Source organism: Tubulanus polymorphus, chromosome 8, assembly GCF_964204645.1.
Source record: "Tubulanus polymorphus chromosome 8, tnTubPoly1.2, whole genome shotgun sequence".
Lineage (NCBI taxonomy): Eukaryota > Metazoa > Nemertea > Palaeonemertea > Tubulaniformes > Tubulanidae > Tubulanus > Tubulanus polymorphus.
Window position 1 is genome coordinate 15,058,527 of NC_134032.1, and position 72,089 is coordinate 15,130,615.

Sequence of the window (72,089 nt, forward strand, 5' to 3'; positions counted from 1 at the left end):
AAGCTACTGAGGCCGAGTAGCTGGATTTGAGATCCGTCCAGTTGCCTCCCTGCTCATGTCGGTTATCAACTGCACCGGCTCAGATGGCCAAATGATGGACATTTTGAGAATAGACCTAAATTATTACGAACAAATATATTTCTTGTCGCTAGTCGGCTTATGTCGAACCGATAGAGCAGCAACTGGCGGCCTCTCGTAGGCCACTAGTTGCCACTAATCGGCGATAAACCCTGTTGCGTCAGTAGGCGTCAGTCGCTTGTCGAATCTATTATCAGTTAGATAATTCACTGAAACTGGCTTAGACCCACTGTACTTAAAAACATCAAACTAGAATTATTATAACTTACTGGTGACAACCTTTCAAAGGGCGTTGGCACGCGCGCGCGGCCAAATTCTGGGCCGGAGGATAGGTGTTCTAGAAAAAATGAAATTATTTCATATAAATGAAAAATATACAAATTTACAGAACACAATTTCATGCTACAATCAGGCCACAGAGTGAGTTATATTGAATATTCATATCAAATCTATCTAAACTTGTCAGTGAGATGAACTGTAAGCATTCATCTACTGTAAAGGCCCCCCACAGACACTAGGGGAATTGAGACGCTGAAAATTCATGTCTTAAGATGTGTCTGTTACTACAACTTAGTTGTTTGATTTAACGAGGGAATTCCATAAACTAACAAAAAAGGAATAATCAGCTTGAACCGCGGTCTTTTTCTAGAACTCTTCTTTTTAGCTTTAGGCATCTAGAAAAATAAATGAAATTGTTAAATCATTTTAAATTACAATATTATCAGACATGAGTTATGCAGAGTTTAGTTACACCGGTCTGAGTTGTGTTACTGGTTGTAAGCTAATTTGAACAGGAAAGTCTTAAACACATTATTAGCAAAATGGACTAGTTACCGATTTCAACTTACTGGTTGAAACGACTGCTCTCCTATCCGGTCCAAGTTGGCCTCTTGTTCGGCCCGCTCATTTAAATGCCGGCGTCTGGTTCGCTAGAAAAGTGAAAGTATTCACGCAATGACAACCAAACTGAACGACAGATTTGATAAACAATTAGTATCATCTATACATCATTTTACAGAATATTGATATTTAGTGGAACGATACACTTTGCCGATCCACAACAATTTCACCAACATTATCTTAAATTTCTTTTCTTTTTTTTTTGATTTTCGTAAGCAATTCGAATGAAAAAGAAATGGTCTATTTAGACTCGGTATTTAACATGGATGGTATGAATAAATCAATATATTGATACAACTATGTACAAAATAGTGTCGGTCACCGTGGAGAAGAATTGGGCCATTAAATTTGAACTTACAGGACTGTAAGGTGAAGACATGGCCGCTGGGCCACCCTCCCACAATCTTCATTAATTCGTATTTCAACTCTTTAATTTGTATTTCAAATTAATGAAAAATATTTAGTTAAAATCACACTTTATACTGATACTCAATAAACCACTGACTGATGCAAAATATCGAGAGTAAAATTATAACTTGCGTGTCTTATGGGTGGAGACGGCAATGCTGATTTCATTGAACATAGTTCAGGTATGTGTCCTGTCAGCTATGCGTCAATCTATGGGTTATATCTAGCTTATCAAAGGCAGGTGATGGGAAAGGTGCCATCACACACTCACCTTTGATAAGTTTCCTAGAGTGTCTGGGCTTTAGAGGGTTACTTGGACTTTGATTTTTACCTTTGAGTTGTCCTGGGGATGACTTTAAATTGCCCTCATTTTAAACTGGATACTGGGCGTGAAATTTATTAGAGGTTGAATTTTCAAACATCTTTATTCGGAGGTTAAGAATTTCGAAGTCAGCAGTAAAATTCTAGAAATGATAAAATAAGTTCAAAATAATGAAAAATATGAATATCACCGTTTAAAATTTAAGGAACCTCTTTTTAAGCTACAATCGGGCTGCATTTTCCGTGTGAGAAACTGTTCTTCTTGTAGAGTGGAATTCTAGAAAATATAAAATGATTTATAAAATTGATGAAATGTGACTAAGTTTTCTTACAGAAATCCATAATTTAAGGTGCCTTTGTGAAACGTATGTTTTTTCGATTACATAAATCAAATCAATGTTTATGATGAGGGGTATCTGAAAACTTACTTGTGCGCCGAAATAGGCTCGTGTTTAATTGTCTTTAAAAATAGAGAATAGAAAAATACTTGAATCAAACTATAGTTCATTTAACTATAGAACCAACGGGGTCTAGAGAAATTTTACTGAAAACTTGGTCTCTCGTTGGGAACCAACTTATTTCCTTTTTCATTTAGTATCTAATTTAATTATCATCAGGATCTCGCACAATTTGATGCAGTTCTCCGGTTTATGGCGTGATGCCAAGTGTTGAAATTCAATATTTCTATTGGTTCAACAAAATTCTTCCTAACGCGGAACCTTTTCATAATTAAGCTACAGCTTGATGTTATAGCTATATAGAAAGATAGCTAGTAGTTTCGCATGTTCAGGACTTTACTGATACTTGTACTTACAGCAGTAGTTAACGGAGATACTGACATCGACTTTGAACTCTAGAAAAGACAACAATATAATAACTTTTATTTTCCCTCGAATTACAACACGATTATACATAAACACATCAGTCAAATTCACTAAGGGTTGAATTTTCAAACTTCTTTATTCCGAGGTTAAAGGAGGAAGTTTTGAAATCAGCAGTAGAATTGTAGAGAAGATAAAATGAGTTAAAAATGATAAAAAATATAAATTTACTGAACACAATTTTAAGCTACTGAGGCCGAGTAGCTGGATTTGAGATCCGTCCAGTTGCTTCCCTGCTCATGTCGGTTATCAACTGCACCGGCTCAGATGGCCAAATGATGGACATTTTGAGAATAGACCTAAATTATTACGAACAAATATATTTCTTGTCGCTAGTCGGCTTATGTCGAACCGATAGAGCAGCAACTGGCGGCCTCTCGTAGGCCACTAGTTGCCACTAATCGGCGATAAACCCTGTTGCGTCAGTAGGCGTCAGTCGCTTGTCGAATCTATTATCAGTTAGATAATTCACTGAAACTGGCTTAGACCCACTGTACTTAAAAACATCAAACTAGAATTATTATAACTTACTGGTGACAACCTTTCAAAAGGCGTTGGCACGCGCGCGCGGCCAAATTCTGGGCCGGAGGATAGGTGTTCTAGAAAAAATGAAATTATTTCATATAAATGAAAAATATACAAATTTACAGAACACAATTTCATGCTACAATCAGGCCACAGAGTGAGTTATATTGAATATTCATATCAAATCTATCTAAACTTGTCAGTGAGATGAACTGTAAGCATTCATCTACTGTAAAGGCCCCCCACAGACACTAGGGGAATTGAGACGCTGAAAATTCATGTCTTAAGATGTGTCTGTTACTACAACTTAGTTGTTTGATTTAACGAGGGAATTCCATAAACTAACAAAAAAGGAATAATCAGCTTGAACCGCGGTCTTTTTCTAGAACTCTTCTTTTTAGCTTTAGGCATCTAGAAAAATAAATGAAATTGTTAAATCATTTTAAATTACAATATTATCAGACATGAGTTATGCAGAGTTTAGTTACACCGGTCTGAGTTGTGTTACTGGTTGTAAGCTAATTTAAACAGGAAAGTCTTAAACAGGTTAGCAAAATGGACTAGTTACCGATTTAAACTTATAGGTTGGAATGACCACTCCCCGATCCTGTCCAAGTTGGCCTCTTGTTCGGCCCGCTCATTTAAATGCCGGCGTCTGGTTCGCTAGAAAAGAGAAAGTATTCACGCAATGACAACCAAACTGAACGACAGATTTGATAAACAATTAGTATCATCTATACATCATTTTACAGAATATTGATATTTAGTGGAACGATACACTTTGCCGATCCACAACAATTTCACCAACATTATCTTAAATTTCTTTTCTTTTTTTTTGATTTTCGTAAGCAATTCGAATGAAAAAGAAATGATCTATTTAGGCTCGGTATTTAACATGGATGGTATGAATAAATCAATATATTGATACAACTATGTACAAAATAGTGTTGGTCACCGTGGAGAAGAATTGGGCCTTTAAATTTGAGCTTACAGGACTGTAAGGTGAAGACATGGCCGCTGGGCCACCCTCCCACAATCTTCGTGTTTTTGGCATTTTTGCTGAGCTTCTTTCAATAAAAGCTTGGTCTGTTTCATTAAGACGTTTAAGTTTTAAAAGTTGATTTTTATTTGTGGGCTCTTGATCTGATAAATCAAATCAATGTTTATGATGAGGGGTATCTGAAAACTTACTCCCTTGTGCGCCGAAATAGGCTCGTGTTTAATTGTCTTTAAAAATAGAGAATGGAAAAATACTTGAATCAAACTATAGTTCATTTAACTATAGAACCAACGGGGTCTAGAGAGATTTTACTGAAAACTTGGTCTCTCGTTGGGAACCAACTTATTTCCTTTTTCATTTAGTATCTAATTTAATTATCATCAGGATCTCGCACAATTTGATGCAGTTCTCCGGATTATGGTGTGATGGAAAATTCATAGAAAGTTATACATAGTTCGTCTTAAATCAAATTAATAGGAAGTTAATAAACATTTTGTCTTTTGTAAAGCACAGCAATTATCTTATATAGTTCTGCACTACATATGCAAATGAATTATTATATTATCATCTTGTGCTCATTGTGGCTCCATCTGTGCCCTAGCTGATACATGGGGCGCGGGCGAGGATCCATCAAACACGCCCATCAGCTGTCTTTCTTCGGGCTGTTCCCTATGTCCGGGTTCACTAGTCGTGGAACACCCCCATGCCGGGCCACCTCGCCGATATCACATTGTCTTAGGCATTTTTTTACAAAACTTAAAAGAAAACTATTAAATCATATGATAATACAATATTATATCGGACATGATGGTCCTCCACTAAAGTCCTCCACTAAAGTCCACCATTCTGGCTTGCCAGTTTTCCTTTTCCTTCTTTACAAAATTATCTGATTCTGTTTATTTTTTCAGAATGAATTACGATGAAAGCAGTAAATTTGAACTTACCTATTCATACGGTCTTTTTCTAGAACTCTTCTTTTTAGCTTTAGGCATCTAGAAAAATAAATGAAATTGTTAAATCATTTTAAATTACAATATTATCAGACATGAGTTATGCAGAGTTTAGTTACACCGGTCTGAGTTGTGTTACTGGTTGTAAGCTAATTTGAACAGGAAAGTCTTAAACACATTAGCAAAATGGACTAGTTACCGATTTAAACTTATAGGTTGGAACGACCACTCCCCGATCCGGTCCAAGTTGGCCTCTTGTTCGGCCCGCTCATTTAAATGCCGGCGTCTGGTTCGCTAGAAAAGGGTAAAAGTATTCATGCAATGACAACCAAACTGAACGACAGATTTGATAAACAATTAGTATCATCTATACATCATTTTACAGAATATTGATATTTAGTGGAACGATACACTTTGCCGATCCACAACAATTTCACCAACATTATCTTAAATTTCTTTTCTTTTTTTTTTTGATTTTCGTAAGCAATTCGAATGAAAAAGAAATGGTCTATTTAGACTCGGTATTTAACATGGATGGTATGAATAAATCAATATATTGATACAACTATGTACAAAATAGTGTCGGTCACCGTGGAGAAGAATTGGGCCTTTAAATTTGAACTTACAGGACTGTAAGGTGAAGACATGGCCGCTGGGCCACCCTCCCACAATCTTCATTAATTCGTATTTCAACTCTTTAATTTGTATTTCAAATTAATGAAAAATATTTAGTTAAAATCACACTTTATACTGATACCCAATAAACCACTGACTGATGCAAAATATCGAGAGTAAAATTATAACTTGCGTGTCTTATGGGTGGAGACGGCAATGCTGATTTCATTGAACATAGTTCAGGTATGTGTCCTGTCAGCTATGCGTCAATCTATGGGTTATATCTAGCTTATCAAAGGCAGGTGATTGGAAAGGTTCCATCACACACTCTCCTTTGATAAGTTTCCTAGAGTGTCTGGGCTTTAAAGGGTTACTTGGACTTTGATTTTTACCTCGAGTTGTCCTGGGGATGACTTTAAATTGCCCTCATTTTTAACTGGATACTAACGACATCGACTTTGAACTCTAGAAAAGACAACAATATAATAACTTTTATTTTCCCTCGAATTACAACACGATTAAACATAAACACATCAGTCAAATTCACTAAGGGTTGAATTTTCAAACTTCTTTATTCCGAGGTTAAAGGAGGAAGTTTTGAAATCAGCAGTAGAATTGTAGAGAAGATAAAATGAGTTAAAAATGATAAAAAATATAAATTTACAGAACACAATTTTAAGCTACTGAGGCCGAGTAGCTGGATTTGAGATCCGTCCAGTTGCTTCCCTGCTCATGTCGATTATCAACTGCACCGGCTCAGATGGCCAAATGATGGACATTTTGAGAATAGACCTAAATTATTACGAACAAATATATTTCTTGTCGCAAGTCGGCTTATGTCGAACCGATAGAGCAGCAACTGGCGGCCTCTCGTAGGCCACTAGTTGCCACTAATCGGCGATAAACCCTGTTGCGTCAGTAGGCGTCAGTCGCTTGTCGAATCTATTATCAGTTAGATAATTCACTGAAACTGGCTTAGACCCACTGTACTTAAAAACATCAAACTAGAATTATTATAACTTACTGGTGACAACCTTTCAAAGGGCGTTGGCACGCGCGCGCGGCCAAATTCTGGGCCGGAGGATAGGTGTTCTAGAAAAAATGAAATTATTTCATATAAATGAAAAATATACAAATTTACAGAACACAATTTGATGCTACAATCAGGCCACAGAGTGAGTTATATTGAATATTCATATCAAATCTATCTAAACTTGTCAGTGAGATGAACTGTAAGCATTCATCTACTGTAAAGGCCCCCCACAGACACTAGGGGAATTGAGACGCTGAAAATTCATGTCTTAAGATTTGTCTGTTACTACAACTTAGTTGTTTGATTTTACGAGGGAATTCCATAAACTAACAAAAAAGGAATAATCAGCTTGAACCGCGGTCTTTTTCTAGAACTCTTCTTTTTAGCTTTAGGCATCTAGAAAAATAAATGAAATTGTTAAATCATTTTAAATTACAATATTATCAGACATGAGTTATGCAGAGTTTAGTTACACCGGTCTGAGTTGTGTTACTGGTTGTAAGCTAATTTAAACAGGAAAGTCTTAAACACATTAGCAAAATGGACTAGTTACCGATTTAAACTTACTGGTTGGAACGACCGCTCTCCTATCCGGTCCAAGTTGGCCTCTTGTTCGGCCCGCTCATTTAAATGCCGGCGTCTGGTTCGCTAGAAAAGAGTAAAAGTATTCATGCAATGACAACCAAACTGAACGACAGATTTGATAAACAATTAGTATCATCTATACATCATTTTACAGAATATTGATATTTAGTGGAACGATACACTTTGCCGATCCACAACAATTTCACCAACATTATCTTAAATTTCTTTTCTTTTTTTTTTGATTTTCGTAAGCAATTCGAATGAAAAAGAAATGGTCTATTTAGACTCGGTATTTAACATGGATGGTATGAATAAATCAATATATTGATACAACTATGTACAAAATAGTGTCGGTCACCGTGGAGAAGAATTGGGCCATTAAATTTGAACTTACAGGACTGTAAGGTGAAGACATGGCCGCTGGGCCACCCTCCCACAATCTTCATTAATTCGTATTTCAACTCTTTAATTTGTATTTCAAATTAATGAAAAATATTTAGTTAAAATCACACTTTATACTGATACCCAATAAACCACTGACTGATGCAAAATATCGAGAGTAAAATTATAACTTGCGTGTCTTATGGGTGGAGACGGCAATGCTGATTTCATTGAACATAGTTCAGGTATGTGTCCTGTCAGCTATGCGTCAATCTATGGGTTATATCTAGCTTATCAAAGGCAGGTGATTGGAAAGCTTCCATTACACACTCTCCTTTGATAAGTTTCCTACAGTGTCTGGGCTTTAGAGGGTTACTTGGACTTTGATTTTTACCTTTGAGTTGTCCTGGGGATGACTTTAAATTGCCCTCATTTTAAACTGTATACTGGGCGTGAAATTTATTAGAGGTTGAATTTTCAAACATCTTTATTCGGAGGTTAAGAATTTCGAAGTCAGCAGTAAAATTCTAGAAATGATAAAATAAGTTCAAAATAATGAAAAATATGAATATCACCGTTTAAAATTTAAGGAACCTCTTTTTAAGCTACAATCGGGCTGCATTTTCCGTGTGAGAAACTGTTCTTCTTGTAGAGTGGAATTCTAGAAAATATAAAATGATTTATAAAATTGATGAAATGTGACTAAGTTTTCTTACAGAAATCCATAATTTAAGGTGCCTTTGTGAAACGTATGTTTTTTCGATTACATAAATCAAATCAATGTTTATGATGAGGGGTATCTGAAAACTTACTTGTGCGCCGAAATAGGCTCGTGTTTAATTGTCTTTAAAAATAGAGAATAGAAAAATACTTGAATCAAACTATAGTTCATTTAACTATAGAACCAACGGGGTCTAGAGAGATTTTACTGAAAACTTGGTCTCTCGTTGGGAACCATCTTATTTCCTTTTTTATTTAGTATCTAATTTAATTATCATCAGGATCTCGCACAATTTGATGCAGTTCTCCGGTTTATGGCGTGATGCCAAGTGTTGAAATTTAATATTTCTATTGGTTCAACAAAATTCTTCCTAACGCGGAACCTTTTCATAATTAAGCTACAGCTTGATGTTATAGCTATATAGAGAGATAGCTAGTAGTTTCGCATGTTCAGGACTTTACTGATACTTGTACTTACAGCAGTAGTTAACGGAGATACTGACATCGACTTTGAACTCTAGAAAAGACAACAATATAATAACTTTTATTTTCCCTCGAATTACAACACGATTATACATAAACACATCAGTCAAATTCACTAAGGGTTGAATTTTCAAACTTCTTTATTCCGAGGTTAAAGGAGGAAGTTTTGCAATCAGCAGTAGAATTGTAGAGAAGATAAAATGAGTTAAAAATGATAAAAAATATAAATTTACAGAACACAATTTTAAGCTACTGAGGCCGAGTAGCTGGATTTGAGATCCGTCCAGTTGCTTCCCTGCTCATGTCGGTTATCAACTGCACCGGCTCAGATGGCCAAATGATGGACATTTTGAGAATAGACCTAAATTATTACAAACAAATATATTTCTTGTCGCTAGTCGGCTTATGTCGAACCGATAGAGCAGCAACTGGCGGCCTCTCGTAGGCCACTAGTTGCCACTAATCGGCGATAAACCCTGTTGCGTCAGTAGGTGTCAGTCGCTTGTCGAATCTATTATCAGTTAGATAATTCACTGAAACTGGCTTAGACCCACTGTACTTAAAAACATCAAACTAGAATTATTATAACTTACTGGTGACAACCTTTCAAAAGGCGTTGGCACGCGCGCGCGGCCAAATTCTGGGCCGGAGGATAGGTGTTCTAGAAAAAATGAAATTATTTCATATAAATGAAAAATATACAAATTTACAGAACACAATTTCATGCTACAATCAGGCCACAGAGTGAGTTATATTGAATATTCATATCAAATCTATCTAAACTTGTCAGTGAGATGAACTGTAAGCATTCATCTACTGTAAAGGCCCCCCACAGACACAAGGGGAATTGAGACGCTGAAAATTCATGTCTTAAGATGTGTCTGTTACTACAACTTAGTTGTTTGATTTAACGAGGGAATTCCATAAACTAACAAAAAAGGAATAATCAGCTTGAACCGCGGTCTTTTCCTAGAACTCTTCTTTTTAGAGTTTCGCATGTTCAGGACTTTACTGATACTTGTACTTACAGCAGTAGTTAACGGAGATACTGACATCGACTTTGAACTCTAGAAAAGACAACAATATAATAACTTTTATTTTCCCTGGAATTACAACACGATTATACATAAACACATCAGTCAAATTCACTAAGGGTTGAATTTTCAAACTTCTTTATTCCGAGGTTAAAGGAGGAAGTTTTGAAATCAGCAGTAGAATTGTAGAGAAGATAAAATGAGTTAAAAATGATAAAAAATATAAATTTACAGAACACAATTTTAAGCTACTGAGGCCGAGTAGCTGGATTTGAGATCCGTCCAGTTGCTTCCCTGCTCATGTCGGTTATCAACTGCACCGGCTCAGATGGCCAAATGATGGACATTTTTAGAATAGACCTAAATTATTACGAACAAATATATTTCTTGTCGCTAGTCGGCTTATGTCGAACCGATAGAGCAGCAACTGGCGGCCTCTCGTAGGCCACTAGTTGCCACTAATCGGCGATAAACCCTGTTGCGTCAGTAGGCGTCAGTCGCTTGTCGAATCTATTATCAGTTAGATAATTCACTAAAACTGGCTTAGACCCATTGTACTTAAAAACATCAAACTAGAATTATTATAACTTACTGGTGAATACGCCCTCATTGGATATGGGGTCGGGGCCCGAGTCGGGGCAGGAGCATTGGTGTTCTAGAAAAAATGAAATTATTTCATATAAATGAAAAATATACAAATTTACAGAACACAATTTCATGCTACAATCAGGCCACAGAGTGAGTTATATTGAATATTCATATCAAATCTATCTAAACTTGTCAGTGAGATGAACTGTAAGCATTCATCTACTGTAAAGGCCCCCCACGGACACTAGGGGAATTGAGACGCTGAAAATTCATGTCTTAAGATTTGTCTGTTACCACAACTTAGTTGTTTGATTTTACGAGGGAATTCCATAAACTAAAAAAAAAGGAATAATCAGCTTGAACCTGATTAATCCACAATTTTTGTATGATTTATTGTAACGACAGACCTTGGCTCAAAGAGTTAATATGAAAAATAGTACTTTATTACATTTATTGCAAATCTATTTCACTTTTCAAATGATTCAAAGCTCGTATTCATTGTGTATCGGTCTCGATATGCGACCAATGGCTTAGACCCAACAAACACAGAAAAACATCAAACTAGAATTATAACTTACCGGTGTGTCCGACTCTTCATTGTCAGATGAATTCTGGTAAAAATAAAATGATTTGATATTTCACACTTTGAAATTCAAGGAACTACAATTTTGATATGAGATTTTCAGTATGAGAAACTGAAACCGATATTGATCGGTTTAACATCTATTATCAGTTAGATAATTCACCCCAACACAAACTGTACTGAAAAACATTAAACTAGAATTATTATAACTTACCGATGAAACAGCCCACTTTGGAAAAGGTGTCGGGGCCCGGGCTACATTTGTGTTGGGTCTTAGCTGTTGTCTGGGAAACAGAAACGGGAAGGAAACAGGCCCAATTTCCGGCCACCTTCATACTGGACGTTGACTCAAAAACGTCCTTTTTGGGTGCATCTTACTAAAAGAAAATTTAAAATGAGGGCAGTTTAGGCGCCCCTAAAGCGAACTCGACTTAACCCTTCAAAGGAGAGTGTGTGATGGCACCTTTCCCATCACTTGCCTTTGATAAGCTCCCAGAGCCAGCACCTTTAGGAGCCAACGCCCAGTATGCTGGGCGGGAAACAGAAACGGGAAGGAAACAGGCCCAATTCCCGGCCACCTTCATAAAAAGGTCGAGAGAGCCGCCCTTATTAGCCACTACCTTGACCTTTACTGCCTTCAACGTCGCGAAAAAAAATTCCATGTTGATGTTGAGTTGAGGATTTACGTTTTTTTTTTTTTAGATAAAAACTAGTGTAAAAACTTACTTAATTTACAGAAAAGGTCGAGGGAGCGGCCCTTGTTCGTCACTACCTCGACCTTTACCGCCTTCAATGTAGCATAAAAAAAGTCCATGTTGATTGCTGATGTTTTGCTGCTGGTTACTGCTGCAATATAAAAGAAAAAATGATAAAAATAAGAATAAAATCAATCAAGAAATCACTTCTTCGAGCGAATGTTCTAGAAAAATAATCAGCAAGTTTGAAGACCATTCGTGATAATCAAAATGATTTCAATCGAAATTTATCATCAGATCCACTACTGTCTAATTCTTACATATGCAAAGTAGCTACGCTAACCTCGATATAAAATCAGTTCTGTATTGAATATTTGAGATGAATTGAATTAAGGTTTGATATTTCAAGGCTTACTGATTGAGATAAAAACTTACTTAATTTACAAAAAATGTCGATGGAGCGGCCCTTGTTCGTCACTACCTCGACCTTTACCGCCTTCAATGTAGCATAAAAAAGTCCATGTTGATTGCTGATGTTTTGCTGCTGGTTACTGCTGCAACATAAAAGAAAAAATGATAAAAATAAGAATAAAATCAATCAAGAAATCATTTCTTCGAGCGAATGTTCTAGAAAAATAATCAGCAAGTTTGAAAACCTTAACCTGTTGGTAACTATAAATAGAAATAAAGAAAATTACATTAAAACATGAAATTAATAAATTACTTAACTTTCCTCTTCTTTATATAGTGAGGTTAATGACTTCCCTCTCTCTAAACAGTGAGGTTAATGACTTCCCTCCCTCTAAACAGTGAGGTTAATGACTTCCCTCCCTCTAAACAGTGAGGTTAATGACTTCCCTTCCTCTAAACAGTGAGGTTAATGACTTCCCTCCCTCTAAACAGTGAGGTTAATGACTTCCCTCCCTCTAAACAGTGAGGTTAATGACTTCCCTCCCTCTAAACAGTGAGGTTAATGACTTCCCTCCCTGTAAACAGTGAGGTTAATGACTTCCCTCCCTCTAAACAGTGAGGTTAATAACTTCCCTCCCTCTAAACAGTGAGGTTAATGACTTCCCTTCCTCTAAACAGTGAGGTTAATGACTTCCCTCCCTCTAAACAGTGAGGTTAATGACTTCCCTCCCTCTAAACAGTGAGGTTAATGACTTCCCTCCCTCTAAACAGTGAGGTTAATGACTTCCCTCCCTGTAAACAGTGAGGTTAATGACTTCCCTCCCTCTAAACAGTGAGGTTAATAACTTCCCTCCCTCTAAACAGTGAGGTTAATGACTTCCCTTCCTCTAAACAGTGAGGTTAATGACTTCCCTCCCTCTAAACAGTGAGGTTAATGACTTCCCTCCCTCTAAACAGTGAGGTTAATGACTTCCCTCCCTCTAAACAGTGAGGTTAATGACTTCCCTTCCTCTAAACAGTGAGGTTAATGACTTCCCTCCCTCTAAACAGTGAGGTTAATGACTTCCCTCCCTCTAAACAGTGAGGTTAATGACTTCCCTCCCTCTAAACAGTGAGGTTAATGACTTCCCTTCCTCTAAACAGTGAGGTTAATGACTTCCCTCCCTCTAAACAGTGAGGTTAATGACTTCCCTCCCTCTAAACAGTGAGGTTAATGACTTCCCTTCCTCTAAACAGTGAGGTTAATGACTTCCCTCCCTCTAAACAGTGAGGTTAATGACTTCCCTCCCTCTAAACAGTGAGGTTAATGACTTCCCTCCCTCTAAACAGTGAGGTTAATGACTTCCCTCCCTCTAAACAGTGAGGTTAATGACTTCCCTTCCTCTAAACAGTGAGGTTAATGACTTCCCTCCCTCTAAACAGTGAGGTTAATGACTTCCCTCCCTCTAAACAGTGAGGTTAATGACTTCCCTCCCTCTAAACAGTGAGGTTAATGACTTCCCTCCCTCTAAACAGTGAGGTTAATGACTTCCCTCCCTCTAAACAGTGAGGTTAATGACTTCCCTCCCTCTAAACAGTGAGGTTAATGACTTCCCTCCCTCTAAACAGTGAGGTTAACAGTGAGGTTAATAACTTCCCTCCCTCTAAACAGTGAGGTTAATGACTTCCCTCCCTCTAAACAGTGAGGTTAATGACTTCCCTCCCTCTAAACAGTGAGGTGAATGACTTCCCTCCCTCTAAACAGTGAGGTTAATGACTTCCCTCCCTCTAAACAGTGAGGTTAATGACTTCCCTCCCTCTAAACAGTGAGGTTAATGACTTCCCTCCCTCTAAACAGTGAGGTTAATAACTTCCCTCCCTCTAAACAGTGAGGTTAATAACTTCCCTCCCTCTAAACAGTGAGGTTAATGACTTCCCTCCCTCTAAACAGTGAGGTTAATGACTTCCCTCCCTCTAAACAGTGAGGTTAATGACTTCCCTCCCTCTAAACAGTGAGGTTAATGACTTCCCTCCCTCTAAACAGTGAGGTTAATGACTTCCCTCCCTCTAAACAGTGAGGTTAATGACTTCCCTTCCTCTAAACAGTGAGGTTAATGACTTCCCTCCCTCTAAACAGTGAGGTTAATGACTTCCCTCCCTCTAAACAGTGAGGTTAATGACTTCCCTTCCTCTAAACAGTGAGGTTAATGACTTCCCTCCCTCAAAACAGTGAGGTTAATAACTTCCCTCCCTCTAAACAGTGAGGTTAATGACTTCCCTCCCTGTAAACAGTGAGGTTAATGACTTCCCTCCCTCTAAACAGTGAGGTTAATTACTTCCCTTCCTCTAAACAGTGAGGTTAATGACTTCCCTCCCTGTAAACAGTGAGGTTAATGACTTCCCTCCCTCTAAACAGTGAGGTTAATGACTTCCCTCCCTCTAAACAGTGAGGTTAATAACTTCCCTCCCTCTAAACAGTGAGGTTAATGACTTCCCTCCCTCTAAACAGTGAGGTTAATGACTTCCCTTCCTCTAAACAGTGAGGTTAATGACTTCCCTCCCTCTAAACAGTGAGGTTAATAACTTCCCTCCCTCTAAACAGTGAGGTTAATGACTTCCCTCCCTCTAAACAGTGAGGTTAATGACTTCCCTCCCTCTAAACAGTGAGGTTAATGACTTTATTTTAAGAGGATCACAGGATATGGTATGAAAATAGTTACTACCAACTTACGCTGAGGCAGAAATATATCGAGAAACTCCTTGTCATCAATTTCGCGCGCTAGTAAGGTGTTGATTGTTCTAGAGAAGATATAATTCTCTATCACATACATCATTTCCAAAACTAGTTTTGAACTAGAGCTGACCCAAATGAGGATTTGTGAGTTTCTGAAACTACAAGTCTTGAGACTAGGGCAGATCCCGAGCTCAATCTCAAAGTTTCTATTTCGGAATGAAGTACACTTCATGGTATTTCAGGTCGTTCTAATGAAATTAATTACTGCGTAACATTTTGTGGAAGTCTTTTCTCATCGTTACATCTTTGATTGGTAAAGTATTTTCCGGACGACGAAGTCAAAAATAACCATAAAGCGCCGCATAAGAGATGAATGATAATATTTCACATCTTTTACTGACCCTGTCTGTATAAAAACAGGTCGCGACTATCAGATGAAAATAGATTGAACCAGATTGAATTTGTAAACTGAACTTACTTCGAGCACGAGTTTCGGCCGATTGTCGGTGCAGCGGTACCCCCTGGGTCTGGAAGTTCTGTAAATAACAATGAAATATGAATGAATGGAACATAAAATTAGTATTGCAATCATGACATGGATTCAACTTGGGATAGTCTTGTTCGTGGTCATTCCGCTTGTCAAACACAGTAAAATAGAAATAGAAACAGACATTTTAAAAATTAAATCAGATAATTAAACTGGCCTCATTCTCAACAGTGAGGACGGGTAGGGGCTGCAGCCGATGGTGGGATGCCTTGTGGAACCAAAGTTCGCATGAAGTCATGAATTTTATTGCGGTGAGCACACTCCAAGATCTCCTACAAACAACCACCCCATCAATCTAGTTGAATGACGTTTTGCACCCGGGGAGCGGCTGTCTGAGGAACCGCTGCTGAGGCGAATTACCCTGCACTGGATGGGGAGGCACAGTAGCCGGTGAGCACACTCCAAGATCTACAGACAGCCGCCCTCGGACTCTTTCTGACCAACGCGTGGCATCTGGGTGCGGCTGTCTGATAGGCCGCTGTTGAGGCGAATTATTTCCCTGAGGTTGTGGGGGAGGGGCAGCAGCGGGTGACAAAGGATTCACCGGTGGTGGGATCCTATCTGGAACCAAGTTTCGTTTCAATTCCTCTATTAGATCGCGGTGTGGCGCCTCGTTGAATATGTCAATGACGTTGTGGAGGAGGGGCAGCAGCGGGCGACAAAGGATTCGCCGGTGGTGGGATCCTATCTGGAACCAAGTTTCGTTTTAGTTCCTCGATCAGGTCCCTATGCGGCGCCTCGTTGAATATGTCAATGACGTTGTGGAGGAGGGGCAGCAGCGGGCGACAAAGGATTCACCGGTGGTGGGATCCTATCTGGAACCAAGTTTCGTTTTAGTTCCTCGATCAGGTCCCTATGCGGCGCCTCGTTGAATATGTCAATGACGTTGTGGAGGAGGGGCAGCAGCGGGCGACAAAGGATTCACCGGTGGTGGGATCCTATCTGGAACCAAGTTTCGTTTCAGTTCCTCGATCAGGTCCCTATGCGGCGCCTCGTTTATGATCTCTATCACTGTAAAATAGAAATAGAGAAATACATAAAACACAAAAATATACAAAGGCTTTGACGCTGCCGCTATGAATATTATCCCAACAGGGGGCGCTTGACGCTATCTAAGTTTAATTATAATGTATTTGTGTTGGTTGGTGACTTACAATACTCACTGCTGCAGTTGAATTTCCACTTTGCTTCATTGACATTTGAATCATCCCAAATATCTATAGTTGAGATATTCATAAAATTCCAGGTATGGTTTTCTGTATCTGCGATACAGGATGGGATGTTGAATTGCGATTTGATTTGTGTTCGGTTTACTTGATTGCCATGTTACTGCTCAAACATGCTATCTGGCGATCACTTTGCATTGGTTCTATGTTGGAATTGTTACAGGTGTTGGTTCTATGTTGGAATCGTTGCAGGTGTTGGTTCTATGTTGGAATCGTTGCAGGTGTTGGTTCTATGTTGGAATCATTGCAGGTGTTGGTTCTATGTTGGAATCAGTATGGTGATGATTCTGTGTAGATGAATCTAGTTGAATGACATTTTGCACCCGGAAGCGACTGTCTGAGGAACCGCTGCTGAGGCAAATTACCCTGCACTGGATGGGGAGGCGCAGTAGCCGGTGGTGGGATGCCTTGTGGAACCAAAGTTCGCATGAAGTCATGAATTTTATTGCGGTGAGCACACTCCAAGATCTCCTACAAACAACCACCCCATCAATCTAGTAGAATGACGTTTTGCACCCGGGGGCGGCTGTCTAAGGAACCGCTGCTGAGGCGAATTACCCTGCACTGGATGGGGAGGCACAGTAACCGGTGAGCACACTCCGAGATCTACAAACAGCCACCCCATCAGACAGCCGCCCTCGGACTCTTTCTGACCAACGCGTGGCATCTGGGATGCGGCTGTCTGATTGGCCGCTGTTGAGGCGAATTATTTCCCTGAGGTTGTGGGGGAGGGGCAGCAGCGGGCGACAAAGGATTCACCAGTGGTGGGATCCTATCTGGAACCAAGTTTCGTTTCAATTCCTCAATTAAATCTCGATGCGGTGCCTCGTTGAATATGTCAATGACGTTGTGGAGGAGGGGCAGCAGCGGGCGACAAAGGATTCACCGGTGGTGGGATCCTATCTGGAACCAAGTTTCGTTTCAATTCCTCGATTAAATCGCGGTGTGGCGCCTCGTTTATGATTTCAATAACTGTAAAATAGAAATAGAGAAATACATTAAACACAAAAATATACAAAAGCTTTGACGCTGCCGCTATGAATATTATCCCAACAGGGGGCGCTTGACGCTATCTAAGTTTAATTATAATGTAACTGTGTTGGCTGGTGACTTACAATACTCACTGCTGCAGTTGAATTTCCACTTTGCTTCATTGACATTTGAATCATCCCAAATATCTATAGTTGAGATATTCATAAAATTCCAGGTATGGTTTTCTGTATCTGCGATACAGGATGGGATGGTAAATTGCAATTTGATTTGTGTTCGGTTTACTTGATTGCCATGTTACTGCTCAAACATGCTATCTGGCGATAACTTTGCATTGGTTCTATCTTGGAATTGTTATAGGTGTTGGTTCTATGTTGGAATCGTTGCAGGTGTTGGTTCTATGTTGGAATCGTTGCAGGTGTTGGTTCTATGTTGGAATCGTTGCAGGTGTTGGTTCTGTTGGAATCGTTGCAGGTGTTGGTTCTATCTTTGAATCAGTAATTTGTGTGATCGATTCTGTGTAGATGTGGTGTATCTCTACAGTTATTACGTTGTCCTCATTAATGACTTTGCGTCTAAAGTGACTTGAATTATGTCAAATTTCTATCGCTGATGAGATATATATAATTCCAGTGATGGTTCTGTGTATTTATGGTATAGTTTCTCTAGTGCGACGGTCTGTTTTAAACATTCTGCATATATTCAAACACCACGATAAGTTTGCATTTCAATTTTCTCTGCAGTTTTCTGGTTTTCTTTCATGTTTCGCATAATTCCAAAATTACATGATTCTCGTGCATTGATAGCCCTTACATTTATTCTAAAGGATATCTGGTGTCTTCTTTCCTTAATTTGACGCACTGAATTGTCAGTCCTGAAAAAATTGACTGCTTCCTCATTAAGATACAGCTGCACGTTAATTAAGGGTGATATTGAATATCGGTGTCTTGTTACCTTACCTTCTTGAAATGTCAATTAGAAATGCTGAATTTTCAGTGATTTAAAGAGTGATAGTGAGTTTTGGTGCCGTCTTTTTTTCTCCCCCTTCGAAATGTCGCATGTTTTTATTGATATAAAAGATTATGAGAGTTTGTATTTATCAGAGAGTCGCCAGCGAGACCCAGGAGTCGCCAGCGAGACCCAGGAGTCAACAGAGAGACCCAGGAGTCAACAGAGAGACCCAGGAGTCAACAGAGAGACCCAGGAGTCACCAGAGTCACCAGTGAGAACACTACTGAGTAATGTCCCTCCTTCTCAAGAATGGAGTTCCACGGCGAGGATGAATCGAAGTGTGGACTGACATTAAATCAGGTAAAACTGAAATACTTGTAATATGAATTTCTTTAAAAAATTGAGAGTAAAATTCATCAGATCAAGATGGTTACCGGTAGTTTGATTTCATGTTTTCATCATGATTTTGTTATTAGACACGCAATACCAGAGGGAATTAGGAAGAAAAATTTCTGAGGTTCTGAGCAAAGTTCCAGAAGATTGATGAGTATCGAGTCTGACCATAAATCAGGTATATATTGAAATCATATTCATATTATTTTCAAGTTGATAAAATGCTGAATTTTTCTTATTTTGTGTTTTCATGTTGTAGCAAGTGTTGAGAGTCGGCTGTGAGATCTGAGGATCACCAGTGAGATCAGAGAGTCCCGATTGAGATCAGAGTCATCAGTGAGATCGCAGAGTCACCAGTGAGATGACTGCTTATGAGTGCTTATGCTGAATGTATGCACATTCTCTAGTAGGCTATGATGATGATGATGATGTAGATGGCGTCTTATGTTTCGTTATAGTTTCTCCATTCTTAAAACGTCAAGTCAAGTACAAATCTTCCAGTAGTTAAAATAAGTAATGACAATAGCTATGAATATATACTTTCCTTAACCTTGAATTGCCGAGTAAAAATGTGACATACACTGAGTTTGTCTGTAAAATGCTGCATGTTGATTAATATGCTCAGGTGATTTTGAGTTTTGAGGTCTTTTCCAAATTGCCTTCTTTGAATTTCCACTATGCAATTAACCTTGTTTGTAGTTGTAAATACGTTATGAATGTGTTGCTTTTGTGTTGCTTTACTCATAGATTTGAATAAATATATAAATATATAATAAATATATTCCATTTTGGTTGATAATTGGTTATCTTAGAGTGGTCTTGATGCTGAATAGACGATGTACAAGGGGTGTACACAGTTACTGACACTGAATCCAGTAATTACTGATACTGATTCAGAGTGGTCCTGATGCTGAATAGATGATGTACAGGGGGTGTACACAGTTACTGACACTAAATCCAGTAATTACTGATACTGATTCAGAGTGGTCCTGATGCTGAATGGAGAGTGTACAGGTGGTGTACACAGTTACTGACACTAAATCCAGTTATTACTGACACTAATTCAGAGTGGTCCTGATGCCGAATAGATGATGTACAGGGGTTGTACACAATTACTGACACTAAATCCAGTAATTACTGATACTGATTCAGAGTGGTCCTGATGCTGAATGGAGAGTGTACAGGGGGTGTACACAGTTACTGACACTGAATCCAGTAATTACTGACACTGATTCAGAGTGGGTCCTGATGCTGAATAGAGGATGTACAGGGGTGTCCCGGGTTCGAATCTAGTAATTACTGACACCGGTCCAGAGTGGGATCACTATGAGGATAGAGGATCCAGTTAATGCGAATCCGTGTACAATCCGGCCGTACGGTGCTGCCACTATGCTCATCGTTAGCGGGATTTTCATACACTAATGTTTGTCAACCCTGGCAATCGAAGTGCTATCCAGTTATACTCCGTGATCCTAGCATGCCAGAGTAGACTTACGTTAGTTTATGAAAATCTCGCTTACAATAACCATAGCGGCAGCACCATACGCACCCAGTAATTACTGACAATGATGCTGAATAGACGATGTACAGGGGCTAATATCAGAAAAAAATAAAACCGAAAGTGATTTTGAGTTTTGAGGTCTTTTCCAAATTGCCTTCTTTGAATTTCCACTATGCAATTAACCTTGTTTGTATTTGTAAATACGTTATGAATGTTTTGTGTTGCTTTACTCATAGATTTACTTAAGATTCTGTTTGCTCTTGACTTGTTTTGTTTTTTTGTTATTGATCAATAAATATATTCCATTTTGGTTGATAATTGGTTATCTTATATATATATAATCTATAATCTGATCTTGGAGTTGAGAAGACTGAAAATCCTGCATTGTCTAGTCTGACTTACATACCAACCCCCTCAGAATTGACACTGGTTAAAGTAACTGCGTGACTGATATGGCATCTCTTCTGAGAACAGTCTACATCTTGCAATAGACGATGTACAGGGGGTGTCCCAAGTTCGAACCCAGTTATTACTGTTACCGATTCAGAGTGGGTCCTGATACTGAATAGAGGATGTACAGGGGTGTCCCGGGTTGGAACCGAGTTATTACTGTTCAGTGGTCCTGATGCTGATTAGAGGATGTACAGGGTGTCTCTGGTTCGAACCCAGTTATTGCTGATACCGATTCAAAGTGGTCCTGATGCTGAATAGAGGATGTACAGGGGGTGTACACAGTTACTGACACTGAATCCAGTTATTACTGACACTAATTCAGAGTGGGTCCTGATGCTGAATAGATGATGTACAAGGGGTGTACACAGTTACTGGCACTAAATCCAGTAATTACTGATACTGATTCAGAGTGGTCCTGATGCTGAATGGACGATGTACAGGGGGTGTACACTGTTACTGACACTGAATCCAGTAATTACTGACACTGATTCAGAGTGGGTCCTGATGCTGAATAGAGGATGTACAGGGGTGTCCCGGGTTCGAATCTAGTAATTACTGACACCGGTCCAGAGTGGGATCACTATGAGGATAGAGGATCCAGTTAATGCGAATCCGTGTACAATCCGGCCGTACGGTGCTGCCACTATGCTCATCGTTAGCGGGATTTTCATACACTAATGTTTGTCAACCCTGGCAATCGAAGTGCTGTCCAGTTATACCCCGTGACCCTAGCATGCCAGAGTAGACTTACGTTAGTTTATGAAAATCTCGCTTACAATAACCATAGCGGCAGCACCATACGCACCCAGTAATTACTGACAATGATGCTGAATACACGATGTACAGAAGCTAATATCAGAAAAAAATAAAACCGAAAGTGATTTTGAGTTTTGAGGTCTTTTCCAAATTGCCTTCTTTGAATTTCCACTATGCAATTAAACTTGTTTGTATTTGTAAATACGTTATGAATGTTTTGTGTTGCTTTACTCATAGATTTACTTAAGATTCTGTTTGCTCTTGACTTGTTGTGTTTTTTTTGTTATTGATCAATAAATATATTCCATTTTGGTTGATAATTGGTTATCTTATATATATATAATCTATAATCTTATCTTGGAGTTGAGAAGACTGAAAATCCTGCATTGTCTAGTCTGACTTAACATACCAACCCCTTCAGAATTGACACTGGTTAAAGTAACTGCGTGACTGATATGGCATCTCTTCTGAGAACAGATCTTGCAATAGACGATGTACCGGGGGTGTCCCAAGTTCGAACCCAGTTATTCCTGATACCGATTCAGAGTGGGTCCTGATACTGAATAGAGGATGAACAGGTCTGTCCCGGGTTGGAACCCAGTTATTACTGTTCAGTGGTCCTGATGCTGATTAGAGGATGTACAGGGTGTCTCTGGTTCGAACCCAGTTATTGCTGATACCGATTCAGAGTGGTCCTGATGCTGAATACATGATGTAAAGGGGGTGTACACAGTTACTGACACTAAATCCAGTAATTACTGATACTGATTCAGAGTGGTCCTGATGCCGAATAGACGATGTAAAGGGGGTGTACACAGTTACTGACACTAAATCCAGTAATTACTGATACTGATTCAGAGTGGTCCTGATGCCGAATAGACGATGTACAAGGGGTGTACACAGTTACTGACACTGAATCCAGTAATTACTGATACTGATTCAGAGTGGTCCTGATGCTGAATACATGATGTAAAGGGGGTGTACACAGTTACTGACACTAAATCCAGTAATTACTGATACTGATTCAGAGTGGTCCTGATGCCGAATAGACGATGTACAGGGGGTGTACACTGTTACTGGCACTAAATCCAGTTATTACTGACACTAAATCCAGTAATTACTGACACTGATTCAGAGTGGTCCTGATGCTGAATGGAGAGTGTACGGGGGTGTACACAGTTACTGACACTGAATCCAGTAATTACTGACACTGATTCAGAGTGGGTCCTGATGCTGAATAGAGGATGAACAGGGGTGTCCCGGGTTCGAATCTAGTAATTACTGACACCGATCCAGAGTGGGATCACTATGAGGATAGAGGATCCAGTTAATGCGAATCCGTGTACAATCCGGCCGTACGATGCTGCCACTATGCTCATCGTTAGCGGGATTTTCATACACTAATGTTTGTCAACCCTGGCAATCGAAGTGCTGTCCAGTTATACTCCGTGATCCTAGCATGCCAGAGTAGACTTACGTTAGTTTATGAAAATCTCGCTTACAATAACCATAGCGGCAGCACCATACGCACCCAGTAATTACTGACAATGATGCTGAATACACGATGTACAGAAATCAGAAAAAAATAAAACCGAAAGTGATTTTGAGTTTTGAGGTCTTTTCCAAATTGCCTTCTTTGAATTTCCACAATGCAATTAACCTTGTTTGTATTTGTAAATACGTTATGAATGTTTTGTGTTGCTTTACTCATAGATTTACTTAAGATTCTGTTTGCTCTTGACTTGTTTTGTTTTTTTTGTTATTGATCAATAAATATATTCCATTTTGGTTGATAATTGGTTATCTTATATATATATAATCTATAATCTTATCTTGGAGTTGAGAAGACTGAAAATCCTGCATTGACTAGTCTGACTTAACATACCAACCCCCCCCCCCCAGAATTGACACTGGTTAAAGTAACTGCGTGACTGATATGGCATCTTTTCAGTCTACATCTTGCAATAGACGATGTACCGGGGGTGTCCCAAGTACGAACCCAGTTATTACTGACACTGATTCAGAGTGGGTCCTGATACTGAATAGAGGATGTACAGGGGGTGTACACAGTTACTGACACTGAATCCAGTAATTACTGACACTGATTCAGAGTGGTCCTGATGCTGAATAGATGATGTACAGGGGGTGTACACAGTTTCTGAGACTAAATCCAGTAATTACTGATACTGATTCAGAGTGGTCCTGATGCTGAATGGAGAGTGTACAGGGGGTGTACACAGTTACTGACACTGAATCCAGTAATTACTGACACTGATTCAGAGTGGTCCTGATGCTGAATAGAGGATGTACAGGGGTGTCCCGGGTTCGAATCTAGTAATTACTGACACCGGTCCAGAGTGGGATCACTATGAGGATAGAGGATCCAGTTGATGCGAATCCGTGTACAATCCGGCCGTACGGTGCTGCCACTATGCTCATCGTTAGCGGGATTTTCATACACTAATGTTTGTCAACCCTGGCAATCGAAGTGCTATCCAGTTATACTCCGTGATCCTAGCATGCCAGAGTAGACTTACGTTAGTTTATGAAAATCTCGCTTACAATAACCTTAGCGGCAGCACCATACGCACCCAGTAATTACTGACAATGATGCTCAATACACGATGTACAGGGGCTAATATCAGAAAAAAATAAAACCGAAAGTGATTTTGAGTTTTGAGGTCTTTTCCAAATTGCCTTCTTTGAATTTCCACTATGCAATTAACCTTGTTTGTATTTGTAAATACGTTATGAATGTTTTGTGTTGCTTTACTCATAGATTTACTTAAGATTCTGTTTGCTCTTGACTTGTTTTGTTTTTTTGTTGTTATTGATCAATAAATATATTCCATTTTGGTTGATAATTGGTTATCTTATATATATATAATCTATAATCTGATCTTGGAGTTGAGAAGACTGAAAATCCTGCATTGTCTAGTCTGACTTACATACCAACCCCCTCAGAATTGACACTGGTTAAAGTAACTGCGTGACTGATATGGCATCTCTTCTGAGAACAGTCTACATCTTGCAATAGACGATGTACAGGGGGTGTCCAAAGTTCGAACCCAGTTATTACTGTTACCGATTCAGAGTGGGTCCTGATACTGAATAGAGGATGTACAGGGGTGTCCCGGGTTGGAACCGAGTTATTACTGTTCAGTGGTCCTGATGCTGATTAGAGGATGTACAGGGTGTCTCTGGTTCGAACCCAGTTATTGCTGATACCGATTCAAAGTGGTCCTGATGCTGAATAAAGACTGAAAATCCTGCATTGTCTAATCTGACTTAACATACCAACCCCTTCAGAATTGACACTGGTTAAAGTAACTGCGTGACTGATATGGCATCTCTTCTGAGAACAGTCTACATCTTGCAATAGACGATGTACCGGGGGTGTCCCAAGTTCGAACCCAGTTATTCCTGATACCGATTCAGAGTGGGTCCTGATACTGAATAGAGGATGAACAGGTCTGTCCCGGGTTGGAACCCAGTTATTACTGTTCAGTGGTCCTGATGCTGATTAGAGGATGTACAGGGTGTCTCTGGTTCGAACCCAGTTATTGCTGATACCGATTCAGAGTGGTCCTGATGCTGAATACATGATGTAAAGGGGGTGTACACAGTTACTGACACTAAATCCAGTAATTACTGATACTGATTCAGAGTGGTCCTGATGCCGAATAGACGATGTAAAGGGGGTGTACACAGTTACTGACACTAAATCCAGTAATTACTGATACTGATTCAGAGTGGTCCTGATGCCGAATAGACGATGTACAAGGGGTGTACACAGTTACTGACACTGAATCCAGTAATTACTGATACTGATTCAGAGTGGTCCTGATGCTGAATACATGATGTAAAGGGGGTGTACACAGTTACTGACACTAAATCCAGTAATTACTGATACTGATTCAGAGTGGTCCTGATGCCGAATAGACGATGTACAGGGGGTGTACACTGTTACTGGCACTAAATCCAGTTATTACTGACACTAAATCCAGTAATTACTGACACTGATTCAGAGTGGTCCTGATGCTGAATGGAGAGTGTACGGGGGTGTACACAGTTACTGACACTGAATCCAGTAATTACTGACACTGATTCAGAGTGGGTCCTGATGCTGAATAGAGGATGAACAGGGGTGTCCCGGGTTCGAATCTAGTAATTACTGACACCGATCCAGAGTGGGATCACTATGAGGATAGAGGATCCAGTTAATGCGAATCCGTGTACAATCCGGCCGTACGATGCTGCCACTATGCTCATCGTTAGCGGGATTTTCATACACTAATGTTTGTCAACCCTGGCAATCGAAGTGCTGTCCAGTTATACTCCGTGATCCTAGCATGCCAGAGTAGACTTACGTTAGTTTATGAAAATCTCGCTTACAATAACCATAGCGGCAGCACCATACGCACCCAGTAATTACTGACAATGATGCTGAATACACGATGTACAGAAATCAGAAAAAAATAAAACCGAAAGTGATTTTGAGTTTTGAGGTCTTTTCCAAATTGCCTTCTTTGAATTTCCACAATGCAATTAACCTTGTTTGTATTTGTAAATACGTTATGAATGTTTTGTGTTGCTTTACTCATAGATTTACTTAAGATTCTGTTTGCTCTTGACTTGTTTTGTTTTTTTTGTTATTGATCAATAAATATATTCCATTTTGGTTGATAATTGGTTATCTTATATATATATAATCTATAATCTTATCTTGGAGTTGAGAAGACTGAAAATCCTGCATTGACTAGTCTGACTTAACATACCAACCCCCCCAGAATTGACACTGGTTAAAGTAACTGCGTGACTGATATGGCATCTCTTCTGAGAACAGTCTACATCTTGCAATAGATGATGTACAGGGGGTGTCCCAAGTTCGAACCCAGTTATTACTGATACCGATTCAGAGTGGGTCCTGATACTGAATAGAGGATGTACAGGGGTGTCCCGGGTTGGAACCCAGTTATTATTGTTCAGTGGTCCTGATGCTGATTAGAGGATGTACAGGGTGTCTCTGGTTCGAACCCAGTTATTGCTGATACCGATTTAGAGTGGTCCTGATGCTGAATAGATGATGTACAAGGGGTGTACACAGTTACTGACACTAAATCCAGTTATTACTGATACTGATTCAGAGTGGTCCTGATGCCGAATAGATGATGTACAGGGGGTGTACACAGTTACTGACACTAAATCCAGTAATTACTGATACTGATTCAGAGTGGTCCTGATGCTGAATGGAGAGTGTACAGGGGGTGTACACAGTTACTGGCACTAAATCCAGTTATTACTGACACTAATTCAGAGTGGTCCTGATGCCGAATAGATGATGTACAGGGGGTGTACACAATTACTGACACTAAATCCAGTAATTACTGATACTGATTCAGAGTGGTCCTGATGCCGAATAGATGATGTACAGGGGGTGTACACAGTTACTGACACTAAATCCAGTAATTACTGATACTGATTCAGAGTGGTCCTGATGCTGAATGGAGAGTGTACAGGGGGTGTACACAGTTACTGACACTGAATCCAGTAATTACTGACACTGATTCAGAGTGGGTCCTGATGCTGAATAGAGGATGTACAGGGGTGTCCCGGGTTCGAATCTAGTAATTACTGACACCGGTCCAGAGTGGGATCACTATGAGGATAGAGGATCCAGTTAATGCGAATCCGTGTACAATCCGGCCGTACGGTGCTGCCACTATGCTCATCGTTAGCGGGATTTTCATACACTAATGTTTGTCAACCCTGGCAATCGAAGTGCTATCCAGTTATACTCCGTGATCCTAGCATGCCAGAGTAGACTTACGTTAGTTTATGAAAATCTCGCTTACAATAACCATAGCGGCAGCACCATACGCACCCAGTAATTACTGACAATGATGCTGAATAGACGATGTACAGGGGCTAATATCAGAAAAAAATAAAACCGAAAGTGATTTTGAGTTTTGAGGTCTTTTCCAAATTGCCTTCTTTGAATTTCCACTATGCAATTAACCTTGTTTGTATTTGTAAATACGTTATGAATGTTTTGTGTTGCTTTACTCATAGATTTACTTAAGATTCTGTTTGCTCTTGACTTGTTTTGTTTTTTTGTTGTTATTGATCAATAAATATATTCCATTTTGGTTGATAATTGGTTATCTTATATATATATAATCTATAATCTGATCTTGGAGTTGAGAAGACTGAAAATCCTGCATTGTCTAGTCTGACTTACATACCAACCCCCTCAGAATTGACACTGGTTAAAGTAACTGCGTGACTGATATGGCATCTTTTCAGTCTACATCTTGCAATAGACGATGTACCGGGGGTGTCCCAAGTACGAACCCAGTTATTACTGACACTGATTCAGAGTGGGTCCTGATACTGAATAGATGATGTACAGGGGGTGTACACAGTTACTGACACTGAATCCAGTAATTACTGATACTGATTCAGAGTGGTCTTGATGCCGAATAGAGGATGTACACGGTTATTACTGACACTGAATCCAGTAATTACTGATACTGATTCAGAGTGGTCCTGATGCTGAATAGAGGATGTACACGGTTATTACTGACACTGAATCTAGTAATTACTGATACTGATTCAGAGTGGTCTTGATGCCGAATAGAGGATGTACACGGTTATTACTGACACTGAATCCAGTAATTACTGATACTGATTCAGAGTGGTCCTGATGCTGAATAGACGATGTACACGGTTATTACTGACACTGAATCCAGTAATTACTGATACTGATTCAGAGTGGTCCTGATGCTGAATAGATGATGTACAAGGGGTGTACACAGTTACTGACACTGAATCCAGTAATTACTGATACTGATTCAGAGTGGTCCTGATGCTGAATAGACGATGTACACGGTTATTACTGACACTGAATCCAGTAATTACTGATACTGATTCAGAGTGGTCCTGATGCTGAATGGAGAGTGTACAGGGGGTGTACACAGTTACTGACACTGAATCCAGTAATTACTGACACTGATTCAGAGTGGGTCCTGATGCTGAATAGAGGATGTACAGGGGTGTCCCGGTTCGAATCTAGTAATTACTGACACCGGTCCAGAGTGGGATCACTATGAGGATAGAGGATCCAGTTAATGCGAATCCGTGTACAATCCGACCGTACGGTGCTGCCACTATGCTCATCGTTAGCGGGATTTTCATACACTAATGTTTGTCAACCCTGGCAATCGAAGTGCTGTCCAGTTATACTCCGTGATCCTAGCATGCCAGAGTAGACTTACGTTAGTTTATGAAAATCTCGCTTACAATAACCATAGCGGCAGCACCATACGCACCCAGTAATTACTGACAATGATGCTCAATACACGATGTACAGGGGCTAATATCAGAAAAAAATAAAACCGAAAGTGATTTTGAGTTTTGAGGTCTTTTCCAAATTGCCTTCTTTGAATTTCCACTATGCAATTAACCTTGTTTGTATTTGTAAATACGTTATGAATGTTTTGTGTTGCTTTACTCATAGATTTACTTAAGATTCTGTTTGCTCTTGACTTGTTTTGTTTTTTTTTGTTATTGATCAATAAATATATTCCATTTTGGTTGATAATTGGTTATCTTATATATATATATAATCTATAATCTTATCTCGGAGTTGAGAAGACTGAAAATCCTGCATTGACTAGTCTGACTTAACATACCAACCCCCTCAGAATTGACACTGGTTAAAGTAACTGCGTGACTGATATGGCATCTCTTCTGAGAACAGTCTACATCTTGCAATAGACGATGTACAGGGGGTGTCCCAAGTTCGAACCCAGTTATTACTATACCGATTCAGAGTGGGTCCTGATACTGGATAGAGGATGTACAGGGGTGTCCCGGGTTGGAACCCAGTTATTACTGTTCAGTGGTCCTGATGCTGATTAGAGGATGTACAGGGTGTCTCTGGTTCGAACCCAGTTATTGCTGATACCGATTCAGAGTGGGTCCTGATACTGAATAGATGATGTACAGGGGTGACCCGGGTTGGAACCCAGTTATTACTGTTCAGTGGTCCTGATGCTGATTAGAGGATGTACAGGGTGTCTCTGGTTCGAACCCAGTTATTGCTGATACCGATTCAGAGTGGGTCCTGATACTGAATAGATGATGTACAAGGGGTGTACACAGTTACTGACACTAAATCCAGTAATTACTGATACTGATTCAGAGTGGTCCTGATGCCGAATAGACAATGTACAAGGGGTGTTCACAGTTACTGACACTAAATCCAGTAATTACTGATACTGATTCAGAGTGGTCCTGATACTGAATAGATGATGTACAAGGGGTGTACACAGTTACTGACACTAAATCCAGTAATTACTGATACTGATTCAGAGTGGTCCTGATGCCGAATAGACAATGTACAAGGGGTGTTCACAGTTACTGACACTAAATCCAGTAATTACTGATACTGATTCAGAGTGGTCCTGATGCCGAATAGACGATGTACAGGGGGTGTACACAGTTACTGACACTAAACCCAGTAATTACTGATACTGATTCAGAGTGGGTCCTGATGCTGAATAGATGATGTACAGGGGGTGTACACAGTTACTGACACTAAATCCAGTAATTACTGATACTGATTCAGAGTGGTCCTGATGCTGAATAGATGATGTACAGGGGGTGTACACAGTTACTGACACTAAACCCAGTAATTACTGATACTGATTCAGAGTGGTCCTGATGCTGAATAGATGATGTACAGGGGGTGTACACAGTTACTGACACTGAATCCAGTAATTACTGACACTGATTCAGAGTGGGTCCTGATGCTGAATAGATGATGTACAGGGGGTGTACACAGTTACTGACACTAAATCCAGTAATTACTGATACTGATTCAGAGTGGTCCTGATGCTGAATGGAGAGTGTACAGGTGGTGTACACAGTTACTGACACTGAATCCAGTAATTACTGATACTGATTCAGAGTGGTCCTGATGCTGAATGGAGAGTGTACAGTTCGAATCTAGTAATTACTGACACCGATCCAGAGTGGGATCACTATGAGGATAGAGGATCCAGTTAATGCGAATCCGTGTACAATCCGGCCGTACGGTGCTGCCACTATGCTCATCGTTAGCGGGATTTTCATACACTAATGTTTGTCAACCCTGGCAATCGAAGCGCTGTCCAGTTATACTCCGTGATCCTAGCATGCCAGAGTAGACTTACGTTAGTTTATGAAAATCTCGCTTACAATAACCATAGCGGCAGCACCATACGCACCCAGTAATTACTGACAATGATGCTGAATAGACGATGTACAGGGGCTAATATCAGAAAAAAATAAAACCGAAAGTGATTTTGAGTTTTGAGGTCTTTTCCAAATTGCCTTCTTTGAATTTCCACTATGCAATTAACCTTGTTTGTATTTGTAAATACGTTATGAATGTTTTGTGTTGCTTTACTCATAGATTTACTTAAGATTCTGTTTGCTCTTGACTTGTTTTGTTTTTTTGTTGTTATTGATCAATAAATATATTCCATTTTGGTTGATAATTGGTTATCTTATATATATATAATCTATAATCTGATCTTGGAGTTGAGAAGACTGAAAATCCTGCATTGTCTAGTCTGACTTACATACCAACCCCCTCAGAATTGACACTGGTTAAAGTAACTGCGTGACTGATATGGCATCTTTTCAGTCTACATCTTGCAATAGACGATGTACCGGGGGTGTCCCAAGTACGAACCCAGTTATTACTGACACTGATTCAGAGTGGGTCCTGATACTGAATAGATGATGTACAGGGGGTGTACACAGTTACTGACACTGAATCCAGTAATTACTGATACTGATTCAGAGTGGTCTTGATGCCGAATAGAGGATGTACACGGTTATTACTGACACTGAATCCAGTAATTACTGATACTGATTCAGAGTGGTCCTGATGCTGAATAGAGGATGTACACGGTTATTACTGACACTGAATCTAGTAATTACTGATACTGATTCAGAGTGGTCTTGATGCCGAATAGAGGATGTACACGGTTATTACTGACACTGAATCCAGTAATTACTGATACTGATTCAGAGTGGTCCTGATGCTGAATAGACGATGTACACGGTTATTACTGACACTGAATCCAGTAATTACTGATACTGATTCAGAGTGGTCCTGATGCTGAATAGATGATGTACAAGGGGTGTACACAGTTACTGACACTGAATCCAGTAATTACTGATACTGATTCAGAGTGGTCCTGATGCTGAATAGACGATGTACACGGTTATTACTGACACTGAATCCAGTAATTACTGATACTGATTCAGAGTGGTCCTGATGCTGAATGGAGAGTGTACAGGGGGTGTACACAGTTACTGACACTGAATCCAGTAATTACTGACACTGATTCAGAGTGGGTCCTGATGCTGAATAGAGGATGTACAGGGGTGTCCCGGTTCGAATCTAGTAATTACTGACACCGGTCCAGAGTGGGATCACTATGAGGATAGAGGATCCAGTTAATGCGAATCCGTGTACAATCCGACCGTACGGTGCTGCCACTATGCCCATCGTTAGCGGGATTTTCATACACTAATGTTTGTCAACCCTGGCAATCGAAGTGCTGTCCAGTTATACTCCGTGATCCTAGCATGCCAGAGTAGACTTACGTTAGTTTATGAAAATCTCGCTTACAATAACCATAGCGGCAGCACCATACGCACCCAGTAATTACTGACAATGATGCTCAATACACGATGTACAGGGGCTAATATCAGAAAAAAATAAAACCGATAGTGATTTTGAGTTTTGAGGTCTTTTCCAAATTGCCTTCTTTGAATTTCCACTATGCAATTAACCTTGTTTGTATTTGTAAATACGTTATGAATGTTTTGTGTTGCTTTACTCATAGATTTACTTAAGATTCTGTTTGCTCTTGACTTGTTTTGTTTTTTTTTGTTATTGATCAATAAATATATTCCATTTTGGTTGATAATTGGTTATCTTATATATATATATAATCTATAATCTTATCTCGGAGTTGAGAAGACTGAAAATCCTGCATTGACTAGTCTGACTTAACATACCAACCCCCTCAGAATTGACACTGGTTAAAGTAACTGCGTGACTGATATGGCATCTCTTCTGAGAACAGTCTACATCTTGCAATAGACGATGTACAGGGGGTGTCCCAAGTTCGAACCCAGTTATTACTATACCGATTCAGAGTGGGTCCTGATACTGGATAGAGGATGTACAGGGGTGTCCCGGGTTGGAACCCAGTTATTACTGTTCAGTGGTCCTGATGCTGATTAGAGGATGTACAGGGTGTCTCTGGTTCGAACCCAGTTATTGCTGATACCGATTCAGAGTGGGTCCTGATACTGAATAGATGATGTACAGGGGTGACCCGGGTTGGAACCCAGTTATTACTGTTCAGTGGTCCTGATGCTGATTAGAGGATGTACAGGGTGTCTCTGGTTCGAACCCAGTTATTGCTGATACCGATTCAGAGTGGGTCCTGATACTGAATAGATGATGTACAAGGGGTGTACACAGTTACTGACACTAAATCCAGTAATTACTGATACTGATTCAGAGTGGTCCTGATGCCGAATAGACAATGTACAAGGGGTGTTCACAGTTACTGACACTAAATCCAGTAATTACTGATACTGATTCAGAGTGGTCCTGATACTGAATAGATGATGTACAAGGGGTGTACACAGTTACTGACACTAAATCCAGTAATTACTGATACTGATTCAGAGTGGTCCTGATGCCGAATAGACAATGTACAAGGGGTGTTCACAGTTACTGACACTAAATCCAGTAATTACTGATACTGATTCAGAGTGGTCCTGATGCCGAATAGACGATGTACAGGGGGTGTACACAGTTACTGACACTAAATCCAGTAATTACTGATACTGATTCAGAGTGGTCCTGATACTGAATAGATGATGTACAAGGGGTGTACACAGTTACTGACACTAAATCCAGTAATTACTGATACTGATTCAGAGTGGTCCTGATGCCGAATAGACAATGTACAAGGGGTGTTCACAGTTACTGACACTAAATCCAGTAATTACTGATACTGATTCAGAGTGGTCCTGATGCTGAATAGATGATGTACAGGGGGTGTACACAGTTACTGACACTAAACCCAGTAATTACTGATACTGATTCAGAGTGGTCCTGATGCTGAATAGATGATGTACAAGGGGTGTACACAGTTACTGACACTGAATCCAGTAATTACTGATACTGATTCAGAGTGGTCCTGATGCTGAATAGACGATGTACACGGTTATTACTGACACTGAATCCAGTAATTACTGATACTGATTCAGAGTGGTCCTGATGCTGAATGGAGAGTGTACAGGGGGTGTACACAGTTACTGACACTGAATCCAGTAATTACTGACACTGATTCAGAGTGGGTCCTGATGCTGAATAGAGGATGTACAGGGGTGTCCCGGTTCGAATCTAGTAATTACTGACACCGGTCCAGAGTGGGATCACTATGAGGAGAGAGGATCCAGTTAATGCGAATCCGTGTACAATCCGACCGTACGGTGCTGCCACTATGCACATCGTTAGCGGGATTTTCATACACTAATGTTTGTCAACCCTGGCAATCGAAGTGCTGTCCAGTTATACTCCGTGATCCTAGCATGCCAGAGTAGACTTACGTTAGTTTATGAAAATCTCGCTTACAATAACCATAGCGGCAGCACCATACGCACCCAGTAATTACTGACAATGATGCTGAATAGACGATGTACACGGTTATTACTGACACTGAACCCAGTAATTACTTACAATGATGCTGAATACACGATGTACAGAAGCTAATATCAGAAAAAAATAAAACCGAAAGTGATTTTGAGTTTTGAGGTCTTTTCCAAATTGCCTTCTTTGAATTTCCACAATGCAATTAACCTTGTTTGTATTTGTAAATACGTTATGAATGTTTTGTGTTGCTTTACTCATAGATTTACTTAAGATTCTGTTTGCTCTTGACTTGTTGTGTTTTTTTTTGTTATTGATCAATAAATATATTCCATTTTGGTTGATAATTGGTTATCTTATATATATATAATCTATAATCTTATCTTGGAGTTGAGAAGACTGAAAATCCTGCATTGACTAGTCTGACTTAACATACCAACCCCCTCAGAATTGACACTGGTTAAAGTAACTGCGTGACTGATATGGCATCTCTTCTGAGAACAGTCTACATCTTGCAATAGACGATGTACAGGGGTGTCCCAAGTTCGAACCCAGTTATTCCTGATACCGATTCAGAGTGGGTCCTGATACTGAATAGAAGATGAACAGGGGTGTCCTGGGTTGGAACCCAGTTATTACTGTTCAGTGGTCCTGATGCTGATTAGAGGTTGTACAGGGTGTCTCTGGTTCGAACCCAGTTATTGCTGATACCGATTCAGAGTGGGTCCTGATACTGAATAGAAGATGAACAGGGGTGTCCTGGGTTGGAACCCAGTTATTACTGTTCAGTGGTCCTGATGCTGATTAGAGGTTGTACAGGGTGTCTCTGGTTCGAACCCAGTTATTGCTGATACCGATTCAGAGTGGTCCTGATGCTGAATTGATGATGTACAGGGGGTGTACACAGTTACTGGCACTAAATCCAGTAATTACTGATACTGATTCAGAGTGGTCCTGATGCCGAATAGACGATGTACAGGGGGTTTACACTGTTACTGGCACTAAATCCAGTTATTACTGACACTGAATCCAGTAATTACTGATACTGATTCAGAGTGGTCCTGATGCCGAATAGATGATGTACAGGGGGTGTACACAGTTACTGACACTAAATCCAGTAATTACTGATACTGATTCAGAGTGGTCCTGATGCTGAATGGAGAGTGTACAGGGGGTGTACACAGTTACTGAAACTGAATCCAGTAATTACTGACACTGATTCAGAGTGGGTCCTGATGCTGAATAGAGGATGTACAGGGGTGTCCCGGGTTCGAATCTAGTAATTACTGACACCGATCCAGAGTGGGATCACTATGAGGATAGAGGATCCAGTTAATGCGAATCCGTGTACAATCCGGCCGTACGGTGCTGCCACTATGCTCATCGTTAGCGGGATTTTCATACACTAATGTTTGTCAACCCTGGCAATCGAAGTGCTGTCCAGTTATACTCCGTGATCCTAGCATGCCAGAGTAGACTTACGTTAGTTTATGAAAATCTCGCTTACAATAACCATAGCGGCAGCACCATACGCACCCAGTAATTACTGACAATGATGCTGAATAGACGATGTACACGGTTATTACTGACACTGAACCCAGTAATTACTGACACTGATTCAGAGTGGTCCTGATGCTGAATAGACGATGTACACGGTTATTACTGACACTGAACCCAGTAATTACTGACAATGATGCTGAATAGACGATGTACAGGGGCTAATATCAGAAAAAAATAAAACCGAAAGTGATTTTGAGTTTTGAGGTCTTTTCCAAATTGCCTTCTTTGAATTTCCACTATGCAATTAACCTTGTTTGTATTTGTAAATACGTTATGAATGTTTTGTGTTGCTTTACTCATAGATTTACTTAAGATTCTGTTTGCTCTTGACTTGTTGTGTTTTTTTTTGTTATTGATCAATAAATATATTCCATTTTGGTTGATTATTGGTTATCTAATATATATATAATCTATAATCTTATCTTGGAGTTGAGAAGACTGAAAATCCTTCATTGTCTAGACTTAACATACTAACCCCCTCAGAATTGACACTGGTTAAAGTAACTGCGTGACTGATATGGCATCTCTTCAGTCTACATCTTGCAATAGACGATGTACAGGGGGTGTCTCAAATTCGAACCCAGTTATTACTGATACCAATTCAGAGTGGGTCCTGATACTGAATAGAGGATGTACAGGGGTGTCCCGGGTTGGAACCCAGTTATTACTGTTCAGTGGTCCTGATGCTTGATTGCACAATCGTCCATCAAATAAGAGTACTCGATTTTTGAATGTTGCAGGAATGAGGACTCTACGTTCGACTCTGGGAATCGATGATTCCACTCGTGGCAAGCGAGGATCCACCAGGTTCGCTAGTGTGCATTCAGATATTCGTAAAATTCACCCTATATATGAGCCTAAAGATCATCTGAGTTAATGTTTTTAATGAAAAGTTCGCATTGGAGTTACGAACAGGATTGAGATCATTGTGAGTAGTAAAAAAAACCGCGCATTCTGAAAGAAAAAAACCAGAAATGATTTCCTTCATTTTTAATGATTCATTTTCAACGTCTCCACTACAATCGCATTCATCTTCAGGAATCACAAAATCCAAAACTAAAGGAATCTTTTCTTTTTTCTGTCTGAATTTGGTATTTTCTACGGCTAAACGCGGACTCAAATAGTGAACGGACGTTTTTTCTAGTTGTCCTATTGCGCAGTTGAATGATTTGAAATTGAAAAATTCGCTTGATTCGAACGATTTGAAGTATTTTGTTTTGAGTCATCACCGATCGCCAACAATAAGCGGGTAAGTTAATAGTAAAGGGGGTAAGTTTACAGAAAGGGGTAATTTCACAGTAAAAGGGTTGAGTTTACAGTGAAAGGGTTGAGTTTACAACAAGAGAAATGAGTTCAAAATATGGGGATTAAGTTATATGACGCTTTGTCGTGGTTTGGGTTTCATCGAAACATTTTTATGTGATCTATTGAGCACCGCACACAATCAACCGTTATAAAAATGGTCACCAGGCAGCCACATTGAGTTCACTCTCATAATATCTCAGGACCAAGTGAGCATAAGGTTTAATTCGGTGCCCAAAATTGCTAGAAAACGGTTTATTTGAATCAAAATGGCCACCATCATCCCCATCTCTCTCCTTCCCCCACTCGCGTCCTCTCTCCCCATGCCCCCCCTCTCTCTCTCTCTAGGACGAGAGTTTTGTTTTTGTGTAGTCGAGTGCATGTAGGTCTACTTTTAAAATATATATATATCTATCTATACTAAATAATTCAAATATATGTATTTGATTTCAATGTAACACGAAACGTATGCGTTCATAGGTCATTAGCCGCCCCTGCCGGAGAGGGGGAGAGGGGGGAGGGGGTCTTTGTGCCACGATCTACTGATGATATCCATTAGTTTAGAAATCTTTTGATCAGGATGACACAAAAGCGCCCGCATTTTAATTAAGTAAGAATATTTGAAATTAAACGAATAGACCTATTCAACTGCGTTTCTGGGTCACAACTGCCAAATTGGACCCAGAAATGTAATAATGTGCCCAAAACTACAGTCCTTGGTCCAAAACTGCTGTATCTGGTGCAGAATTGAAAAATTCGGTCCAAAAACAACGAAATTGGGCCTAGATCCCGATCTCGAACCGGACCGCGCCCGGAAATAAAAACACGTGAGAAGAAAGCCAGACCGTGAAAAACAGGAAACAGAGATTTAATATTTCATCATTGATCGCTGTTTATAATTGGACGATCGATCACACACCGTATTAACAGCAGCCGGTGACAGTCACAGGCAGGCGTCGCGGGGGGTCGCGGCTTATTGTCAAAAAGGCCACAGCATTAGACATGATTACCGGGTGAGCGATTGTAGTGTTACTCCTGTATAGAGCGGTACAGTTATATTCATTGTTTCAGTTAAACCATCTTGCGTTAGTCTCAGCATCTAGACAACCTCTCAACCTCTCAACCTCCCTCACTACCCTCCTCGCCTTTACATCGTCTATTCAGCATCAGCAAACTCTAAATTAGTATCAGTAATTACTGGGTTCGAGCCCGGGACACCCCTGTACATCCTCCATACATCATCAGGACCTGATGCTGAATAGGACATGTACAGGGGTTCGAACCCGGTCTATTGACACTGTTTCTGAGCGGTTATGATGCTGATTAAAGGATGTACACGGGTGTCTCGACCGTACGGTGCTGTCGCTAAGCTCATCGTTAGCGGGTTTTTCATACACTAACGTAACGTCAACTCTGGCAATCGAAGTACTCTCCAGTAATACTCCGTAACCCTTGCTTGCCAGAGTTGACTAACGTTAGTGTATGAAAATCACGCTAACAATGAGCATAGCGGCAGCACCGTACGGTGAAATGTTGATATCTTAATAAAGTTATTACTGACACTGATGTGGTCCTGATGCTGAATAGAGGATGTACAGGGGTGTCCCGGGTACGAACCCAGTAATTGAATTAGAATAGACCTGATTTGTCCATAAAAACCTAGGAATTTCGAATTTATTCCTAAGATACCAAATTCCTCGTCTAAACTAAACTCGCCCCTAGTGGTTTATAAAGACGACTGACACCTCTTCTTTCTTTCTTTCTTTCTTTCTTTCTTTCTTTCTTTTTTTCTGTTTTGAAACTCATCTATATAAAACTGTTTCAAATAACAGATAACTCTTTCGTCTTCGGTATTCGGTATTTCTAATTCATATCATTTTAAAGTGTAAATCATCATTTGGATAAAGTCGTCACATGACTGAAGTCATTTCTATTTTTGAGTCCCAATTTATATTTTTAATACTAAATGTAAATCGTCATTTGTAAAAACAGATTCCTACGACTTTCACTCAAAGAAACGTTTTACTCTTTACATTTGAATAAGTCTATTTTGCTGCAGTCGTCAAGAACCGTCAAAGATCTCACGTGTTTTACTGTGATAAATATTCCATTTTTCAGTTTTATAAATTTCAAACATTCACGAATAATCGATGAACTAATGAGCTACGTCATGTACCGGAAGTTGTCATTGTTGACGTTGCTCGTCTGTTGCGCGACCGTTGTTGCCGGTGACTACGAGAATCCGATTGCCGACGAAGATGTAGGTGACAAGAAAACCATTGTTGAACTTGTTTATTCGAACTCTGCCATGGTAACCGAAAATCCATAAACCACAGGGGCTCGTGTCTGGGTACAGCCTGGATTTAACAGATTATCATGCTTGCAGTAACAGCACCTCTGATACGAGCCCTTGTGATATCAAACCACATTTTCTAATGAGTAGAATTGGTTAATTAGTAGGTTCCGAATTTTCTAATTAGTAAAAACGGTGAACTCGACGTTTTTGGATCATATCGCCCTCTACAGGTGGCAAATCGAATCAATCTAATTAAATCTAATTAATTATTTTAATACGAACTAATTATTTGTAAATACTTAATTTTCCTCTATTGTTGGAATAATAAGAGCCGACCACGACAGCTGTCAGAACTATCGCTAGTGAGATTGCGATCCGATAGATGGCGAACTAGTCGATGAGTGATCTGTGTATCCGTTCTTGTTTCAGTCTCAGTTGAGTGAATGTGATTTGAAGAACTACGTGTGCCGTACATTGATGAGAATATCGAGAGATGAAACAGATTCAGAAACGAGCGAAGATCAAGAGAATTTTAAATGTGAAATGTGTTCCTCGATTTGGGATGAATCCGACGGCTATTCCTTAACGTGGACCTCCTACGAAAGACGTAAGTAGAAGTCTTAAGATTTCAGAGATAACTCACTTACCAGGGCTTGGGATGGGGATTGTCATTGATTGACTTGACCAGTATCCAGTAAGAAGGGATTAAGAAAAAATCCTTAGCCAGTGCCCAGTACATCAAACACCAGAGGCCAGTTCCAAACGTACCCTTAAATCTTAAAACTGGTCTTAAGTTGTTAGATTGGCTATAGAACTAAGTTGGTCTTAGACTGGTCATATAAGTCTAAGACAAAGACCAAAAGTTAGTTCTATAGAAAATCAAACAACTTAAGATCGGTCTTAAAGATTTAAAACTACGGACTTAAGTCACGACTGTGAAACTGGCCCCAGTGACCAATTGCCCAAACATTGATTAAACAATGGATTCTGGAGTCCATGGTCAAAGTTTAGCGGTGGACAGTTCATTAAGTGACAATTGAAATTGAATTGTTACTATTATTGTCGACCCGTTAATTCTAAAACAATGTTTGAACAACTGGCTCCAAAACGACAAAAATATATATCGAACAAAACGACTGTTATTGTTATATTCAAATTCTGTAGTCAAGTAAATATGATTCTTTTCATTTGTTAGTCTTTGCTTATACAATATAACAATATACAAATACTTGAAAATACTGTGAAAATAATCTATACACACTATATGGTGCTCTGGCAGTCGAGGAATTTCAAAATTCAAACTATATTTTCGTTTATATCAGAGTTCTTGAAATTCATTACACTTCATAAAGTTACATTTATACAACACAACAGCCACTGTAGATTCCTGACCTCTACTACAATGTAGTTATCTTCTGAAGAGTTTCTGATATCTGTGACAAAGTCGTCATCTTATAGAGAGTTTCTGTAACAGTGTAGTCATCTTCTTGTAGCATTCCTGAATCTGAGCTTAGTCCATTGTTCCATTATCATCTATATATCATAAAGAAAAGATAAAAAATAAATTCGAGCGTTGAGTTCATAATATAAGCGCGTAAATCCAGGAAAGGTTGCTTATGACAACCTAGGTTAGTATCCGCCCCTGAAACCCAACCTTACTTTTCCCTATACTGAAAACTTTTGAAAGGTTGAGTCCGACCCACACCATCAACCTGTCTCACTGAACCCATGGCTTACATACATGTAACCGGCAATGTTTATGGGGGACCTCACTTTCTCTTTTGGTACTACATTATTTTTGTGTCGTGCCCTACGCATCTACTAACCTAATTGTGGTCTTATGCCATCTGCAACAACGTAGGTATCTTCTGGAGGGTTTCTGATATCTGGGACAACGTAGGTATCTTCTGGGGGGTTTCTGACACCTGCGACAACGACGTAATCATCTTCTGAAGAGTTTCTTGCATCTGGAACAATGTAGGTATCTTCAGGAGTGTTCCTGACACCTGCGACAACGACGTAGTCATCTTCTGGAGGATTCCTGACACCTGCGACAACGACGTAGTCATCTTCTGTTGAGTTTCTTGCATCTGGAACAATGTAGGTATCTTCAGGGGGATTCCTGACACCTGCGACAACGTAGGTATCTTCTGTAGAGTACCTAACATCTGGGCCAACGTAGTCATCTTCTGGAGAGATCCTGTCGTCAGCTGAAGTAGTTGTTGGCTGAAAATAAATCGGTAAACAATTAGGCCTAATAATATATTCGCAAATAAAAAAAATTGAAAACAATAGAAATGTATTATTTATATTGACAAACCTTAAGTGCAACAATGTAGGTATCTTCTGGAGGGTTCCTGACACCTGTGAAAATGTAGGTATCTTCTGGAGGGTTCATGTCATCTGGGCCAACGTAGTCATCTTCAGGGGGATTCCTGACACCTGCGACGATGTAGGTATCTTCTGTAGGGTTAGAGACACCTGCAACAACATAGGTATCTTCTGGAGTGTTCCTGATATTTGGGACAACGACGTAGTCATCTTCTGCAGAGTTTCTGACACCTGCGACAACGTATGTATCTTCTGAAGAGTTTCTTGCATCTGGAACAATGTAGGTATCTTCAGGAGTGTTCCTGACACCCGCGACAACGACATAATCATCTTCTGGAGGATTCCTGACACCTGCGACAATGTAGGTATCTTCTGGAGGGTTCATGACATCTGGGCCAACGTAGTCATCTTCTAGAGGGTTCCGGACACCTGCGACAATGTAGGTATCTTCTGGAGGGTTCCTGACACCCGCGACAAGGTTGTCATCTACGTCATCATCTGAGTTCCATACATCTACATCATCATCTGTAGAGTTCCATGCATCTACGTCATCATCTGTAGCGTTCCTTACATCTACGTCATCATCTGTAACGTTCCTGACACCTGCGACAACGACATCTACAATATCTACATCATCGTAGATTTCACCGTCATCTATGTCTTCGTAGATACCGTCCTGTGTTGTGTAGATCCTACCACCAACTCCAGAAGACGAAGGCTGAAAATAAATCGGTTAAAAAATTTACAAAATATTCACAAATAAAATAAAATTTAAAAAACAATGTGAATGTATTTATATTAACGAACCTGATAGCACATTGCCCCTGGATCGGTCGTGTTGTTACCTAAACAATAATAGAATGTTAGATGAAATATTACATGTATTTATTCTTATTCAAAGAACTTCCTGTTCCCAAAATCAAGTCAGATTATATTCTGGAGCACTCAGTTTCATTGTTATCATTTCTAATTTGACGTAAATCCCCCAAACACGCTTTCACTCAACCCCGTTTAATAGTAAAATGATAAATAACAAACCAGTATTTCTGTTTCTCACGTTCCTCCGCTGTCTGATCAACACGGCGATGGCTATAGCAGCCACTATTACTAGAATCAGGAAACCGATCCCGAAAACAACTGTCAAATAACTGATTCTATCTGTATCCGTATCTGTATCTGTATCTGTATCTGAAATACAGATTATGAAACTCATCTATATCAAACAGGTTCAAATTACAGACTTAAGTTTACATATTTAAATTCTACTATTTTCACCTTTAACCCGCCATAGAAGTTTAAACCCAGCATTACTTCTAGAGTTGTCTGATGTAAACTGTATTGTAATATTTCCAGTGTGGGATCGATTACCTGGAGCAGCCGACCCGCAATACAGATTATAGCCTGGTGAAGAAATAAATAATGATAAAACTTTATGAATCATAAAAATCATTCACGTTGTGAAGAGTGTTAAGATTTTTACCGGTTTCACTTTTTATCGTCAACGCGTCCCAGCAACGACCTTTACTTGTCTGTATATGAAAATTTGACTCAAACGATATTTCAACCATCTGCAAAAATATAAATGTAATTCAAAAGTGATCAATTGTATTGTCAGCAGAATGTAGGACCCGTTTCAGTAGTTCAGTTTCAACTTTAACCCGGAGTTATCAGTTGAACTAAACCCCGGAATAAAGTTAAAACTGATTCTAATCCCAATGAACCTCGTGCAGAAAATCTGACGACTTCATTTTTTCCTAAGACCAACATTTCACAATTATTATTCATATATTTACCGTGTTTTCAGGTGCTTGGATTAACCAGCTACAGTCGATATTGTCATTATAGCTGTTCGGGTAGTTAGGGCTGGATATGACGCCTGATCTACCATTCTGTATTATAGGTGTTTTACTACATGAATCAACTACAAATAAATATTGAATTGAATTGTTTTATATGTGATTTACTGATTCCATGATCAACTTCTCATTATGCTCAGCTACCTTTCACAAATTTCCAACAGAGTTCAAACCCTTTATGGTAGGTACTAGACCTGTCTGATGTAAACCGGATGTCTACCTCACTGGTATAGTTACGTGTAGGTGGCGCTGTATTGCCGCAATATACATCACGATCTGCATTAAAGATAAACACACAAATTAATGATACATTTTTAGCTGGATTTGAAAACACAAATCTATCAGTAGCAGCCACACCGCAATATTCAACACTCCCTGATGATGAAATAAATCTGATAAAATTTTATGAATCATAAAAATCATTTACGTTGTGAATAGTGTTTAGATTTTTACCGGTTTCACTTTTTATCGTCAACGCGTCAAAGCAATTATCACCAGTTTTGGCCCCAATACCGAAATTCGAGTCAAATGATATTTCAACAATCTGTAAAAATATAAGAATTAAGATTAATAATTGTTGATTATAATTCAAAGTGAACCGTCGTATTGTTTGCAGAGTGCAGGACCCGTTTGTATGGATCAGTTTTAACTTTAATCCAGAGTTATCAGTTCAAAACTAAACCTCGGGTTAAAGTTAAAACTGAATTCAGCCGCCATTGAGCTCGAACTAGTGCAGTAAACCCGACATCATTTTTCTCATAGACCAAATATTTACCGTGTTTCCAGGTACTGCAATTAACCATCTACAGTCCAGCCTGCGGTAGTACTTGTTCGGGTAGTTAGGGCTGGATAGGACGCCTGATCTACCATTCTGTATTATAGGTGTTTTACTACATGAATCAACTACAAATAAATATTGAATTGAATTGTTTTATATGTGATTTACTGATTCCATGATAAACTTCTCATTATGCTCAGCTACCTTTCACAAATTTCCAATGGAGTTCAAACCCTTTATGGTAGGTACTAGACCTGTCTGATGTAAACTGGATGGCTACCTCACCGGAATAGTAGCGTGTAGGTGGCGCTGTATTGCCACAATATACATCACCATTTTCTGCTGTAAAAATAAACACACAAATCAATGATAGATTTTCTAGCTGGATTTGAAAATATACATCAGGAGCCACCAAATAAATCTGATAAAATTTTATAAATCATAAAATTCATTCACGTTGTGAATAGTGTTTAGATTTTTACCGGTTTTACTTTTTATCGTCAACGCGTCCCGGCAACTATCACCAGTTTTGGCCCCAATACTGAAGTTCGAGTCAAATGATATTTCAACAATCTGTAAAAATATAAGAATTAAGATTAATAATTGTTGATTATAATTCAAAGTGAACCGTCGTATTGTTTGCAGAGTGCAGGACCCGTTTGTATAGATCAGTTTTAACTTTAATCCAGAGTTATCAGTTCAAAACTAAACCTCGGGTTAAAGTTAAAACTGAATTCAGCCGCCATTGAGCTCGAACTAGTGCAGTAAACCCGACATCATTTTCTCATAGACCAAATATTTACCGTGTTTCCAGGTACTGCAATTAACCATCTACAGTCCAGCCTGCGGTAGTACTTGTTCGGGTAGTTAGGGCTGGATAGGACGCCTGATCTACCATTCTGTATTATAGGTGTTTTACTACATGAATCAACTACAAATAAATATTGAATTGAATTGTTTTATATGTAATTTACTGATTCTATGATCAACTTCTCACTAATGACCTACCTTTCACAAACCACCACAGCAGTTTAAACCCACTGTAGCTACCATAGCTGCCTGATGTAAACCGGATGATTACACGACCGGTATAGTTACGTGTAGGTGGCGCTGTATTGCCACAATATACATTCACTGTAAGAATAAACACACAAATCAATGATATTTTTTAGCTGGATTGGAAAACACAAATCTATCAGTAGCAGCCACACCGCAATATTCAATACTCCCTGATGATGAAATAAATCTGATAAAACTTTATGAATCATAAAAATCATTAACGTTGTGAATTTTTACCGGTTTCACTTTGTATCGTCAACACGTCCCAGCACCGACCGTAACTTTTGGGCTCTATGCTAAAATTCGAGTCGAATGATAATTCAACCACCTTAAAAACAATATAAGAATTTAGAATTTAAATATCATTCAAAAAGTGAGCAATCGTAAAATATAGGACCCGTTCATATAGATCAGTTTAAACTTAAACCCGGAGTTACGTATCAGTTCAGAACTTAACCCCGGATTAAAGTTAAAACTGTTTTGACCAAATATTTACCGTATTTTCAGGAGCTACAATCGCCCAGCTACAGTTCAGTCCGTGGTAGTAGTTGCCCGGGTAGTTAGGGCTGGATAGGACGCCTGATCTACCATTCTGTATTATAGGTGTTTTACTACATGAATCAACTACAAATAAATATTGAATTGAATTGTTTTATATGTAATTTACTGATTCTATGATCAACTACTCATTATGAGCTACCTTTCAAAAACCGCCAGAACAGTTTAAACCCTTTGTAGCTATTAGAGCTGTCTGATTTAAACTTGATGATTACATCTCCGGAATAGTAACGTGTAGGTGGCGCTGTACTGCCACAATATACATCACCATTTCCTGCTGTAAAAATAAACACACAAATCAATGATATATTTTTAGCTGGATCTGAAATCAATTAACTGAATAAATCAAATATATTCCTTAATTTATTCATTTGACATCGAGTCTGAAATAGAATGATTCGATTCTTACTGGAATAGTCTGTGTATATTATGTATAATTTGTCACGGCAATTATGAGTATCACTGGTCGTATTGGAATCCACTTCGAAGATAGGATCAAACGATATTTCTACTTTCTGGGAATAGAAATAATCATGATTCATTATTATTCAAATGCGTTCAAACCCTCTATTACTTGTAACACGGTTATTTAAGGGCTACAGGTAGAATTTAGGAACAAACATGATTCAACTTTTTGAAATAAAAATAATTGAATTTATCAATGATCAAATATTTTCACACCATTCTGACTGTCATTAGGGGTTACCCGTTATGGGGTCATCCTTATTAACGAGATGATGTATTTTACCGAGATGAACCGAGATCAACCGAGATGAAATTAAATATAACATATTTATTTATTCCTTATCGATTTTAACACTTGAAATCATGTTATATCAGTAATAAATACCTTCTAGAGTCATATTTTACATATATTCTACATATTTTACATATTTTTTTATTTAAAAAAATTTTGACTCAAAAAACGTAAACTCGGTTAGCAATAAAATTTCATTGAATTTGATTGATCGACGATCTCATCTCGGTAAAGTTAAAAGTTATTTTTCCAAAAATATCCGACAAAATATGTAAAATATGAACCCAGCAGGCATTTATTACTGATATTATAATATGATTTCAATGGTTAAAATCGATATGGAATAAATAAATATGTTATATTTAATTTCATCTCGGTTCATCTCGGTAAAATACATCATCTCGGTAATAAGGATGACCGCCCGTTATGTGATGTTATAGTTAAACAGTTAAGCAGCCGATTTGGTGCTGGATCCAAGCTACGTCCTACACTAGTCCAAATTGTACTGACAAAAACATTTTTGATAATATTTCTAGTTTTCCTAACCGCGTATAAATATATTTTACCATTTCCTGTGTTTTATATTTACCATGTTTTGCGGTGTTCGAATCAACCATCTACAGTGCAGATTGTCGCCATAGTTACCCGGGTAGTTAGGACTGGTTATTACGCCTGTTCTACCGATCTGTACTCTAGACTGCCTGCTACATGTCGAGTCAACTACAAATATTAAATTTATTATTATATATGTTATTTACTGATTTCATGATAAACTTCTCATTATGTACTATGGTACCTTTCAGTATCGTCCAGTGGAGTTTAAACCCGGTATAAGTTCGACTGCTGCCTGTGTTAAACATGATTTTTACAGAACCAGAATAGTAACGTGTAGGTGGCGCTGTGCTGCCACGATAGCTAGCAATATCTATTTTCAAAATAAAATACACAAATCAAAATTTTTCTAGGTGGATCTGAAAATAATAAACTAAATGAATCGTAGATATTTTTCGCATATTTTTAAAAATAGAATTATTCCATTCTTACATATCCCGTTAACGAATATGTTTAAAGGGCTACCACTATCCACTCTGAATCTAGGATCAAACGATATTTCAACTCCCTGAAATTAAGCAATTATAATTGATTATTTTTCAAATCCTAGTACACTTCTCCAAATTATACAGACAAAACATGTTTCATAAGCGGCAAATATTTTTCACTCCTAAAAGCAACAATTTCCTGCGTTTTCCTATAATTACCGTGTTTTTAGGTGTTTTTATCAACCATACACAGTTCAGATGGTGATTATAGTTGCCCGGAAAGTTAGGACTGGATATGACGCCTGATGCACCATTCTGTACTCTAGGTGTCTCACTACAAGTCGAATCAACTACAAATAAATATTGGTTTTATTGTTTTATATGTGATGAATGAATTTATTTTCTCAAATGTTTGAACATGGGTATAATAATAATTTTGTTTGATTACTGCTGCATATGAATTGAAATTTTACTTGTTTGAGGAGGACATCCCCGAGCCGTAAGAGCTGTACCTGAAGGGGATGCCCTCTAAGATTTACTGATTCCATGATCAACTTCTCATTATGAGCTACCTTTCAAAAACCGCCAAACGAGTTTAAACCCTTTGTAGCTGACAGAGTCGTCTGATGTAAACCGGATGATTACACGACCGGAATAGACACGTGTAAGTGGCGCTATACTGCCGCAATATACATCACCATTTTCTGCTGTAAATATAAACACACAAATTAATATTTTCTAGCAGGATTTTTAAAAACACACATTTCCCTGATGAAAAAATAAATCTGATAAAATTTTATGAATCACAAAAATCATTGTGAAGAGTGTTTAGATTTTTACCAGTTTTACTTTTTATCGTCAACGCGTCAGGGCAACCACTGTACGTTCTAAATTCTACATGAAATTTCGAGTCGAATGATATTTCAACCATCTGCAAAAAATATATGAATATTCAGCATTTAATTATAGTTTAACAGTGAACATGTATGTATTGTTTACAGGATGTAGGACCCGATATATACAGAGTGTCTTAGAAAATGTGATACACAATTCATTAACTATTACACGTAATTTTAGCTATTTTCTTGGGGAGGGGGTAAGGTTGGTAGACCTGGATGTTTGCAAGAGGATCGATTGGCCCTAGAGTCAAACCTAAAACTACAGATTGTTCCATTGTGTACGTTTATTGTTAAATGACCAGCTGCTGCCTGTTGAGATATTGATCACTAAATCACTGGATTTCACTTGTTGGGTATTCTACTGTGTAAAAACTGAGGTATTCAAAACATATCTAGCAGGAATCGAAAACTTTAGTCTTCGGAAAGTAACAGATTTTGAGAAATACTGAATCTGATGAGTCAAAATTCTACGATAAAACGTCGACCTCAAGTGTGAAAACAGTTACCATATTGAACAAATCTGGAGCAGCTTAATTTGTAAGGAGGACCAACAATTTTATTCAGGAGAAATTTGTCTTAGTTAATTTATGTCATGTCTCAAATCATCATGTCATATGGCAGCAGATCATTTATCAATACACGCACACAATGCATGCATTAATCCTTATTTCTTATATTGGTTCAACTCCAACCATTTTTTAAGCTACGGTAACACATTTTTGAGACGCCCTGTATATCAGTTTTAACTTTACCCTAGAGTTATCAATTGAACTAAACCTCGGGTTAAAGTTAAAACTGAATTCAGCCGCCATTGAGCTCGAACTAGTGCAGTAAACCCGACATCATTTTTCTCATAGACCAAATATTTACCGTGTTTCCAGGTACTGCAATTAACCATCTACAGTCCAGCCTGCGGTAGTAGCTGTTCGGATGGTTAGGGCTGGTTATGACGCCTGATCTACCATTCTGTATTATAGGTGTTTTACTACATGAATCAACTACAAATAAATATTGAATTGAATTGTTTTATATGTGATTTACTGAATCCATGATAAACTTCTCATTATGCTCAGCTACCTTTCACAAATTTCCAATGGAGTCTAAACCCTTTGTAGCTACTAGACCTGTCTGATGTAAACTGGATGACTACACGACCGGAATAGTAGCGTGTAGGTGGCGCTGTTTTGCCACAATATACATCTGCCGTAAAAATAAACACACAAATCAATGATAGATTTTTAGCTGGATTTGAAATCTGTAAACTGAAGAAATCGCAGATATTTCTTCATTTATTCATTTCACATCGAGTTTAAGATTAAATTGTTCGATTCTTACAGTTTGGGTCATTATATATGGATACTTTGTCACGGCAATGACCACTTGCCGTATTGAGTTCCAATTCGAAAATAGGATCAAACGATATTCTTGACACCTAAAAATAGAATCAGTCACGTGGTTATCTAAGGGTTTCCCGTAGAATTTAGGATCAAATCAGATTCAACTTTGAACTATGCAACTCTGAAATAAAATTAATTTGATTGTTTCATTATTTCTTAAATATTTTCACTACATTCTAACTGGTAGTAATGATTAAGGGTTACCCCTATTGATAATGCATAACGTGATGTAATAGTTAATCAGTTCAGCGCCCGATTTGGTGCTGGATCCAAGTTCCGTTCTACACTTGTCCAAATATTACTGACAAAAACATTTTTTATTATATTTCTAGTTTTTCTAACCGCGAATATATTTCACAATTTCCTGTGTTTTATATTTACCATGTTTTGAGGTATATCAATCTCCCAAAAACATTCCAGATTGTCGCCATAATTGCCAGGGTAGTTAGGACTGGTTATGACGCCAGAAGTTCCGTTCTGTTTTCTATACCGCCAGCTACAACTCGAGTCGATGTTATCTGCCCAAACTGTATAGAAAAATACCCGTATCTATAAACTTATAAAGCGGTAGTTAGTAGGACTAACTCAACTGATAATGAATTTAGTTAGCCTTCGGGTCGAGGTTAATACCAGTCTATAAAAAAGAGAACTGGTCATCAGTTACCACACCACACTGATCACCAGGTCACCACAGCTGACTAGTCACCAGTCACTGGACTTGTCACCAGGTCACCACAGCTGACTAGTCATCAGTCGGCACCACAGCTAAATGGTCAGACACTGACCGGACAAACTACATCAAACTTTATGGTCTAGTGGTTAGCGTGATCGCCTGGCACAGTGGAGGTCCCGGGTTCGAGGCTGAGGATAAACTCCTCCCGCTAGGTGCTGATGATAAGTTCCCGCGATAGAAATATCATTTGATTTTGATTAATTAAATATGTTATTAATCTTTTAAATTCTATATATTGTGGTTTTAAAACCTACTGTCTAATTTGACCGGTGCTATACTACCAATAGGTAGTTGCTGTTTTGAGAAAATTTATTCCTTTTTTTTTAAAATAAACAACTGTCCTTGAAACGAGTTCCGGAACAACGCGTCATACTGGCCGTTTAGTGAGGTAATAAAGTGACCTTTTGAGACCATTAGTTTAGAGAGTTCCTCAGATTGGCACCCGCACCGCGGCATTGATCAAACAGTTCTAACCTATGTGACGGCACTAATCTCAATAATTTAACTCTAAAATTCTTAATCAACAAATTTAATCAGTATTAAGTGATATAAATATTATTTGTTCGCTTACCTTGAGAATTCTCGACGAATAAAATTACAGCGACCACAAACAAACTCTTCATCATCAACTCCATATTCAAACAGATACCCTCGATAAATACTAAACAACTGAACTGTGAACTGTGAACTACTACCAAAAAACTGCGCCTTTTCACACAGACCGATACGAACAGCTTTATGAATCAGAAAACTGAGTTGGTCTTTAAATAGTAATTCTATTTCCTTGTTACAATCTTGAAAACGATTAGGAGAATATTGTCACTCCGCCAGCATCATCATCAGTTATCACCATTATATGTTCATGTAAATACTGGCTTTATTTAGAGAATTATTAAGGATTAAATTGTCTCTCCATCATCACACTCAGTGTAACACAAATAGATAAAGCCAAAAAACCACATAAACAGGATCTTCCTTATGTACATTTGATAAAATAAATGGACGATGAATAGAATCAAAACTTCGAAGTAAAGAAAACTGCATTTTAGATAATAGTTTAATTTCCTTAATTACCTCTCTGATTTATGGTATAATAGGGGTAATTATCTGCCCATCAGGAAACACAGACACTGGTGCTGCGGGATATTGATATAAACTGATAAATCAAACTATGCATAAAACTTTTAAATAAAACCAATATTTCGACGACTTCGCGATCATGCGTCCCGTGTCAAACCCTAAATAAAACAAGGAAACAAAAGTCGAAATTACTCCGAACATTCAGTTTTACATTAAGGGTTTGACATAATATGTTGGTTTTATTTCTATGATACGTAAAGACATTAATTCAGTTTTCCACTATAAATACGATTCAGTCAGTTGTTATAAACACGGTAATAACCGTTTGAAGTTTTTAGTGCGTTTTTGATATTTGTCAATTTTTCATTGTGTGTTTAACATTGTTTTATTCCTATGATAGAACGTTAAGACAAAAATAGTTAACTGATATTCTGGATAGTAGGAGTTTTCACGTACATTCGTTTCCACCTGGCCCGAAATCGGTCATTTTTACTATTTTTAGAAAACAAATAAGCCATTTCTACCTAATTAAATTAATATTGAGGGCCACCGTAAAGTAGTTGTTTTACACAGCCCGCGGTATTACATTAGTTTACAGAAATTCCGCTAGGTGACCGTATGGTGCTGCCACCTAGTTTGCTGCGGTTGAATTAAAATGGGTGAATGATCGATTCGAATCCCACTATTTGGTTCTCTTTTTAATGCCACACGCGGATTTAGGTTCGAAACGTTTACCGTTTGAAGTTTTTAGTGCGTTTTTTATATTTGTCAATTTTTCATCGTGTCTTTAACATTGTTTTATTCCTATGATAGAACGTTAAGACAAATATAGTTAACTGATTTATTCTGGATAGTAGGAGTTTTCACGTACATTCGTTTCCACCTGGCCCGAAACCGTGAAGCATCTTCATTCACCGGTCAAGGGATTCGAACTCACTTATCAGCGCCGGCGTCCCCCATGACACCGCGAGTCGTTACCGACCTGAATCTGGTCGCACCAATTACAGGACTTGTAACAAATGACACGTGGTGTCCGACCAATCAGTCCTCGCTTAAGGGTTTGCGGAAGCGAGTTCAGAACCCCTGGAAAGCGAGGATGACCCGTGAAGTGGAAACGGAATCTTTTGTCTACGTAGTCCGAACCCGCAGTTCGCCACCAATATTCCGGAACCAGTCCATCTGACATTGGATAGTTTGGACACGGGACCGCAACAAACAACAGCATTAACCGAGGGTTAGGACATACAGAAAACGCGTGCAAACCCTTCCCATCGTGTTATAAAACCTGTCCAAAGCTAAAACTTGAAACGGGTTTTGTTTGCGATGGAAGAGTTTGAACGGGTTTGAAATCAGAGTCTGCGGCTGGGAGTCGCAGTGATTGAAACTCACCACGGATCCCGCGATAAACAAACAACACGATAATACATATATTTATTGATGTACATCAAATTAATACAAGAATTTCATCATCTGGTGGAATTATTCCAACAGGTTTTAACAGCATCACAGATTACTACAAATAATACATATATAACATTTATACAAATACATACAAACTCAGATACAACGATTCATCGGTTACAACAAATATATAGAATTTTGTCCCAAGTAAAACAATTTGATTAATTTCACACTTCATACGTAACGTACTATCGGTTATAGCTAAGAGATTTTCACGGTCCCGTGAAGTTTGGTTTATTAAGCCTATGGTCCAAAATAACTATCTATAACAACCACCTTTTAACTGTAAAGGTTTAGTTAGGTTAAAGGATAATTAGTACTTATTTATGTTAGGTTTAGAAGAAATCAAAAGGTGGCTGTAATCGATAGGATTGAAGACACGCGGCGGATGATTAAAGACAAGAGGACATGAGAAGTTTTGGTTGAGGGGATGAGTTGAGGTGGGGAGGGGGATCAGTTGAGGTGGGGAGGGGGATCAGTTGAGGTGGGGAGGGGGATCAGTTGAGGTGGGGAGAGGGGATAAATGCAAGATGATTGAGTCATCACATATACAAATTGACACAATGACAGTTTAATAGAATATTCTCATTTCAATGTCATTTGCAGTCCGTTGAGTTCACCAGACAGTATCACTGGGGGTAGATTCTTGGATGTTGAGTTCACCAGACAGTGTCTCACTGGGGGTAGATTCTGCAGCACTTGGATGTTGAGTTCACCAGACAGTATCACTGGGGGTAGATTCTTGGATGTTGAGTTCACCAGACAGTGTCTCACTGGGGGTAGATTATGCAGCACTTGGATGTTGAGTTCACCAGACAGTGTCTCACTGGGGGTAGATTCTTGGATGTTGAGTTCACCAGACAGTGTCTCACTGGAGGTAGATTCTGCAGCACTTGGATGTTGAGTTCACCAGACAGTGTCTCACTGGGGGTAGATTCTGCAGCACTTGGATAGTTTAACCCTGGGCTGAAGGCTGTAAAAGTAAAATTCCACGATTGAAATATCTAGTAAATCTCATGATTTTATCCAATTTTCCCGCATACATACTCACCAGATGTGGAGTCGGCTTATAGGTCTTGGCTGTGGATTAGCGCTTAGTTCAGGCAATATCAATAACTGAAATGTGAAAACAGACATTGCAAATATTTCTCAAGATTTAAAGATGATTTCTATCCTGCACTCAGCACTCATGCTGAATTAGAAAACACTTTTTGGCTAATGTAAAAATGTTTTCTGACGCAGTTTGATTTGTGTCAGATTGTAACTGTTGAAGTTTCACTTATTGTTTCAGTCTAATAGAGATATAACTGATGTACATGTAACATTGACTGTGTAACACTGCACTGGTTTGTTCACTTATTCCTCCCCAGTTGGAAGAATGTTTGTTCTCTCATCTTCATTAGCGAAAAGAACCATTCTCATCCGTGTAACTACAACATCGTAACATTTCTACTTATTCAATCATAGAGGGAATGAGGAGTATGGCGTTTGGGTATGGAATGGGGCAGGGCATGGTGTGGTAGACATGTTAGGGGAGGATAGGACATTGTGGTAAGGTAAGGTCAGGTTGGATGATGCAGGGTTATTTGATGTGGCTGGATTCGATGATCAGTTTGATATAGAACTGTTTGGGGTGGGTGTATGTGGTAGTGTACGATGTATAGTTAGGGAGGGTGTATGATGATAACGGATTGAAAGGTTGCTGGTAGAGGGCGGTACCATAGTGATGCTGGTTTGGTTTATGTAGGGTAGGGGCTGGTGTACAGGGTTAAGGATAGGGTTATGCATGGTCAGAGTGGTGGGAGAGGAAAAGTGTGGATCATGTGGGGAAGGGTATTTTGGTCTTGTTGGGGTGAGGGTGATTTTGGTAGAATTGTTCAGATATCTGCACAGATGTTGGGGTAGGGCTAGGACAGTTGAGGTACGATGAGTGATAGTAGTGCTTCCCTTTAGACATCTCAATGTCTCTAATTCTTTCAAAAGAATCCCTTATTCCTTACAGCTATTCACATTTTGAAATAAGATAATAATTACTGGCTTTCGATTGAAATTAGCCAGATTTTCACGATTTTCCCGAGGATGAAAATATATCGACATCTACTTTGACACATTCCATCATAAACAGCATCATTGAACAGGATTGGATTGTACATTCACGAGTAGTGGAAGGAGCTATGGATGTGACGTCTAAGGCCTATAATGAACTACTAGTTGAAAAATAGTCGAGGATGTAAATACCACTAGAATCAGATGATCTGGAATAAGCTATGAATGTGATTCATTTGAGATAAAACAAAACGAATCATACACTAAAATCAATCAGATGAACTAAACTAAACCTAAACAAACGAGTGAGATATTTTAGTCCTATCTCTCCATGCCCCCATTCACTCAAACTACTCCTCCATTCCATGAAATACTAGGAGACGATACCTGGAAGATATTGAACATTAAGACACCATCAAAACAATGATAAATCAGTAACAATATTTTAAATGTGTGTCACATTTTAACAAGTGAACGATTCACGAAGCAAATGACAACAAATCTTCAGGGATGGGTTTCATAGTTGTGGAACAGTTAAATAGTCCCTGGGAAAATTTTGAAATTTAACAATGTTTTTAACTTTGATTCTCAGTCAATAAAACTGGGCCCAAAGTTCAGATAGAATAGTTTTTACCCTACTACCAGCTTGGAAACAGCAAACCGTCGAGAAATAGACTCCGAACCCACAATAAATTCAGTTTTTAAATTCAAGGTTTACCGTAAAATATTTCTTATATTTACCACTAAACACCCAGTGGTACTTGAAACTCACCGCCTCCTCTCTCTCACACTATCTTTCGCCCACACTAGCCATTTTTTGTGAACATTTTTAAGCACGTGAGGTAGGTATAGACCACTGCCCGCTCTCTAGGCCAGCAGGGGACTTTCCTTTGGACCCAGCTTTTGTGCTTGGTGGCTTTAAGCTCACCTTTTCTTGAGTCGAGGTAGGAATAGACCACTGCCTACCCGCTAGGCGGACAGTGGACTAAACCTTCGAATTGCTCCTTGACCCCACTCTTTATATATTTTTTCTTCTCTTTTTGAGTCGAGGTAGGAATAGACCACTGCCTACCCGCCAGGGGGACAGTGGACTAAACCTTCGAATTGCTCCTTGACCCCACTCTTTATATATTTTTTCTTTTCTTTTTGAGTCGAGGTAGGAATAGACCATTGCCTACCCGCCAGGGGGACAGTGGACTAAACCTTCGAATTGCTCCTTGACCCCACTCTTTATATATTTTTTTCTTTTCTTTTTGAGTTGAGGTAGGAATAGACCACTGCCTACCCGCTAGGGGGACAGTGGAATAAACCCCTCACTCTTCATGTTCTTTCTTTTTCTTATGGCTGTCTCTCCTGGCTATGTATCAGTAGAACCCGGCAGTAAGTGTATATATAGGAAATATAGTAATTGAATTAGGTTTGAATCCATCTCAATCAGTGCTTTTAAAACCAGTAGTAGGGCAACAGTTCACTGTAATCAGTCAGGATCATTGTTTGATGATATTGTTTATTTGCAGCACCATTTGTTCCATGAAACAAGTTTCAATTCCAAAATGAATCGATGAATTCAATCTTCAATAGCATCATTCTCGATGTATCTCATATAGAGATTTTGGAATAGCTAGCGCGGGAAGGAGGTCGAGAAGGTAAGGCTAGGTACGATACTGAAACCTGGCAGTTACCTAAATAATGTTTTTATTTACCCTGGTGTCCTAACCAAGGATATGTAAGGATTAAGAGGTGACATTGAAATAACGCGCACTCACCGGGGATCAAACCCAGGTCTCGTTCATAGAAAGCAAATGTGCTAACTAGTAGATCAATAGTCCACTTGACCAGCGTTTTTTTATCTAACTTGTATTGTACACAACACAGGTACTTTGAAGCGCAACAGAACTGCTGAATATGCATATATTTTCTAATAAGACCTGTGCAGTCAACAGGACAGGCTGTCTATACGGGCTTAGAAACATTTAAATATCGAAATTTGAAATATGTGTGTGCTTAAGAAAATACAAATACAAGTGAGTATTTTCAGTATACATGTATTTTGAGTGGAACCAATTTCAAAAATACCAATCACTCAAAATGATGGGCTATTCCACACGTGCTTGTATTGAATAAAATACTAGTGTCACTCCAAATCCAAATCCAACTCCAGCTCCAACTACTCATGAACTTTAAATAGAAGAATCTTTACAACTATTTATATCCGAAATGTGTCCGTAATTTGTCTCAATTTTCTCATCTTTTCCACTAAAGTTCATCTATTCAAAAGTCAGAATCTATTCAAAAGCCAAAAATCGCTTGCTCCAACTTGTGAAATCCCAAATATCTCACTTAGTTTATCAAAAAGGTAACAATACGTGAAAATGTTACGTGTGATATTTTAAATAATGCATCAAACGACCTGTGATACAACAGCACCAGGCTATAGACTCAACAGCACCAGGCTATATTTTTCCAAAAAAGTTGTAGTAAAAAATACTAAAGTGATGAGAAACTATCGTGTTGATAATCAACATAATAAATCTATTCAAGTGGGCTGAAAACCAAAATACCCTTTCCCACATTAAGCACACTTTCCTCTCCCATTTCTCCGACCATGCCCTACCCTATCCTTAACCCTGTACACAGGCCCTACCCTACATAAACCAAACCAGCATCACTACTGTACCGCCCTCTACCAGCAACCTTTCAATCCATTATAATACACCCTACTGAACATACACACCGTACACTACCACATACACCCACCTCGACCAGTTCTACATCAAACTCATCATCGAATCCAACCACATCAAATAACCCTGCATCATCCAACTGACCTTACTGTATCACATTACCCTATCCTACCCTAACTGTACACTACACCATACCCTGCCCCATTCCATACCCAAACCTCATACTCCTCATTCCCTCTATGAGTGAATAAGTAAAAATGTTATGATGTTGTAGTTACACGGATGGCAATGATTCTTATCGCTAATGAAGATGAGAGAACAAACATTCTTCAAACTGAGGAGGAATTAGTGAATAAATGACAGCAGTGTTACACAGTCAATGTTACATGTACATCAGTTATATCTCTATTAGACTGAAACAATGAGTGAAACTTCTACAGTTACAATCTGACACAAATCAGACTGTGTCAGAAAACATTTTTACAATAGAAAACATTCTACAGCTTTTTCTATTTTCTATATTTCAAATGCTACTTATCTTGTTTCTTCTGCTTCACTTGTGATGCTTTCACAGCTCCTGTACTACTCCTATGATGCTGCTCTTGCTACTCCTATGATGCTGCTCCTAAAAATGCTCCACCGTTGCCCGAATGGTATTTCAAGCCGCGACGATAGTACGTGACATGACACCTGAAACAGAGAATATAATTTGATTTCACATCTGTTGATTGTAGACTATTCACAAATCACATACATCAGTTATAGACAATTGAATGAATCAGAAGAACCTTGGTTCATTCAGTGGTTCATTCAGTGGTTCATTCAGTGGTCCATTCAGTGGTCCATTCAGTGGTCCATTCAGTGGTTCATTCAGTGGTTCATTCAGGTTATCATCAATTCAAAAGAAAGAGAATTAGCTAGAATTGTGATACAGGGAACACTCGGATATCAGACATGTTCAACGTGGCATATGGAAACATTTATGATAACCGCACGTTTCCTGTAACGTTCTCGTGACAGTCCTTCTGCTATACCTAAAATTAATAGTGTTTGATTGCTGCTCATTGGAACACTCCGGTATCAGACGTGTTTTAATCACAATTCAGGAGGTGAAATTGAAACCACAGACACAGATGGTGGGCGCTGAGCGTTAACCTGTCAGCCCAAGAAATCATGTGCGATGCAATTTACTCCAATGAAGGGTTTGTCGACTAGCTACGAAAGTTGGCCCAGGCCGCAAACCCCACATTGGTCTATATCATTGCCCACAATTTCCGTTCAGCTAGTTCAGTTACTAGTCTATTTATCTAGCCAATCAGAAATCATAGGTGATGCAATAGACCAATGAAGGGTTTGTGTTGGCGTGAGCTTCAGCGGGAGGCAATTCACAGGAGCTCGTAAACTGGCTTGGATTCTATTTTCGGGTTTTTGATAATCTGGCGAGAATCGCGCTAAATATGAACAGTAAATAGATTCAAAATATGACAGAAATACCCTGTGTTGATATTGTTTGTTTTAATTAGGTATTTAATTAACAAATAACATCATGAGATACAATCAAACTTGTTCATATCGTTTATCTATAAAGTTACGATAAACAATTGGTCGTTAATGATCAGTATCAGGCGGTCGTGACGCTTACTTTATAAAAAACAAGGGATGAAATGTTTTTGAATGTGACCGTATTGATATTGATTGTAAAGCTGAGATATGGCGTCTCAACACATGGATTTGAATTCATTCAGTGAGGATGCTTCGATTAAAGTTAGGCCAGTTTGCTGATTAAATCTATTTTAGTTTCGCATTTCACATATTTCCTTCATTTTTTATGTATCTCTTGGTGGACAGATCGACTTCCACGATCTTCACACAACAGTCCGTCGAGAGTAGGGTACGAGCACAGGCACTCGCCGATGGGCTTGGGATACAGTTGCTGGGGTTTTTGATAGTGTATTTGTGTTTTGAGTGGTTATTCTGCAATAAATCCGAGAAAAAACGTCTTGGTACTGATACGTTTATAAAGATAATGGCTGCTGGCTCCACACACGGCGACCTCACAAAATACTGAACAAACTTCGTTTTTCAATCTAAAATCAAAACTTTTATTTTATATGACACTTACTAGTGATATGACAGTTATATATCCTATTATTCCATCCAATTGTGAGACACTGTCAATTTGTGAAACGTCTTTAGTAATATAAAAGAAAAGGTAGTTGACGAAGCGTGAGCGTATAGGAAAAACTTTACAGGCGTTGAGACGGCAACACTAGGTCACCGAACGTCGTTCAACCGCTGAGTGACGTCATAACGAAATCCCGCTTTATTTGAATATAGAAGGGGAATACTTGTAGCAGGTGCCCGTGTGACCTAGTGTTGCCGTCTCAACGCCTGTAAAGTTTTTCCTATACGCTCACGCTTCGTCAACTACCTTTTCTTTTATATTACTAAAGACGTTTCACAAATTGACAGTGTCTCACAGTCGGATGGAATAATAGGATATATAACTGTCATATCACTAGTAAGTGTCATATAAAATAAAAGTTTTGATTTTAGATTGAAAAACGAAGTTTGTTCAGTATTTTGTGAGATCGCCGTGTGTGGAGCCAGCGGCCATTATCTTTTTAAACGTATCAGTACCAAGACATTTCTTCTCGGATTTATTGCAGAATAACCACTCAAAACACAAATACACTATCAAAAACCCCAGCAACTGTATCCCAAGCCCATCGGCGAGTGCCTGTGGTACGAGAGTTTATATTTGAATTGAATTTGCTCGAATAACACATTTGAACGGCTTTAATTTCTATTTTCGAGTAGATTTGATAAACAAACAGTAACAAATAAATGAGACTTTTTTCACTTACAGTTGCCATTGAGCTAATAAATCTCAAATTGAACTTGACAAAGCGCTGATGTGGTCCAAAATAGTTAGTGAATTATTCATTTATTTACAATCGATCAATAGCCGCCATCTTGAAAATATATGCAAATGAGCAGAATCGGAATGAGGCATAAAGGCGGATCCGGACGTACACTCGGACGATCTGTCTCCCTCTGGGAAAAAACCTGTAGCAAGTATGAAGCTTGATTTCTTCTCCAGAATTGTGCCAAATTTATATTAAATTTTTTACAATGTGCTAAATCTGATCAACCATCGAACCCCAGACTGGACATCAGAAAACTAGGTTCACCACATCTTCACCCGTCAAGGGATTCGAACTCATTAAGCTAAAGCCCGTTCCCCTGATAGGAAGCGAGTTCGGGAGCGATGCCGGGCCCCTGGCAACCTGGGCCAATTTGGGTTTCGTAGCTAGTCGACTAATGGTCGGAACCGAATGCGCTTAATTTCCGAACGCTTTCCGGACTATAGTTCCGACTAAGTGACATTCGGTTTCGACTAACGCCGATAACCAAAGTTGGCCCTGGCAAGCGAGGATGACCAATCACAGAATGAGGGTTAGATAATTATAGAGGTCCTAGATATTGAGTAAAAGGAGCGTTAATTAAAAAGCCGACTTAAATTCCTGATATCCCACAGTCATTTAGAAAAAAGATCGATAGTATCAACCTTTATTTCCTCCAATCACTTTTTGTAATCCTCATGAAATGAGTGTGGTTCATCTGTCAAAGATATTGTGAAGAAAAGGCATGTCACAAGGAATGAGTATGTCATCTTACTTAAACTAGAGGACCACTGAGGAACTGTGTGCTGAAATCAAATTCTTAAAATCCAGAACCTGAAAAATCCCTTCATCAAAAACAAAATATTTATGAAATTCAACAATCATTTATTCAAGAACCTTTTACAACATTTTTTCACTCTGAGGTATTGTCACACAAATAAGAATTGAAATTTATCAGAAATGACATTCTTTACAATAAACCATTGTTTTTTATATTTAACATAAATCAATTCAACTTATGAACAGAAACAAATTACTGCACTGATCAATTGAACATGTCACCTAAAAACAGAAATTCTACCAATTCATGAATCAAAACAACTTGTAACTTACCTAAACCTAAACCTGATTCAGAAGTAAAAACCTATTGATTTAATCTCTGAAACCCAGAGATTAAAACATCAGATTTATACTTGTGAATCACGTCCTTAAAAAAGTTCTTGTGGATCAAGTTCAACAGTTATGAATTATAACTGCCGAACCTGATCGCAGATTATGATTGGAAAACTTGATTCAAATTATCAATTTGAATCAAGTTTTTCCACCTTTTAATCAGTTTTAACAGAACACAATAGGAACCATTTTTACCTTACCTAAACCTAAAGTGATCCAGAAGTAAAAACCTATTGATTTAATCTCTGAAACCCAGAAATTAAAACATCAGATTTATACTTGTGAATCACCTTAAAACAGTTCTTAATAATTGTGGATTAAGTTCAACAGTTATGAATTATAACTGCCAAACTTGATCGCGGATTATCATTGGAAAACTTGATCCAGATTATTAATTTGAATCAAGTTTTTCCACCCATTAATTAGTTTTAACAGAACACAATAGGAACAACTTACAACTTGTCAAAACCCAAAAGTGATCCAGAAGTAAAAACCTATTGATTTAATCTCTGAAACTCAGAGATTAAATCATCAGATTTATACTTGTGAATCACGACCTGAAAACAGTTCTCAATATTCGTGGATTAAGTTCAACAGTTATGAATTATAACTGTTGAGCTTGATCGCGGATTATCATTGGAAAACTTGATTCAAATTATTAATTTGAATCAAGTGTTTCCACCCTTTAATCAGTCTTAACAGAACAAAATAGGAACCATTTTTAACTTACCTAAACCTAAAGTGATCCAGAAGTAAAACCTTTTGATTTAATATCTGAAACCCAGAGATTAAAACATCAGATTTACACTTGTGAATCACCTTAAATTCTTAAAAATCTCTGACAGAGTTCAACATTAATGAATTATAACTGTCAAACTTGATCAGAGATTTTCTGTAGACGAGTCTAAACACAACATAAAATCCTATAAATTTTGTTAACTTCAATATTTTCTATTTTTCATCCATTAATCATAAATTACATGCATCTCATTATTTTCTCATTACAACCTAAACTCAATTCATTTACATTCAATCATTTCTTTACTCTTTTTTTCTAGTCTTTGTTGATTCTGTTGGATGCGAACGAACGAAAGTCACCAATTATACTTAAACAGTTTCAACACCTTTAAACTCCTTCCACTTGATCCATTACGCGAATACACAACTTTTACAACTTCCAATCATTATGAAATTGCGGTTCTCAACACTGAATTACACTGGTCCGGTTCATCGTTTAATTGCGGTTCTCGACACTGAATTACACTGGTCCGGTTCATCGTTTAATTGCGGTTCTCGACACTGAATTACACTGGTCCGATTCATCGTTTAATTGCGGTTCTCGGCACTGAATTACACTGGTCCGATTCATCGTTTAATTGCGGTTCTGGACACTGAATTACACTGGTCCGGTTCATCGTTTAATTGCGGTTCTGGACACTGAATTACACTGGTCCGGTTCATCGTTTAATTGCAGTTCTCGACACTGAATTACACTGGTCCGGTTCATCGTTTAATTGCGGTTCTGGACACTGAATTACACTGGTCCGGTTCATCGTTTAATTGCAGTTCTCGACACTGAATTACACTGGTCCGGTTCATTGTTTAATTGCGGTTCTCAACAATGAATTACACTGGTCCGGTTTATCGTTTAATTGCGGTTGTGGACACTGAATTACACTGGTCCGGTTCATCGTTTAATTGCGGTTCTCGGCACTGAATTACGTGAAGTTCAGCCGAGTAATCACTGCGCATTGGTTTGCATAGAAATTGTTTTGAACGGAACTGCACTGCATTGGTTCACACGGAATTCTACTGGTGTGAACAGAACTGTTTTCATGGTTTCAATCACATTGGTTCGATCTCAATAACTATCCTATAGATGCAAAGTGTTGGTTCAATGAAATAGCAGAGTCTTGATTTTTGCTGCATGTGTATCTCAACAAATGACAAACTGAAAAGACAAAAAATAAACAACAAATAAATAAAGATGTCAAAGTCAACTCACTTATTGAAAAAAAAGGCTTTCAAGAATTTCATAGAAAAACATGAGATAATTACCTGATTTGTTTGAGTGATGATTTCTAAGCTGCAACTTGCGAACAATTCGTATCTGGTTATATCAGGAAGTCGCAATGAGATTTTCTTCAATCTACGCCGAATTAAGTCTTCAATATCTTAAGTAACATTGTAACAGTTTCTGACTATAACTGATCACAGCTAATTGAAAACTGAAAAGACAAAAAATAAACAATAAATGAATAAGATTCCAAAGTCATTTAATCGGAAAAACCAACGATAATAAATGATAGGCGATTTCATACAGAAATATAAGATAATTACCTGATTTGCTTGTCAGATGAATTCTATGTTGCCAGTTGTACGGACAATTTGTGAATAAATCTCTTAATATCAAAAAACCGCAATAAGATTTCTAACCGCTGAATAATGTCTGTTATCTTAACTACCGGTACCATTGTAACAGCAAATTGAAAACTGAAAAGACAAAAATAAATGACAAATGAATAAAGATTTCAGAGTAAACTCATTAAATTTTAAAAACAAACGGGTAAAATAAGCGTTTCATACTAAAATATAAGATAATTACCTGATTTGCTCGTGAGATGAACTGCAAGTCACCAGATGTTCTAAGTCTGCTGAAGCTGAGTATGGTTGGTATGTGAGTAGTGGATTTCATTCAGGAGCTGATTAATTACTGATTACTGCTTCCTCTGATGTTGTTGTTGTTGTTGTCGCTGATTCTGTCGTCTTTCTGTCGTCTTGTTGATTTACAATATATTTTTTTTTTACAATATTTTTTTTTCTTACATCACTTTTTTTCTTTCAAACAATAATTATTCTTCCTTTTAAATTTAAACAATACCTTTTTTGATCAAACAATTTTTTTTAAATCGTTATTTTGATTATTTAGAAACTAGGAATTACTAAATTGAGACAATCAAATCTTGACAATTAGAGGTTTGGTTCCTGATATTCAAATCAAAGATTTTCTAATCTTCATAATTAACAGGTTTGATTCCTGATATTCAAATCAAAGATTTTCTAATCTTCATAATTAACAGGTTTGATTCCTGATATTCAAATCAAAGATTTTCTAATCTTCATAATTAACAGGTTTGATTCCTGATATTCAAATCAAAGATTTTCTAATCTTCATAATTAACAGGTTTGATTCCTGATATTCAAAAAACTTTTCATTCAAAATTCTTTCAATGTTCATAATTAGAAGTTTAGCTCCTGATTTTTTAATCAAGGCATTTAAATCTGACAATTGACAATTGACAGGTTTGATTCCTGATTTTTAACCGACGCAGTTTTCTCAAATGTGTCTCGAGACAAAGTAGATTTAACTGCAGCCTCGAGTCAATGATGAACTTTGGTAAGTTCTTTCAAGTACGTCTTACGATGAACAAAGAACTTTGAGAAGTTCTTTCAAACACATCTTACGATGAACAAAGAACTTTGAGAAGTTCTTTCAAACACGTCTTGCGATGAACCAAGAACTTTGAGAAGTTCTTTCAAATACGTCTTAAGATGAACAAAGAACTCTGAGAAGTTCTTTCAAATACGTCTTACGATGAACAAAGAACTTTGAGAAGTTCTTTTAAATACGTCTTGCGATGAACCAAAAACTTTGAGAAGTTCTTTCAAATACGTCTCACGTTGAACAAAGAACTTTGAGAAGTTCTTTTAAATACAGCTCTAGTTGAAGTAGATTAAACTATGGCTTGAGTCAAATCAAAACCTTCATACGAATACATCTTATGACGAACAAAGAACTTTGAGAAGTTCATACAAATATGTCTTATGACAAATGAAGAACTTTGAGAAAATCTTTCAAGTCTGACTTTAGTCAAAGTAGATTTAAATGTGGTGCGAGTCAAATAATGAACTTTGAGATGTTCATTCATGTCTTATGACAAAGAACTTTGAGAAGGTCTATCGAATCGGACTTTAGTCGAAGTAGATTTAAATGCAGGCGCGAGTCAAATAATGAACTTTAAAAAGTTCATTCCACTTTATCTTACAACAACTTTCAGAAGTTCTTTCAAATCCAACTGCAGATCGACTTCAGTAATAAACTTTGAGAAGTTCATTCAAGTATGTTGTGGGCGGCTCGAGTCAAATAAAGAACTTTGAGGTGTTCATCTTTTAAGAATTTCTTCCAAATCAATGAACTAAGAACTTACGCGAGTCAAATTTTGACTCTAAGAAGTTCTTTCCAAATGTAGTCCGAGACAAATTTCTCCCAAGATTTTCAAACACTTGGTTAAATGACTTTTTTCCTATATGTATGGCTTCAATTAAATGATCTAATATTTCATCTTATATCATATCATCCTCAGGTGGAATAACTGTTGCAAGGTTCCCAAAATCTCATCTACATCTAGATTTTTCAATAAGCAATAACATTTCAATCTACCTGAGAACTCATCTGGAAGTGGCTGACATATGCCAGAAAACACTTCTTAATCTGATAAACACAGCAAGTTAAGCAAAAACATACATGGCTTCCAATAAACTTTTGAGTTTCAGATAAGTTTCAGATTCAAGAGATCGATGTTTAAGTTTCAGATTCAACAGCTCGATGTTTGAGTTTCAGATTCAACAGCTCGATGTTTAAGTTTCAGATTCAACAGCTCGATGTTTAAGTTTCAGATTCAACAGCTCGATGTTTAAGTTTCAGATTCAACAGATCGATGTTTGAGTTTCAGATTCAACAGATTGATGTTTAAGTTTCAGATTCAACAGATCGATGGTTAAGTTTCAGATTCAACAGATCGATGTTTAAGTTTCAGATTCAACAGCTCGATGTTTAAGTTTCAGATTCAACAGCTCGATGTTTAAGTTTCAGATTCAACAGATCGATGTTTGAGTTTCAGATTCAACAGATTGATGTTTAAGTTTCAGATTCAACAGATCGATGGTTAAGTTTCAGATTCAACAGATCGATGTTTAAGTTTCAGATTCAACAGATCGATGTTTAAGTTTCAGATTCAACAGATCGATGTTTAAGTTTCAGATTCAACAGCTCGATGTTTAAGTTTCAGATTCAACAGATCGATGTTTAAGTTTCAGATTCAACAGATCGATGTTTAAGTTTCAGATTCAACAGCTCGATGTTTAAGTTTCAGATTCAACAGATCGATGTTTGAGTTTCAGATTCAACAGATCGATGTTTAAGTTTCAGATTCAACAGCTCGATGGTTAAGTTTCAGATTCAACAGCTCGATGTTTAAGTTTCAGATTCAACAGATCGATGGTTAAGTTTCAGATTCAACAGCTCGATGTTTAAGTTTCAGATTCAACAGATCGATGGTTAAGTTTCAGATTCAACAGCTCGATTCAGAACTGATGTTTAATTAATTTCAAATTTTCAAACAGATGCCAGAATTAATTGATAAAGATGCAGAAGTGGTGAAGTGTGAATGGTGTAGTGCAGGTGCAAGTCGGCGCCTTGTGCAATAAATACGTGAAGTGAAGATGTGCATGAATCAACTTTCTTCTGGCATCTTTCCAACAGCAGTATCTACCAAATTATAGATCACCTAATCAATAGTAAGAGGATGAGCAATTTCTAACACAAAAATCTCTTTCAAGATTTTTAAATCGCTTTTAAACCCTTGAAATTCATAATTAGTAATAATCTCTTTATATCAAGGTAACGATAATGAATCCTAACTTTCCTTGCAACAGTTATATTCCTAGAATATTTTGATTGAATTTGATGTATATACCAATAGATATGCAATTGATTCAAGGTGGAAACAATTGATCTCGTTTAACACGAATGGGGTGTAGGTTTTCGCCAGCTAATAGCTGTTTTGTAGCAGCATTTTGAGAGTCGATATTTGGCAGTCTCGGAGCAGCATTAACAAAACCGACCCTGCGCCACATGGTTATTCTTTGTTGTATGTGAGATGTATTTCGATAGTTGCGATTACACACGACGATCTGCGTAAATATAAAACTGAAACGACAAAGAAAATGACAAATAAATAACAATGTCAAAGTAAATTCATTTAATCGTTAAAACAAATATGTAAAATAAGTAATTTCATACAGTAACAGCATAATTACCTGATTTGCATTGATTTGATCTGATGAGCTGCTGTTGGAGCTATTGAGTGACGAGGAGCTGTTGAGTGACGAGGAGCTGTTGAATGACGAGGAGCTGTTGAGTGACGAGGAGCTGTTGAGTGACGAGGAGCTGCTGCTGATTTTCTAAGAGGAGCTGTTGTCTGACGAGAAGCTGTTGATTTTCGATGCAGAGCTGTTGATTTCCGATGAGGAGCTGTTGTGTGACGAGGAGCTGTTGTGTGACGAAGAGCTGTTGATTTCCGATGAGCAGCTGTTGATTTCCGACGAGGAGTTGTTGTGTGACGAGGAGCTGTTGATTTCCGATGAGGAGCTGTTGATTTCCGATGAGGAGCTGTTGATTTCCGATGAGGAGCTGTTGTGTGACGAGGAGCTGTTGTGTGATGAGGAGCTATTGATTTCCGACGAGGAGCTGTTGTGTGACGAAGAGCTGTTGATTTCCGATGAGGAGCTGTTGATTTTCGATGAGGAACTGTTTATTTCCGATGAGGAGCTGTAGTGTGACGAGGAGCTGTTGTGTGACGAGGAGCTGTTGATTTCTGATGAGGAGCTGTTGTAGAGTTCTTCAAAAACATACATAACGGCGACCAATATGTGACCAAAGTTCAATTTGTATAAATCATTATTTATCAATTATTTTATATTTCAATTTTGCAGTGCGTTATAATCTTGCCAACTGCATCTTACGACTGTTTGAGAACTTTAACTTTTCTTTTTCTTTTTTTTTAGATTCAATACCTCGATGTTTTAGTTCGAGATTCAATACCTCGATGATTCAGTTCGAGATTCAATACCTCGATGTTTCAGTTCGAGATTCAATACCTCGATGGTTTAGTTCGAGATTCAATACCTCGATGATTCAGTTCGAGATTCAATACTTCGATGTTTCAGTTCGAGATTCAATACCTCGATGGTTCAGTTCGAGATTCAATACCTCGATGTTTCAGTTCGAGATTCAATACCTCGATATTTCAGTTTGAGACTCAATACCTCGATGTTTCAGTTCGAGATTCAATACTTCGATGTTTCAGTTCGAGATTCAATACCTTGATATTTCAGTTCGAGATTCAATACCTCGATGTTTCAGTTCGAGATTCAATACTTCGATGTTTCAGTCGCACCCGCAAATAAATAAATTGGATGAGATTTTTAAAGATTTTATAATTTTTTTTTCATTTTTGATTTTTTAGATTTTTTTGATGAATGACATGAATGGGTGCGATAGGAATCGCACCCGCAAATAAATAAATTGGATGTAATGAGATGAGATTTTTTAAGATTTTATAATTTTTTTTTCATTTTTGATTTTTTAGATTTTTTTGATGAATGACATGAATGGGTGCGATAGGAATCGCACCCGCAAATAAATTGGATGAAATGAGATGAGATTTTTTAAGATTTTATAATTTTTTCTTATTTTTGATTTTTTAGATTTTTTTGATGAATGACATGAATGGGTGCGATAGGAATCGCACCCGCAAATAAATTGGATGAAATGAGATGAGATTTTTTAAGATTTTATAATTTCTTTTTCATTTTTGATTTTTTAGATTTTTTTGATGAATGACATGAATGGGTGCGATAGGAATCGCACCCGCAAATAAATTGGATGAAATGAGATGAGATTTTTTAAGATTTTATAATTTTTTTTAATTTTTTATTTTTTAGATTTTTTTGATGAATGACATGAATGGGTGCGATAGGGATCGCACCCGCAAATAAATTGGATGAAATGAGATGAGATTTTTAAAGATTTTATAATTTTTTTTTCATTTTTGATTTTTTAATTTTTTTGATGAATGACATGAATGGGTGCGATAGGGATCGCACCCGCAAATAAATAAATTGGATGAAATGAGATGAGATTTTTTATTTTTTATTAATTTTTTAAAAGTTAAATAAACCACCCCTGGGGTACACCGGCTAGGAAAGCAAGCGCCACCATACGGACGATGAGCTAAAGAAGGCAATCAAGGAGGAACCCTAAACTAACCCCAACCCCACCACCATCCCCCCGGCTTTGTACTGGTACAATTCCGGATTTAAGAAAATAAAAATCAAAAATAACATATACCACATTGAATAACACAACAACATGAGCCAACGCAATTTAAAATGAGGGCAGTTTAAAGTCATACCCAGGACAAATTTTAAAAGCAAAGTCGAATTAACCCTTTAAAGCCCAGACACTCTAGGAAACTTATCAAAGGAGAGTGTGTGATGGCACCTTTCCCATCACCTGCCTTTGATAAGCTCCCAGAGCGAGCACCTTTAGGAGCCAACGCCCAGTATGCTGGGCGGGAAACAGAAACGGGAAGTAAACAGGCCCAATTCCCGACCACCTTCATACTGGACGTTGAGTCAAAAAGGTGCTTTGGGCTTTAAAGAGTTAAATCGACACGCCTTAAAAATGAGTTAAAATCAGGGCAGTTTAAAGTCGTACCCAGGACGAATTCACCAGCCAAATCAAACCCATACAACAATGTACAGTTACAACAATGTACAGCTACAACAATGTACAGTTAAAACTATATACAGTTAAAACTATGTACAGTTAAAACTATATACAATTGTGAAACTAAGTACTGTTAAGACTATATACAATTAAAACTATGTACAGTTAAAACTATGTACTATTAAAACTATATACAGTTAAAACTATGTACAGTTAAAACTATATACAATTGAAACTATGTACAGTTAAGACTATATACTGTACAGTTAAGACTATATACAATTAAAACTATGTACAATTAAAACTATGTACAGTTAAAACTATGTACAATTAAAACTATGTACAAAAGTCAGGGCAGTTTAACGTCTTACCCCAGGACAAATTCATCCGCAGAACTGGTCCCAGAGTCAAAGCAAACCCAAACAACTGTGTGATTGGATCCAGACTCAAATCGAAACCAGAGAGTTAGTCACATCCAGAAAACTGTGGAACTGAATCCCGACACAGGCAGCCAGTAACAACAGAACCATCGCGTCCTGTAAGCTACAAACTAATCAAAGTTTCCAATAAAAAATCACTCAAGTCGGTTAAAAGTTTACTCCAGACTAGATAAGCCTTCGAGATAGAAAGTGAAGACCAACTCAGAATTCATATCTGAGTTCAAAGAATGCCTCAAACACGTGCGATCAATTGATCTAACAAAAAGCCAGGGTTATACCATAGTTAACATAGACAGTAATATCACCTCACCCATGTGCAGGATGATATCTGTACACATGTACAGTGTTCACCTGTACACTGTTCTACAGTAATACCGGTCCGAACTAACTACCACGTTAAATCATCTAGTAATACCGGTCCGAACTAACTACCACGTTCAATCATCTAGTAATACCGGTACGAACTTACTACCACGTTCAATCATCTAGTAATACCGGTCCGAACTAACTACCACGTTCAATCATCTAGTAATACCGGTACGAACTAACTACCACGTTCAATCATCTAGTAATACCGGTCCGAACTAACTACCACGTTCAATCATCTAGTAATACCGGTCCGAACTTACTACCACGTTCAATCATCTAGTAATACAGGTCCGAACTAACTACTACGTTCAATCATCTAGTAATACCGGTACGAACTA

General features: G+C 38.3%; 1 protein-coding gene and 1 long non-coding RNA gene across 2 annotated transcripts; one reads left to right on the forward strand and one right to left on the reverse strand.

The window, feature by feature from the left end:
- The first annotated feature begins 18,456 nt into the window (after positions 1–18,456).
- Positions 18,457–19,669, forward strand: LOC141910176 (uncharacterized). Its single transcript, XR_012619848.1, has 3 exons — positions 18,457–18,978; positions 19,095–19,189; positions 19,271–19,669. It is a non-coding gene; the product is annotated as an uncharacterized LOC141910176 (long non-coding RNA).
- A 21,207-nt stretch (positions 19,670–40,876) lies between these two features.
- Positions 40,877–51,721, reverse strand: LOC141909719 (cubilin-like). The gene is made up of 30 exons (XM_074800309.1): positions 51,592–51,721; positions 50,669–50,814; positions 50,226–50,322; positions 49,968–50,090; positions 49,761–49,888; positions 48,832–48,922; positions 48,564–48,698; positions 48,211–48,341; positions 47,996–48,071; positions 47,748–47,876; positions 47,541–47,671; positions 46,604–46,709; positions 46,337–46,471; positions 46,133–46,260; positions 45,874–45,964; positions 45,586–45,711; positions 45,381–45,508; positions 45,060–45,150; positions 44,782–44,919; positions 44,575–44,702; positions 44,253–44,343; positions 43,944–44,075; positions 43,737–43,864; positions 43,424–43,511; positions 43,219–43,344; positions 42,982–43,131; positions 42,751–42,788; positions 41,933–42,661; positions 41,439–41,838; positions 40,877–41,145 (listed from the first exon to the last, which is right to left on the reverse strand). The coding sequence occupies exons 1-30, from the start codon at positions 51,653–51,655 to the stop codon at positions 41,123–41,125; spliced, it is 4,227 nt and encodes a 1,408-aa protein (XP_074656410.1). The 5' UTR covers positions 51,656–51,721; the 3' UTR covers positions 40,877–41,122.
- Positions 51,722–72,089: the final 20,368 nt, after the last annotated feature.

What these genes read in the sequence shown, in the direction of transcription:
- LOC141909719 (XM_074800309.1), bottom strand. Translation starts at nt 51,655, where the DNA reads ATGGAGTTGATGATGAAGAGTTTGTTTGTGGTCGCTGTAATTTTATTC. An exon ending in GACGATAAAAAGTGAAACCG is followed by an intron (nt 44,076 to 44,252) that starts GTAAAAATCTAA and finishes TCTTTAATGCAG; the next exon opens with ATCGTGATGTATATTGCGGC. An exon ending in TGGCATAAGACCACAATTAG is followed by an intron (nt 41,146 to 41,438) that starts GTTAGTAGATGC and finishes TATGATATATAG; the next exon opens with ATGATAATGGAACAATGGAC.